Below are 72089 nucleotides of genomic sequence, written 5' to 3' on the forward strand. Positions count from 1 at the left end.
TAGTTTTCTAACCAGACGCTGGTCCTCTCTAAAGCGTACCTTTGATGTATTTGAGATATGAGATTACTCTAGGGACTTTCTATTGTCATGGGATGGCCATACAGTTACTTATTTCAACAGATGGTTATTATTATTCTCTGTAACAAAAATCTGATCTCCCTAATCAAAAAGTAAGTGTTCTGTGGAGAGGATTCAAAGAATCAAATCACAGTATTTGTGGGTGATTCATGATTTTTATCAGTATGTCTTAGCGTCAAAGAGAATTTCACGCTTGTCCTGAGTACCATGTTGCCTTCATAAGTGTTAGACTTATTTTCAGGGATGAAAAATTTAAATAGTCTTATTACTGAGTGATGTACTTAGCACATGTGCTGGAACGATTTCCGGTGGTGTTGGGAGTTCTGGTTTAGACACCGACTGCAGAAAAAGGCCGTTGGCTGCTGCTGCAGTAAAACACAGGAGGTGGACCCGTCACTTGGAATGTTGGCCCTACGTAGGCTGACGGGTAGGTAGGGAACCGTCAGGGAATGTATGAAAACATTCATGTAATCCTGCCATTCCTGCAAAAGAAAGATACCTATATCATGGCTTTTTATAAAGAAACTTCCAGTAAATAAAAACAGAAACTATAGCAGAGACAATTCCTGAAAGTTATTTTTTCAAATACTTGTTTTATCATTAACTAATACAATAAATCTGGACAATGTAGTAAGTTTGGGCAATTTACTTAAGAGTGAGGAAATATAAACTTGATAATGCATTGAAAATAAAGCTCAGAACTAAACTTCTAGAAAAGTGTATGGTGTCATTTGAAGATATGGCCCAAACACGTAGGTGTCCTTGCATATTTCTGACTTCAGCACTCTCAGTGTTACCAAGAAAAATCTGTTAAAAAGCTTGTCTTTATAAATAAATTAATTCAAGGAAAGGTAATGCTTAGGAGTTGAATTTTGCCCTTCCATAATTGGTATGTTGACGTTCTAACCCCTAATACCTCAAAATGTGACCTTATTTGGAAATAGGGTCTTTGCCAACATGATTAGTTAAGATGAAGTCTTCCTGGAGTACGGTGGGCCCCTAATCCAGTATGACCAGTGCCTTTAATAAAAGGGGAATTTGGACACAGACACACACACACAAGGAGAATACCACATTAAATAATAACTCACCTTTTCCATGCCCCTAGTCCACAGAAACTTCTACTTTCTGTATTATGAATTTGCCTATTCTAGGTACCTCAAAAGTTAGGAATCATAAAATATTTGTTCTTCTGTGTCTGGCTTATTTCATTAAGCATGATGTTTACATGATCCATTCATGTTATAGAATATAATATAGTACATAGTATAACATGTTATACCTAAGCTATATTCCATTATACATATGTACCATGTTTTATTTATCCATTTTTATTTACCCACTTATCCAATGATAGACACTTGGACTTTTCTCATCTTTTGACTGTTGTGAATAATGCATGAACAGTGGCATACAAGTATCTTTTCTAATCCCTGCTCTCAGTTCTTTTGGATATATACCTAAAAATGGAATTGGTGGTTCGTCTGGAAGTTCTATGTATAACCCTTCGGAAAACCACCAAATTGTTTTCCATGGGGGCTACACCATTTTACATTCCCACTAAAACTGTTTGAGGGCTTCAATTTCTCCACATCCTTGCTAATACGTGTTATATTCTTATTCTTTTTTAGTCATCTTCGTAAGTGTGAAGTGATATTTCATTGTGATTTTGATTTGCATTTCCCTAATGAGTAACAATGTTGAGTATCTTTTCATGTGATTATTGGCCATTTGTTTATTTCCTTTGCAAAAATGCCTATTTCAGTCCCTTGCCCATTTTTAAATTGGGCTGTTTGTTTTTTTATTGTCGTTGTTACTGAATTTGGGGAGTTCTTTATATATTCTGGATCTTAATCACTTATTAGGCATAGGATTTCAAATTCTTTTCCTGTAGGTTGTTTTTTCACTTCTTTGATAATATTCCTGATGCACACAGGTTCTTAATTTTTATGAAATACAATTTATTTATGTTTTCTTTTATGACGTGCTTTTGGGTGTCATGTCCATGATATCATTACCAAATCTAGTGTCATGAAGATTTTTCACAAAGTTTTCTTCTAAGATAATTTTATCTCCTAAATTTAGGTCTTTGGTGCATCTTGAGTTAGTTTTTACACCTCAGGGAAGGAAAGGTCCAGCTTCTTTCTTTTGCATGTGCCTCTGCAGTTTTCCAAGGATGATTTATAGAAAAGACTGTCTTTCCCCACTTAGACGGCCACTTCAGCCTTGTAAAATTCTGTTGATTTGGTGTGAGAGTTTATTCCTGGTCTCTCTACTCTGTTACATCTGTTTGTACATCTCCCTTATTCCAGTGCATACTGTTTTAATTAGCTTAGCTTTGGAGTAAGTTTTTTTTTTTAATATTTTATTTATTTATTTGACAGAGAGAGATCACAAGTAGATAGAGAGGCAGGCAGAGAGAGAGAGGGAAGCAGGCTCCCTGCTGAGCAAAGAGCCCGATGTGGGACTCAATCCCAGGACCCTGAGATCATGACCCGAGCCGAAGGCAGCGGCTCAACCCACTGAGCCACCCAGGCGCCCCTGGAGTAAGTTTTGAAGCCAGGAAGTACAATCCTCCAACTTTGTTTTTCTTATTCAAGATTATTTTGCCTTTTCAGGGTCCCTTGTAATTCCATAAGAACTTGAGTATTGGTCTTTCCAATTCCATGAAAAGGCTGTTGGAATTTTGATGGAGATTGTAGCAAATTTGAGAAGTACCCTTTTGCCACCTTTCAGCCAATTTTGCCTTCTCTTACCAACATGAATAACCACTATTCTGACTTCTAATGTGAAATCTTGGTTTGCACGTATTAGCCATAATTTTGTCACAAAAAAATGAAGGCTTGATTTAAAAAAAAAAAAGAAAAAAAATTTTTTTTTTGTAAGCAAGTGGAACTGTATTTATCAAATATATTCATACAATAAAATTCCATTCTCCAATTGTTTCATAAATACTATACAAAGAAAAATCTGCCTGAGATTTACTTGCATGCTTGCTTAAAGTCATATTGCAAGGAATATTTGAAGTTACTAGAAACAAACTTTCTTTGTGGAATATTTTGGCAGCAGTTTAGCCACAGATTTTCCAGATTTTTATTTACCTATTAGAACTCAAGAATTTATGAGTTCAAATATAGTTTATATTTATCTTAAAATGATATCAAACTTACAGAAAAGTTACATGGATGGTATAAAATATATTTTCCTGATCTGTTTGAGAGTAATATGCCAACGCGATGATTTATTACCCAAGAATATTTGGTATGTAATTCCTATGAAAAAGATACATTTTCCTACATAACCACAATCCAACCATCAAAATCAGGAAACAAGTAAGAGTACACTGATACATTATTACCATCAAATACCCAGACTCAATTAAACTTTCACCAGATGACCTAAAAATGTCCCTTACTGTGAATCCATCTGTTAAAGGGTTTCATGTTTCCATAGTGGGTGTGTCTCTCCAGTCACCTTAAATCTAGCACAGTTCTTTAGTGTTTCCTTGAATTCATGACCATGTAGCTTTTGAAAATTCAAGCCATTTATTTTGTGGAATGTTCTGCACTTCGGTTTAGCTGATAGTTTTTCCTTATATACTCAGGGCATGTATTTTTGTCAGGAGTATCACACATGCGAGGGTTCATTCTTCTGCTCGGGCGGTACACAGTTCGGATTTGGTTTGTTAACTGATTTCATCACTTGATTAAACTGGTATTTGTCAGGTTTCCAATGTATTTTTTTTCCTTGTTTTCCCTTTGTAATTTATAGCTACTTTATATGGGAGGGGCTTTGAGAACATATAAGTACTGCATTTCTCATAAAGTTTTCACAAACTTGTTTTAGTATCCACTGACGCCTCCTAGCTGAGTTAATTATGCTTGTCCATGATGATTTTTAAATCTGCCATTCCTTCTGCATTTATTGATTGGCATTGTTTGTAAATTTTTTTTTTATCTTTTCACCTTAATTAAATTAATTAAAGTAGGGAGTCATGGATTTATATTTTATTTAATGAAGTGTATGACCTTTGAGTGCCATTGTTTATTTTGGCATTCAAGTGTTCTTAGATCTGACCTGTAAGAGCCCCCTCATATGGTTTCTACATCCCTTTGGCATGACCCTGTCTTCTTTTGAGAACTTACTTTCACCTGAAGTAAAGGCTCATTTGGGCTATCTTAGTCCCAAACTTGGAATTCACCATTTGAAAAACATTCACTTGTTTTGGGTTTTTTGTTTTTTTGTTTTTTTTTTTTTTTAGAAAAAAATATTTAAAAATCAAGATTAGATGTCAAGTGAGCTTGTGACTGTTGGGATATTGCGGCTACTCAGCCCTCTAAAAGGACACCTCAAGGAACTAATTTATATATTTTTATAAGTTCCATATGTGCGTTTGTAAATATGCGTACAAATGCGTATATTCAAATATGGGTTATGGACAAGAGACTATAGTACACACTCATACACGTTTAGTTGTGTCTCCCGATCTATCATCCACCCAACACTAATTCTGCGCCAATACTAATACCAATGTAACATCCCAGCATTTGTGCTAGTTTGTTGTTTTGTTTTGTTTTTCCTTTTCATCTATTCTGACAGTGGGAACCCTGGCTTCTGTTATCTCCAATATACTAACTTCCTGGGCCAGTGACCCCTGCAGCTGTGACCAACTTCTTATTCCTGTTTCCGCTACCATCCATGAACACCCTTTTTCCTGAGATCACGTTCCAACACCAATTCTAGGCACGTCTTCGCACAAGCACTTCTTCATACTCCCCAGATGCTGTCGCTTCCTGGAGGCTGAAAATGCCCTATACTTCTAGCCCTAAATGCCATGGACCCTTCCGCAATAATATAGGATATTAGATAATATTTGCCAGTCTTTTCATAATGCTTATAGGAAAGTTTTCTGAGAATAACTGTAATTCCATCTCAACAGGCCCTTCACTGCATTACAGTATCTAAAGCGCTTTCTTATTCCTAAGTGAAAGCTACATTCGAGGAAGTGGGGCTCTTAGAGGTAAATGACAAAGTTTTTGTTTGTTTGACAGGTTATTTTTATTTTTGGTTTTAGAAGGATTAACTGCACTGTGATCTTGTTGAGACTACCTAGGAAGTCCATTATAATTTATAAAGCAAAGTTCTCCAGGGCAAACCAGAACCAAACCAACATTTGCACCAATCTCACTGTTGGTTAAATCAAACAAACAAAAAGGAATATTATGAGTAAACTTATTTAGTCCAGTAAACTGATTTGCTCATAAAATCTACTTTAATAAACTAAAGTTTATAAAGGTTTACATTTTAAATAAATTTCAACATTTTCTAGGTGGATAAAAATGAAACACTTTTATGTTGATGTAAAATATTTATGCGATTTTAAACACATACTCTGATGGATGAGTGTGTCAAATGCATGTCAGTCCACTTCTGAAATTATCTAAGGCACAAGATTAATAGTAATTTAGTCTCAAAACATAGATCCTATTTCGATAAAGATTTCATTTAGAAAAACACCCCATATTCATTTAAGTCATTTGGGAAAAAATAGGTTATTGAATTGGAAAATCCAGGTTTTGTTAAAAATGGAGGCATTATAAAATAATAAATATGTGTATTTCATGTTGAGTTGTATATTTCTATCAAATTAGACTTCTGGAAAGCTACATTTTTAGAGGAGTTTCTTAAAATGCATCATTTGCATAAAATTTATTTAAAATATTGGTTAATTTTGAAAATGATCAGTTACTCTTGTGAAAGAACTCACTCTTTTTGTAAAATACTCTTTTTGTAAATGTGGTGCTGGTGAACTTTTTCTTTCATTTTAGCAGATGCTGTCTCATCTTTTTTGAGTTGATAAGGATTGCACAATCCCCTCGTGTTTCCTTTTGCAAGGACTTCTCTTGCTAAATCACATCAACGATATCAACCTCAATGGTGAATGTATTTGCAACTGTTTCTTCCCACACGGTTTTGGTTTTTGTGAAAGACCTATATATATATTTAATATAGTCTTTTATTTTAAGTTTTCAGATATTAAGTATTTGAAATTATGTATGTATTGATCAGTAATTTACATATAAGGCGGATTCTCAAGTGTGAAACGTGCGTCGCTCTGACAGACTACGTAGGCACTCAGAGGATGGCCGCATTTTTGAGATGTATTTAGAGGCATTGTTGTCCTTTTGGTTATGTATATGTTCAGCATCTTTGACAAATACACCAGTAGCAGTAGCTTTAACAATTTAGAATTTATTTCTCACTCATGTGACAGTGTAGGCGTACGGAGCCCAGATGGTCCCATAATTGCATAAGGGCTCTGATCCGTTCTGTCTCATTGCTCTCCCTGTCCCTTGCGTTTTGTGAGAGGTGTGCAGTAAACTGGTAACCTGGGGAAGAAGAACTCCCTGATTTGTGGTACTTGCTGGTTATTGTGGTATTCACTTGTTATATTTGCTGATTTTAAGCTATCAGTGGCTTAACCACTTGCAAAATTCCTGAAAATTTAACAGTCAGCTCCAACACATGGGCCCAGCAGCACTAGGCATCACCTTCACCGCTATGGTCATGACGCCTTACCAGCAGGACCATATTCCAGTCAGAGGAAAAGGGCCCTTCTCTTAGAGTGTAACTTGATGGTGCCCACATCATTTCCTTTTCCGTCCTGCTAGCCAGAAGTTAATCACATGGCCAATCCTCCAGACAGGCTACGGAATGTCTTCATTCTGTGTAGCTGATTATGTGTTGGTTCTTATAGAACAAAGGAAGAAAGGCATTGGTGACTAATAGTAGGTTGTGCCACAGATGTGCATGAAAAAAAGCCAGTGACATGAGTCATGACTATGAGAATGACAATAACTACTATACGGAAGAAAGGTTACATGAGTAAGTTAATATATGGCAGCTGTTAATTTGAAGATTTTCCACCTCAGTTAACAATTGAATGACTAATAACCAAAAGTGTCTCATTAATATCAGGCAAAGAACAACACAGTGCTACATTAAATCGGTGACAAGAATCGTTACGATCTTTTCAGAAGTTAAATATTATTTTGCATAATTATCATTACACATTTTTCACAAGGTGTCCTCATGGAGTTTTTAAAAAGTTATTCAAAATTATATATTAGCAGACTGGATTAAGAAAAAAGTTCAACTCTGAGAAGTCTTTCCCACTCTCCAGCTGTTTATTGCTGAAAATACAACAATGGCATTTGAAAATTTTATATTCCTAAGAGTTCAGATTAAAGAATGAGTAATCTGAGTGGTGGTCTGTTAATCACAGTAGAACCACTGGGCTGGGTTTGTTTATGAAGAAAAATAAATAATGGTGTCCATGACGACCAGTGTATTTCACACAATATTCTAGAGTTCATATTAAAAGCATATTTAAATTATGCTCTTTGAACCTACAAATCAAAATACCACACTATGGGGGCGTCTGGTGGCTCAGTGGGTTAAAGCCTCTGCCTTCGGCTCAGGTCATGATCCCAGGGTTCTGGGATCGAGCCCCGCATCGGGCTCTCTGCTTAGCAGGGAGCCTGCTTCCTCCTCTCTCTCTGCCTGCCTCTCTGCCTAGTTGTGATTTAAAAAAAAAAAAATACCACACTATGTTAATCAGTGATACTCTGTGCAGCAAATTACACCACCTACTTTCTGTATAACACCACCAATATCATCTTCGTGCTTTTTTCAGGTAGTAAAATGTAATGAGAGGTAGTTGCATCTTCTTCCCTTCGGAAATCGTCACATGACCCTCAATCTTATCGGGTATTAATTTATACCTTCCAATTTTCCCCAGGTTTATTGAGGGATAATTGACAAAAATTGCGTATATTTAAGATGTACAATGTGATGGCTTGACCTATGCAGATACATTGTGAAATGATTACCACAATCAACTTAATTAACATATCCACCACCTCCCAGGGTTCTTACTATTTTATTTTGGCATGGTGAGAGCACGTAAGGTCTGTTCTCTTAGAAAAAGTCAATATAATGCAATAAAATTAACTGTGGCCACCACGCTATAAGTTAGATTTTCCAGAACATATTCATCTTGTAAGTCTATTTTAATTCTTTATTATTTTTTAAAATTCAATAAAAGGATTCTTTTTAATATCATATTTTTCTTTCTTATTGTTGAAGAAAGCAAAAATCAGAAGTAATTTTTTTCAGAAGCAATTTTTAACATAAAGTATTAATTCTAGAATAATTTTATATAGATAAACCTGTTTTCTATGTGTGAATTTTCTTCATTCTTAGTTGTTCTATAATCCTTAATCTATTATTTTTCCACCTGAGTCATCGAAGTCTTGGGTACAATCTTCCCTTCTAAAAATCATTATCATTTATCTTGCTGGAGGACCTATTCTTTGCTTCCAAGGTCCTAAATATGTTCATATTCATTCATTCAACATATGTTCATTAAATATCTCTATTGTGGGTATACAAAGTCTCATAGTGAAGCAATGTTTACATTCTGAAAGCCACCAAGGATACAATGTCCTGTCCTCAAAGAACTAGAATCCAGTAGATGAATACACACATGCTTAGGAGAGAACACAAGTAAATGTAGAAACTAAAGCATGCAGGTGTGTAGAGAAGGAGCAGTCCTTTGAAGCCTGTTCATGGTGTGTATTATGGGCACCATGGAGAGAAAATTGCAGTAGAAGTTGCTTAATACTCAACATCTATTTCACTCTTTCACTAATGTGCTTCCTGTAACAAAGAAGCTGGAAATGTAAAAACTCCATTTCTCATAAGCCTTTGTAAGTAGGGTCCTATACAATTTACCTTTGACCAATAATATCCTTGCAGGCAAGATGTGGAAGACAACTAAAATGAAGGCCTGATTATGCTGTTTCTACTGCCAAGTTCAGTCATGAGACAATTTTCCTTCTTCCTTGGTAAGGTTGTCCGAGATCTTGGATCCTGCCACTAGCCCCAGGGGTGGGTTTGTTAGAGAAAAGAGCATATGGAATCAAATTTGTTATTCTAGCTGTCTCACTGTGGTACCGAGCCCGCCAAAGTGGTGGTGACATCTTGGTCATAGCTATCCCCCAATTTTGGCAGGTCCCTATGGCAGTGTCTGGAACCAGTGGCCTTCACATCAAAATGACATTTGATGGTCTGTTTCAATTGTGCTGGTTTGAGTATCAACCTAGAGCCTGTTCCTTCAGCAGTAAGCCAGTTAGTACACTATAATAAACCCCCTTTCCCCCTTTTATTTAAATTGACATATAACGTATTATTTGATTCAGGGGTATGGGTCTATGAATCATCAGTCTTACACAATTCACAGCACTTACCCTACGTATATAGCACATAGCACATACCCTCCCCAACGTTTCTATACAGACATGTCTCTGTAACTGACCACTGATCCAAATGTTAATACTGTAAAATCTTCTCTTTTTTAGTGGGAAAATATGCTTGAGTAGAACACTCCAGACAGAATGAGTAACTCAAGCAGAAGCAAAAAGTGCAATATTTGTGTAGCATCCCTTTTAGAACCAAGCAGCTAGAGCTAAAATGTTAGGGCACTTGGAGTTCTGGATAGAAGTGCAGTTTGGAGAGGACGTATCAGCAGGCTTACGAGACCCTCTTCTATAGGCCAGACAGTGGGGAGTCGGGTAATTTGGGAATATCAGTCTGGAAATGGGATACGGAATAGATGTGAGAAAATGAAAACTGAAAAGGGCCTGATTTATTAGACGCGTAAGGCCAATCGGGGCACCCAGGTGGCTCAGCTGGTTGGGGTCTACCTTCGGCTCAGGTCATGACTCCGGGTCCTGAAATTGAGTCCTCCATCTGCTCCCTGCTTAGCACGGAGCCTTCTCCCTTTCCCTCTGACCCTCCCTCCTGCTTATGCTCTCGTTCACTCTTTAAAAAAAAAAAGAGCTTTGATGAGCCTCCAACTTTGTTATTCAGATAATTAATAATTAATTAATTATTAATTAATTAATTATGCAGGCTTAAGAAATGCTAGATGCACAAGGTGGGATAAGGACTATGGTGAGGTAAAATGCCATTAAGTGAAATGAACCTGTGAATGTCAGAAATGTTTTCCATAAGCAGGAGCTCTAATTGGACAACATTGTTGGTTTCAAGTTGAATTTATATAGAAAATTAACTAGTTGTGGATGCATTCTTCTTATATCAAGAAAATTTTTTATAGTCAGTTACCCCCAAGTTAAGGACTTGTCTATTTACTTATGACTATTCTTTTTTTAAAAAAAGCTTTTATTTATTTGACAGAGATCACAAGTAGTCAGAGAGGCAGGCAGAGAGAGAGAGAGGAAGGGAAGCAGGCTCCCCGCTGAGCAGAGAGCCCGATGCAGGGCTGGATCCCAGGACCCTGAGATCATGCCCTGAGCCGAAGGCAGAGGCCTTAACCCACTGAGCCACCCAGGCGCCCCTACTTATGACTATTCTTAAAGACCACTGGACTTAGAAAATATCAGTCCAGGTCTTGCTTTACTTTTTTGTGTGTGTAATTTTAGACTAACTCCCTGAATTCTCTGTCTGAATTTCTTCGTCTGCAAGATGGGAGTTCTAATACCTATCTTAATGGTTTGAAGTGCTTATTTCAAGAATTATTTCATTTTGAAGAAACATCTAAGTCAGTATTCTCTTCCAGACTGAATTGAATTAAACTCTTATCACATTTTATAATACATGGAAAATAACTTATATTGCAGTAAGATAGTCTTACCATAATTTTTAAAAAATCCTTAATTGCAGTAGAGTAAGACAATGGGAATGAAATATTTATTCTAGAAAATACTATTGCAGTAAATACTATTGCAGGGGGCAGTACTCTAACAATAATAATATCAGGTATTAATTCATTTGATCCCCAAGAAACTTATGAGGAAGATATTAAGTGATAAAATAATACTTGTTGAATGTTTAAAACAAATGCTGTCAATAGTCTTTCAAATTCAGCCTATATTTAGTGCCTGAATGCTAACTATCCTATGTGTGTTTACTACTTTTCTTTTTACCTTTAATTCTTACTGAAAATTCTATTAAAGTCACGCCACTGGCTTAATTTCTGTGTGACTAAAAAAAGAACCACATTTTGGTGTGGTAGCTGAAAACTCTTATTTGTATAACTCAAAAAATTTCCAGTTTAAACTTTCTCTTTTTAAACTTTCTCTGGTTGTGCTGTTCCAGTTTCATTCTTATTATTATTTTCCTGATAGAACTTCCACCTTCTTGCTCTCTATGTAACATTTCTTTTAACTATGTGTTTGATAGAGTAAGATGATTTTTTTTCTAATTCGATCAGACAAAATTTTGTCTTAATGGAAGATATAATCAAACTATATTTGTTAGAATTACTAATTTTTATTTTCCAACTTGTCTGTGTCTTCTGGTAACCAGGCACTTTTTTGTCTTTTATTTTTTCCCTTTTCTACATCCTGTTTGCTCCCATTTATTTTTGTATTTGATTTTCACACATTTTAACCATTATGTTCCAAGAACTGGTTTTATTTGAATGCAACTTACTGTGGTTTGTAGTGCCTTTGGATGATTCATCGTTTTTAAATTTTTGTGACCACATTGTATTCAAATATTGCCTCTATCTCGTTATTCTTCTCCTCTCTTTTATGGACTCCAAATACCCATTACTGACCCTTTCATTGTGACTCCTATATCTTGACACATTCCTCTTATTTTCCATTCTTTTATCTCATTGTACTTCTGATTGGATATTTTTTTCTGAATCATCTTCTAATTCACTACTTCTCCCTTTAGGACTGTGTCATCTTTTAGAAAACCTAAGTATTTTGATTATTTTCACTTTTCAATTCTAAAATTATTTGATTAGTTTACATAGTTTTAGTTCTTGGCTAAAATCCACCGTATTGTCATTTAATATCTGTGCATATTAATCTCTGTTGTTTGAAAATTATTTTCTCCAAATTCTAATATCTGGCTCTCTGGCTGGTCTGTTTCTTTTAGCTGAATTTTCTCTTCATTTCGTTTTCAGTTAATTCTTGTTCTTTTTTCCCATGCTTCCTCCTTTCTATTGAGTGTCATACTCTATATATGAAAAATGTTAGATGTAACATTATGTTTCTGGATTACATTATCTTTCTCTAGAGAGGATTTTTCTTTTCCTTCTGGTAGGTAAATTGTAGCTGATGCAGCTAATCCAATTAGACTTTTAGCTGATTCAGAGTTGGTCTTGAATCTCTGTAAGACCAGTTCATTCCTCACATTTACTCCTAGAGTATATCCCTTTGGGAATACAAACTAAATGCTCTGTGTCTGCAATAGGATCTCTCTGTCTTGATTGACCCTGGGATCTAATTTTTGTCTTTAGTATGAAATTGCCAAAAAAAGAAAAGTTCTCTGCTTCATAGTCTCTGAGCTGTACTTTCTGTTTTTCCTCTTCCTTCTCAGACTCTGTAACAAACTAACAAATGACTCCATGGGCTATTTTGTCTTCCTCATCCTGACATCAGGTCTTCTGTTGCCCATGAATCCTCTCAAACACTACGTGCTTCTTGGGTGGAGGGAGATGCAGGATATTACAGGTTTCCTTGCTACCCTCAAAGATAAAGCCCTTTTACTTTTATACTTATCTAAGCTTTTTAATTCTACTACTAAGGAATTTTGGTGTAAGTGGTGGTTTGCTATGAAATGCAATCTCTTGAGCAATCTGGGATGCTAGGTCACAATTCTTTCTGCTCTGGGTTCTTTTTTTTTAAAGATTTTATTTAAATATTTGACAGACAGAGATCACAAGTAGGTAGAGCAGCACGCTGAGACAGAGGGGAGGCAGGCTCCCCGCTGAGCAGGGAGCCTGACACGGGGCTCGGTCTCAGGACCCTGAGATCATGACCCAAGCCGAAGGCAGAGGCCCAATCCATTGTCTGCTCTGGATTCTTATGACCATATGTGGAAGACATCTACCTATAAGCATTTCTATTTTTCCGATGAACTGTCAGAGCCTATAGTTCAGGCCATTAGGCTCATCCTCAGAGACTCATCAGTGTTTAAGGTCCAGTTGTGTCCTTTCTGATTTCTCTCTCTTTGCTCACTTGTCCAAATCTTACCATTTCAGGACAAGGAAACACCTCTTATCTCCTCACTCTTCCTATTATATACATTGTGGCTGACATCTATGTTCTGTGTTTATACATTTGTTCTTGTTATTTAAAGTCAGGTTTTTAAAACTATTAACAATATGCAAACAGCACCTTTCTCTCTCAAACATCTGTTCTTTCTTTTTTAAAAAAGATTTTATTTATTTATTTGTCAGAAAGAGAGAGAGTGCTCACAAGCAGGCAGAGAGGCAGGCAGAGGCAGAGAGAAGCAGGCTTCCCGCTGAGCAAGGAGCTCAATGCGGGACTCGATCCCAGGACCCTGGGATCATGACCTGAGCTGAAGGCAGAGGCTTAACCAGCTGAGCCACCCAGACACCCCAAACATCTGTTCCAGAACTTACAAAATTATAGTGTGCTATAATTTCATAAAAGTTAACTTTGGGGGAACAGTGGTCCATGCTTGTGAGACACTGTGCTTCCCAATCCCTGTATTATTTTCCCTTGAAAGAACAAAAACTTGTTACTAAATTGTTTTTGTTTGTCTTTTGGCAGTCTTGGCGATGAGATGGGACCTGAGGTCAGCTGCTGAAGACTCTGAAGATGGTTCCTAGGAGCAGGTGAAGAGACCCACAGAGCCTCTTTGTTTACGGCCTCTTCAGCACTCGCCAGGATCTCTGGTAAGCTGTTCGCAGATGAAACTCTGCTTATTTTGCATTTTGAGCTCTTCAAATTTGTTTTTTCTACTATGTCTGGATGGAAAATTGTAGTGTGAGACTCCAGAATTTTCACAGGATGAAACTGGGGTGTGAGAAAACCAGATTTTCATGATGAGATTTAGTGGGCCACAAGATTTGGCTTTGTAGCCAGCTTCATCTATAAGGTAAATGCCTTTGGGAGGTCCTGCCAGTTCTGAGGAACTGCACACAGACAGCCAGAAACAGCAAGTCTGGTTGAATCTAGCAGGATTATTTTAAGGGAAAATAACGCCTATGCTTCAGTCAGAAGAAAGCAAGATGGCAGCTGTTAGGGGACTCACAAAGCCTTGAGGTAAGTCCACAGCATAAATGAGACTAGGGGACTTAGGGAAATAAATTAAGAAATTCAGACTTTTTTGACCAATGTCTCATCAAAATCTAAGTAGGCACAAGTCAGACCATGAAAAGCCATTAGGGTATCTGTCACTATAGAGAAATCTCTTGAAAGGAATAACAGACCTACTGCTAATGGGACTCTTAGAAGCTGAAGCTGAAAAACTTGTGGGCACTTGTTTAGCACTGACATACTGACAGAGGGCTGGCCACCTAACTCTGTGACTGCCGTGGTAGGATACACTGATGATGGGTATAGGCTAGATAGATGCTAAGTCCCCACCCCAAACTCAAAAAACTTTCAGAGCAACAAGATATGCCGTAAAGTACCAGAAATGTCTAGCTCAGAAGCACATCTCCCTTAGGTGTTCATTTGGCTCGAGACATAAGGCTTACCTGAAGAAAGAGGGTCCTCAAATTTCAAAGAATTGAATGGAACATTCAATGTTCCACCTTCCAGCACACCTGCTTATTTTATGCCTAAGAACTATAATCCTGGAAGCTATAAATATCTACAAAAGTGGAAAAATTTTGCTAAGACAACCTAGAATTATAATGGTAATTATAGGGAATATTCCAATTAGACAAGATCATTCATTTAGGAAGAGCTCTTTAAGGTAAGGGTTCCCAAATCAAACAAACAGAATGGGATACTTATTTTGATTGGCAGACAGGGACTGCAAAAAGCTTCAAGACTCCAGAATAGATTCATTGTAAGTCTCATTGTGAAGGGTTAATGAGAAGACACAACAGGTACGTAAAGGAAAAAATTGTGAGACTGACGTGTCTCCTATTACACCCCTCTATCCTTCTTTGCCTCAGTCCTTACCGTCTATTAATCTGAATTGTCCTTCCACTTGCAAGAGGCTACAGACTATAAACAAAAGTCTGCCAAGTCAGTGGCTTTACAGTTACGTCCCTATCTGTCCTCAAAGGAGGTCCCCCTGTGAGTCCCTTGCAGGGCTGATGCCACTCTGAGGGAAACTGCCAGTTATTTCTTTAAATACCTGAGGATAAATTGAAATTAATAGAAAAACTTGCCAAATTTGGGTAGGTATACTTTGTATGTTAAATTCCACTTGCTCCAGAGTCTGAAGATGGGATCCTGGGAAAGCTGGATCTGGCAAGAGAGAGAATTCTCACCGGAGTCAGCCCTCCCAGATCTGTCTGCAGTGCCCGATTCAGAGGTGAAGGTAAAACTTCACATTGTCGCTTCCTTTCCAAATCTACACCCATTGGTTGCTTTTCTCTCCCAGAGACAGCTGTTGCCTTCTGGATTGCCTCATTTTGTGTCCTGAGAACTTGGCTCGGCAGCCATCAGGTTGGGGGCCCCAGAAGATCATCAAGCAGGACTGTCCGTTGCATCCCCTTGGCTGCTGGATGTGGCTGGGCAGAGTGTGTCTGGCGCTGCAGTAGCAGTGGGGCTCCTCCCACTGTTGCTAGGTCTTAGAGGAATCATCTCAGTCTCTCTCTTTTTTCTTTTTTTTTTCTTTCCTCCACCCCCTCCCCTCCCCTGTCTTTCTTATACCTATCTTTAGGAACAATTTTGGATGTTGGAAAGGTAATATCTTTTGCACCCCTTTGATGCCTCTCCCAAGGCCACCTTGAGGTTGTTCAGTACTGCCAGAAATATTTGGCGTTTGTCCCCGCTAAAACATGACAAGATATTGAAATATTTTTCTAAAGTAGCTCTATGGCCAAAAGTTGACCAAATTGGAAGTTGGTATTCAGAGCCTGATAGGAACTCTTAAAATACCTTCTCCCTTAGGTTAAATAGATTCAGGGGTGGGAGGGGGCGGTGAACATTCCAAAGACAAAGGTCTAAATCGAAGAAAATGTAGTTGGATGGACTGATTTGCCCCTTAGTGTCATTCAGGTCATGATCCAGGTCTTTGAGGACTTAAAAACAACTGTCCTTGTCTTATAAATTGAGTCTTTACAAGAACAGAAATGCAGCTCTGGAAGCAACTCAAAACCCACTATCTTTTTTTACCAATCCTAAAACCTCCTCTATTTATCTGGAAAGACTTGTAGATATTGTAAAATTTTGGCCTTGCAAAAAGAGAAAGTTCTTCTTGGAGGAACTTACATTCCTGTGCCTTTGAGATGTAAATGTTCTACCTGGTCTTCTCTAGGAACATTTATCTGGGCCATCTCTTTGAAATGCAGACTTCAGGGATGTAATTCTTACTGGAAGGGGAAAAAGGGTGAAAGAATATTCGGAAACTAGGTGTAAATTTTAAGTCTTACCCACAAGTATTACCTCAAGACATCTGAAGAGGTAACTGTAACTTAATCCATCTGCTAGAAACACAACTTAACCCAGTAGTCATTCTTTTATAACCTAGTGAGTTTTGCATCATCATGCCTGTCTCATGACTAAAATTTTAACAGAAGGTAAAGATCTCTGCTTACCTCTCTCTCTGTGTTGATGAATATTTATGTGCGCATGTTGTAAATGTGTGATTTCTTTTCTACCAACAGATGGTATTGCCCAAATCAATTTGGCTTAAAGAAATTGAAGCATTTATATAAATCAGTTATATGTTCAGAAATATAGAAATTGACCTAAATGCTTTTCAAGTTCACATGTTGTAGGATAATATTCAATAACTTGCTTAAGGTTGTTGGTTTTACTAAAATAGACATTTATTCAGTTATCAGCAATACATATAATACTTTTATTCTATGTTTACTAAAAGTCAAATAAGCTCATGTTATCTCTCATACAATTTGTCAGCAAGAAAGAGAACTCATAATAACTCGAAACTTTTATGAATAATCTAGACATAATTGTTAAGAATAAGAAAATTAAATAGACATTGATAAAAACCTTACAAATGAATTTTTCCAACAATAAAAAAGTCAATTTAAGTGTAAAAGCTTTAAATCTTTGGTTTTCCTACTCCCACATGAAGGCAGTACACACAAAATCCCTTACTGAAGTTTGGATGATTGGATGGACCAGATTTGAAGAAATCTTCAGTTAAGTAGAGTGCTAAGTATGTAGTATTCCAAAATAAATAGCAGAGCTAGAGTCACAATGATCGTGTCAGGGATTCATTCGGTCCTTGCAGTGTTTCTTAAGTGCCTGAAGTGTTTTGTGAATCTTTAAGATTTCCTTAACAGCCCTGTGAAGTTAAGATAATTACAGGTGAAAATAAGTCCTTGGGAAGGACAAGTAACTTGCTTAATTCACCAGTTAGTGGTAGTTCTGAGATCTGAGTTCAGGTTTGTCTGACTCCAAAGTTCAATGTTATGCATGCCTTTTTGGTTAATTAGATTCTGTTTTATTCCTATCAAAATAAGAGTGGAGTATGGAGCATTACCTGGGAACGATAATTCAATTTATAACATTATGACGTAAAAATGAAATTTTATCTTGCATTTGATAAAATGATTTGTGGGCTGTTGCAATGCTTTATTTCTCTCTCTCTCTCTCTCTCTCTCTCTCTCTGTGTGTGTGTGTGTGTGTGTGTGTGTGTGTATTTCATGTTCTGGATTAGAAATTTTTGAAGGCAGGATTTTCTTTTTTTCCTTAAGTATTTGTTACTATATTTATCATGGTAAAACCTAAGCAAATTCTTGGTTCCTATTCAGTTATTATTCAGACAGAAGAGAGAAGTTTACAAAATACTCTTTTTTATAATTTTACCTGGAACCAACTCTGGAAGTTACCATGGCCCCTAAGTTGAAATAAGGGTATTACATATTTTTTTCTTTTTGTATCTGTAGACCAGGGCAGTGAGATTTACCTTTGAACAGTGATCAAGGAGATTTCCACCTACCGTTTTTTCAGAAGGCAAATTTATTATACCAGGTAAACTGGTATAGTATAGGAACCCAGAATCAAAATATAACTTCAGGAACTACATAGGAATAGATGCCAGAGTGGTGGGGGACAGAATGCTGGAATCAGACCTTGGAACAGCAACAAAAATAGTAGTAACAACAACGATTAATGGAGCAATGACTGTTTATGAACTCTGCTACTATTGCCTCACACAATCCTTACAACTCATTATACCTTTTATGCAGAGGACGGAATGGCTTTGGAGAGGTAGGTCCATCGTCCAGCATTGCACAGGCAATGATGGACAGAATCAGGGTTATGTCGTAGGTCTGCCTTACTTCAAAATGATCTGTTTACTACTAGGTTTATATTGCCTCTCAAATGCCATCTGGTCTAATGCTATTTTTGTATTTTTTAAAAACAGTTTTCTTGTTTTAAAATGTAAATAATGTCCTCACAAAGGGCTGTATACAACCGAAGGGCTCAGAATGTCATAAACTGTATCACTCCTTTCTAGTCATAACCTGGACTTCCCATTGTCAGTTATTGCTAAAACTGTTGTCAGTTTTAACAGTCAAATGCACTTAATAATAATGTACGTTTTAGGTAATCCCAGCATAAAATCTCTACACCTTAATTTATCAGTGGACAGAAAAGGAATGAAGATTCAGTACTTGATGTTACCTAATTTCATCCAGGTCTCTCTTTGCTCTGACATCCTCTGGGTAATAATTTGAACTTCCCCTTGAACTTTGATTTTGTTTTGTCATTATTTTTAGGTTTCTGAGTTAACAGGAAAAAAATAGCACCATTTTCTTTTCTCTATAACCCTCATTTTGTTCATATTTCCTCTCCTTCAACCCATCTCCCTAGGTAACAAAGCAAACAAAGGAAAACCTTTTATTTTCAAAAAATTTAAAAATGTAGATAAATGTTGAAGAAAAAAATATTGTCTTTTCAGATGCTTATATAACTAGGAGCAAAGGAAAAACCGTTCTCACTTGCATTCTTACATTTAGACACCAGCTGTCGCCTCTCCAGGGGCGCCAAGTGTGCTATGTTTGCAAAGGGTTTATTTTTCACAGTTGCTAAAATTTTGCTTGAAAAATATCTAGTGTCGGGGCGCCTGGGTGGCTCAGTGGGTTAAAGCCTCTGCCTTCGGCTCAGGTCATGATCTCAGGGACCTGGGATCGAGCCCCACATCGGGCTCTCTGCTCAGTGGAGAGCCTGTCCTCCTCTCTCTGCCTGCCTCTCTGCCTGCTTGTGATCTCTGTCTGTCAAATAAATAAACAAATCTTTTAAAAAAAGAAGGAAAGAAAAATATCTAGTGTAACTCAAGAAATCCTTGTTATATTTAAAAAGAGAGAGAAAGAGAAAAGATACCAGTGAAATTTGTTAAATAAAGGACCAGCTCTGGACTAAACCAATAGTCAAAAGTTCTCATTAGATTTAGTTTGCAAAGCATGGTTGTTGGGGCTGGGTAAGTGGCCAGGGCATCTGGAGTCATCAGAAAAAGCTTCTGTAACCTCTGTTCAAGTTACAGCAATATTTTCTTCATGAAAGCTGTGTCTTTGACCCTTGTACACTGTTAGAAAACTTTAGCTATTTCAAACCAAACTTGGCAAAAAGAAGTCAGGAAAACACCGAGGTAATTGTTGCTTTTTTATAGTAGGATAGTGGCCCACATAAAAATTTCCTTCAGTGTAAAAATGATAAAAACCGAAGCTACATATCTATCAGACTTGTGTCAGGAACTTGAAAAAATCAGCTGTGATTAATCTACGATTTCATCACACAACGTATTTTCAGCCCCAGAAAGCATACATGTACCTCACTTGTAACTCCAGCTAGTGAAGGAAAGCTCCCCTCAAGAACCCCCAAAATTAAGTTATGAAACAAATATCCTGCCTGTAGTCAGATACCATCTTACTCACATCCGAGACTGGCAAGTAACCTCTGATTATACTTGTATAACCCACTTGCAACATAAGCTTCTGGGTTGCCCTGACGACCACAGGCCACGTTGGTGTACCGGAGTGGACTAACGGTTGAGACGACCACTGTTTAAAGTGAGCACCTACAATGTTGTCCAACATTTCTAGTTTGTCTTCAACATTCAATATTGTTTTTCTAGTATCTAGGCAAGAAAATTAAAATTTGAGAAGGTTCAGTAGTTTGCCAAAAATACGTAGCTAAGGAATGGAAATCCTTGGATCGAAATACAAATCTCATCTCCTAATCTAGGGTATTTCTACTACAGTTTGTTACGTACAGAAGTGATTGACAGAATTAAGGAATCCCTAGGGGGTGGGACAGGTGGAAATGACCTTATTTCATGCTCCAGATACAGCATTCGTTTTTGGTGAATTAGTACAGGACAGTCATTTCTTTTTCTTTCTTTCTTTTATTTCCTTCCTTCCTTCCTTCTTTCAGAGAAAGAGATGGGGGGAGGGGCTAAGAGAGAGGGAGAGAAAGAATCTGAAGCAGGTTTCATGCTCAACATAGAGCCCAGGGCAGGGCTTGATCTCACTACCAAAGCCAAAATCAAGAGTCAGAAACTTAACCAACTGAGCCACCCAGGTGCCCCAGGACAGTGATTTCTTTATAATTATAAACTCAAAATATTACTACCCACTTTCTGGTTTGTGTGTCTGAAAGGTCAACATGTTTGAGGAAAAAGTATTTTATTCAATTTAAAAATGTTCCAATATATTGAATTATAGTACTTGTGAGGATATCCATATTCCCTTTATTCATCCAGTGGGAAGGAAACTCTGCAAGGAAGCCATGGCTGGTGCATGGGGTACAGTACCTTCTGACTGTGCTTTCTGTGTAAACACAGAAATCCTATGGTGGCCTTTTTAAAAAGTGTCCTTTGCGTATCAGAGTGAGTCACTGTAAAAAGACAAACTTGATCACTTTTCAAAGCTGCCAGCTGGAATCTTAACTGGAAATTCTGCAGAAATAGCTGTTAATGCTTCCAGTTGTTCATGACCTAAAAAAAAAATTGCTGGATCGTTCATTCTTAAAAAATTATTATTGTAACTGTATTGTTTTCATGACGTGAAGGTACATTTCCTATTTCTTGTGATTTATGATTCTACATCTTTATGAATGGTAGCCATTTTCCACAGGCAAACTGTATAATGAAAGGAAAGGAGTAAAAGATAGTTATCCCATATCCCACAGAGTTGCTTTTATCTGTGTTAAGAATTCCTTTTTTTCTTTGTAATTATCTTGCTCACCTGCTTCTATATGTTGTGTAATGGACGGACATTCCACTTAAGCCTGGCATTATACAAGGCAGATATCTAGATTATGGTGACTGATTTTAAAAAAGACAATGCAAAGTACACATATGTAAAGTTATGTGGATATAAATTATCAAAAATTTAAAGTCTAGAGATCTGGTTCTTAAAGTTGTAAATAAGAGATATTGGGATATTTTTCTTTGACTGCTTTTATACTTTGAAAAAATATATTTTAATTGGATTTATTCTGACGATAATAGAAATGTGAACTGGAGTTGTATTTTCCTGAATTACCAACAACTAGAGCACAGAATCTACACAGTTCTATGAATTATCTATAAACACTGGTTTAAACATAAATAGATAATTTTAACTTTCACTCTGTTAAAACGTGTATAGACTAGATGTTTTTAACCTTTATTTTAATATATTTTAATTAAGTTATTTAATATATTTAATTTATTTAATATACTTTAAAATATTATATTTTAATATAGCATATATAGCGTATGGTATATATAAATATCATTTTTTAAATGTCAGTCTTTTCAATCTTATAGAAGAACAATTTTACCCAATTTAAAATAAATTTTTGACCCATTATACTAAAAAATTGAGTTTTCCAATTTAAATACTTTTTCCTCTTCATTCACCACAGCAAATACATATCTAGTCATCAACTTTCACACTGACTCACAGCATGATTTTCTTAACCAGTTCACTTGGAGGTCATTGATGTTTTGCTTTCCAAGTATGTCAGTCTCATTGGGTATCATATATTATAACAGAAGTTTAATGTGAGGTGATGAAGACTTTGCATAAAACTACAGGCAGTTCTACATGGCAGAAAACATACATTATATTAAATAAAAGGGCTTAAAGATTCCATGTTTTATTCTGTACATTAAATGTGAAAAATCATTTCAAATATCATGTTCAAATATCATGAAAACATTCCCTTAAAAGTAGGAAATCTAGAAGGTGCATATGAATGAAATACACAGAATGAAACTCGTCTGTAAATGACTTGACTGAGAGACTGTCCCAGTCGCAGAGTGTCTGTGTGGTTTGTAGAACATAACGCTTCACTAACATCCTCCTGTGCAGTCCTTGAAATTTACCTTGAAGAGGTAATTTTACCTTGAAAAATATAAAGCATCTGGTTTTTGCATTTCCTGGGTCACAGGCTCCTGACAGTGCCTGATAGTGCCGTCCCCATACATAGGTACTGTCTTATGTACTATCAAAGACTTCTAGACCACCTAAAGCCTGTAGACCATAATGATGAATACATGTGTGCCTGAATAGGGGCACAGACATCATCTTGGGGCACTTACAACTTTTGCCATCTATGAGTCACATTTGGGGGCAGTATGAACACTATGTAACATGGTAGTTTTAGCTACAGAAGGCAAAAAAAAAGTCTCTTAAAAAATAGGTGCAACCTGGTGGGAGTCAAGATGGCGGAGAAGTAGCAGCCTGAGACTACATCAGGTAACAGGAGATCAGCTGGATAGCTTATCTAAACATTGCAAACACCTACAAATCCAACGGGAGAGCGAAGAGAAGAAGAACAGCAACTCTAGAAACAGAAAATCAACCACTTTCTGAAAGGTAGGACTGGCGGAGAAGTGAATCTAAAACGACGGGAAGATAGACCGCGGGGGGAGGGGCCGGCTCCCGGCAAGCGGCAGAGGAACGGAGCACAAAATCAGGACTTTTAAAAGTCTGTTCCACTGAGGGACATTGCTCCAGGGGCTAAACCGGGGTGAAGCCCACGTGGGGCCAGCGTGGCCCCAGGCCCCGCAAGGTCACAGAAGGATCGGGGGTGTCAGAGTGTCGGAGAGCTTGCAGGTATTAGAACGGAGAAACCGGCTGCAAAGACAGAGCCGAGGACTGAACTCTCAGCTCGGGGTTACCTTGAACTGGTCGCGGGCTGGGTGAGCTCAGAGCGCGGCTAGAGGCTGGGGATACGGGAGTGATTGGGTGCTGTCCTCTGGGGGCGCAATGAGGAGTGGGGCCCCAGGCTCTCGGCTCCTCCGGGCCGGAGACTGGGAGGCCGCCATTTTCATTCCCGTCCTCCGGAACTCTACGGAAAGCGTTCAGGGAACAGAAGCTCCCAAAAGCGAACCCGAGCCGATTACTTAGTCCGGCCGCCGGTAAGGGCGGTGCAATCCCGCCTCGGGCAAAGACACTTGAGAATCACTACAACAGGCCCCTCCCCCAGAAGATCAACAAAATATCCAGTCAGGACGAAGTTCATCTATCAAGGAGAAAGCAGATTCAATTCCTAAGACAGCAGAGCAATTCCAGAGGAGGAGAAAGCAAAGCACGGAACTCATGGCTTTCTCCCCATGATTCTTTAGTCTTGCGGCTACTTCAATTTTTTTTTCTTTTTTCAATTTTTTTTTTCTTTTTTCAATTTTTTTTTCTTTTTTCTTTTTTCTTCTTCTGCTAAATTTTTTTAAAACTTTTACCCTTTTCTTTTTTAACGTTTTTTGACTAGTTCATCTAAATATATATATTTTTTCTTTCTTTTTTATATATTTTTTATATGTTTTCTTTTTAAAATTTTTTTTCTTTTCTTTTTTTCTTTTTTTCCTTTTTTTTTTCAGAACCTGTTTTTTATCCCCTTTCTCCCCCCCACAATTTGGGGTCTCTTCTGATTTGGTTACAGCGCATTTTTCCGGGGACTTTGCCACCCTATTAGTAGTTTATTTGCTCCTTCATATCCTCTTATCTGGACAAAATGACAAGGCGGAAAAAATCACCACAAACAAAAGAACAAGAGACAGTACCGAAGGCTAGGGACCTAATCAACACAGACATTGGTACTATGTCAGATCAAGAGTTCAGAATGACGATTCTGAACATTCTAGCCGGGCTCGAAAAAGGCATGGAAGATATTAGAGAAACCCTCTCTGGAGATATTAAAGCCCTTTCTGGAGAAATTAAAGAACTAAAATCTAACCAAGTTGAAATCAAAAAAGCTATTAATGAGGTGCAATCAAAAATGGAGGCTCTCACTGCTAGGATCAATGAGGCAGAAGAAAGAATTAGTGATATAGAAGACCAAATGACAGAGAATAAGGAAGCCGAGCAAAAGAGGGACAAACAGCTACTGGACCATGAGGGGAGAATTCGAGAGATAAGTGACACCATAAGACGAAACAACATTAGAATAATTGGGATTCCAGAAGAAGAAGAAACAGAGAGGGGAGCAGAAGGTCTATTGGAGAGAATCATTGGAGAGAATTTCCCTAATATGGCAAAGGGAACAAGCATCAAAATCCAGGAGATGCAGAGAACCCCCCTCAAAGTCAACAAGAATAGGTCCACACCCCGTCACCTAATAGTAAAATTTACAAGTCTTAGTGACAAAGAGAAAATCCTGAAAGCAGCCCGAGAAAAGAAGTCTGTAACATACAATGGTAAAAATATTAGATTGGCAGCAGACTTATCCACAGAGACCTGGCAGGCCAGGAAGAGCTGGCATGATATATTCAGAGCACTCAACGAGAAAAACATGCAGCCAAGAATACTCTATCCAGCTAGGCTATCATTGAAAATAGAAGGAGAGATCAAAATCTTCCAGGACAAACAAAAACTGAAAGAATTAGCAAACACCAAACCAGGTCTCCAGGAAATATTGAAAGGGGTCCTCTAAGCAAAGAGAGAGCCTAAAAGTAGTAGATCAGAAAGGTACAGAGACAATATACAGTAACAGTCACCTTACAGGCTACTAATGGCACTAAATTCATATCTCTCGATAGTTACCCTGAATGTTAATGGGCTAAATGCCCCAATCAAAAGACACAGGGTATCAGAATGGATAAAAAAAAAAAACAAAACCCATCAGTATGTTGCCTACAAGAAACTCATTTTAGATGCGAAGACACCTCCAGATTGAAAGTGAGGGGGTGGAAAACAATTTACCATGCTAATGGGCATCAGAAGAAAGCTGGGGTGGCAATTCTTATATCAGATCAATTAGATTTTAAGCCAAAGACTATAATAAGAGATGAGGAAGGACACTATATCCTACTCAAAGGGTTTGTCCAACAAGAAGATCTAACCATTTTAAATATCTATGCCCCTAACGTGGGAGCAGCCAACTATATCAACCAATTAATAACCAAATCAAAGAAACACATCAATAATAATACAATAATAGTAGGGGACTTTAACACTCCCCTCACTGAAATGGACAGATCATCCAAGCAAAAGATCAACAAGGAAATAAAGGCCTTAAATGACACACTGGACCAGATGGACATCACAGATATATTCAGAACATTTCATCCCAAAGCAACAGAATACACATTCTTCTCTAGTGCACATGGAACCTTCTCCAGAATAGATCACATCCTGGGTCACAAATCAGGTCTCAACCGGTATCAAAAGATTAGGATTATTCCCTGCATATTTTCAGACCACAATGCTCTGAAGCTAGAACTCAATCACAAGACGAAAGCTGGAAAGAACCCAAATACATGGAGACTAAACAGCATCCTTCTAAAGAATGAATGGGTCAACCAGGAAATTAAAGAAGAATTGAAAAAATTCATGGAGACAAATGATAATGAAAACACAACAGTTCAAAATCTGTGGGACACAGCAAAGGCAGTCCTGAGAGGAAAATATATAGCGGTACAAGCCTTTCTCAAGAAACAAGAAAGGTCTCAAGTACACAACCTAACCCTACACATAAAGGAGCTGGAGAAAGAACAAGAAAGAAACCCTAAACCCAGAAGGAGAAGAGAAATCATAAAGATCAGAGCAGAAATCAATGAAATAGAAACCAAAAAAACAATAGAAAAAATCAATGAAACTAGGAGCTGGTTCTTTGAAAGAATCAATAGGATTGATAAACCCCTGGCCAGACTCATCAAAAAGAAAAGAGAAAGGACCCAAATCAATAAAATCATGAATGAAAGAGGAGAGATCACAACTAACACCAAAGAAATACAGACAATTATAAGAACATACTATGAGCAACTCTACGCCAACAAATTGGACAATCTGGAAGAAATGGATGCATTCCTAGAGACATATAAACTACCACAACTGAACCAGGAAGAAATAGAAAACCTGAACAGGCCCATAACCAGTAAGGAGATTGAAACAGTCATCAAAAATCTCCAAACAAACAAAAGCCCAGGGCCAGATGGCTTCCCAGGGGAATTCTACCAAACATTTAAAGAAGAACTCATTCCTATTCTCTTGAAACTGTTCCAAAAAATAGAAATGGAAGGAAAACTTCCAAACTCATTCTATGAGGCCAGCATCACCTTGATCCCAAAACCAGACAAGGATCCCACCAAAAAAGAGAACTACAGACCAATATCCTTGATGAACACAGACGCAAAAATTCTCGCCAAAATACTAGCCAATAGGATTCAACAGTACATTAAAAGGATTATTCACCACGATCAAGTGGGATTTATTCCAGGGCTGCAGGGTTGGTTCAACATCCGCAAATCAATCAATGTGATAGAACACATTAATAAAAGAAAGAACAAGAACCATATGATACTCTCAATAGATGCTGAAAAAGCATTTGACAAAGTACAGCATCCCTTCCTGATCAAAACTCTTCAAAGTGTAGGGATAGAGGGCACATACCTCAATATTATCAAAGCCATCTATGAAAAGCCCACCGCAAATATCATTCTCAATGGAGAAAAACTGAAAGCTTTTCCGTTAAGGTCAGGAACACGGCAGGGATGTCCATTATCACCACTGCTATTCAACATAGTATTAGAAGTCCTAGCCTCAGCAATCAGACAACAAAAAGAAATTAAAGGCATCCAAATTGGTAAAGAAGAAGTCAAACTATCACTCTTCGCAGATGATATGATACTATATGTGGAAAACCCAAAAGACTCCACTCCAAAACTGCTAGAACTTGTACAGGAATTCAGTAAAGTGTCAGGATATAAAATCAATGCACAGAAATCAGTTGCATTTCTGTACACCAACAACAAGACTGAAGAAAGAGAAATTAAGGAGTCAATCCCATTCACAATTGTACCCAAAACTATAAGATACCTAGGAATAAACCTAACCAAAGAGACTAAGAATCTATACACAGAAAATTATAAAGTACTCATGAAAGAAATTGTGGAAGACACAAAAAAATGGAAAAATGTTCCATGCTCCTGGATTGGAAGAATAAATATTGTGAAAATGTCTATGCTACCTAAAGCAATCTACACATTTAATGCAATCCCTATCAAAATTCCATCCATTTTTTTCAAAGAAATGGAACAAATAATCCTAAAATTTATATGGAACCAGAAAAGACCTCGAATAGCCAAAGGAATATTGAAGAACAAAGCCAAAGTTGGTGGCATCACAATTCCGGACTTCAAGCTCTATTACAAAGCTGTCATCATCAAGACAGCATGGTACTGGCACAAAAACAGACACATAGATCAGTGGAACAGAATAGAGAGCCCAGAAATCGACCCTCAACTCTATGGCCAACTCATCTTCGACAAAGCAGGAAAGAATGTCCAATGGAAAAAAGACTGCCTCTTCAATAAATGGTGCTGGGAAAATTGGACAGCCACATGCAGAAAAATGAAATTGGACCACTTCCTTACACCACACACGAAAATAGACTCCAAATGGATGAAGGACCTCAATGTGAGAAAGGAATCCATCAAAATCCTTGAGGAGAATGCAGGCAGCAACCTCTTCGACCTCAGCCGCAGCAACATCTTCCTAGGAACAACGGCAAAGGCAAGGGAAGCAAGGGCAAAAATGAACTATTGGGATTTCATCAAGATCAAAAGCTTTTGCACAGCAAAGGAAACAGTTAACAAAACCAAAAGACAGCTGGCAGAATGGGAGAAGATATTTGCAAACGACATATCAGATAAAGGGCTAGTATCCAAAATCTATAAGGAACTTAGCAAACTCAACACCCAAAGAACAAACAATCCAATCAAGAAATGGGCAGAGGACATGAACAGACATTTCTGCAAAGAAGACATCCAGATGGCCAACAGACACATGAAAAAGTGCTCCACGTCACTCGGCATCAGGGAAATACAAATCAAAACCACAATGAGATATCACCTCACACCAGTCAGAATGGCTAAAATTAACAAGTCAGGAAATGACAGATGCTGGAGAGGATGTGGAGAAAGGGGAACCCTCCTCCACTGTTGGTGGGAATGCAAGCTGGTGCAACCACTCTGGAAAACAGCATGGAGGTTCCTCAAAATGTTGAAAATAGAACTACCCTATGACCCAGCAATTGCACTACTGGGTATTTACCCTAAAGATACAAACATAGTGATCCGAAGGGGCACGTGTACCCGAATGTTTATAGCAGCAATGTCTACAATAGCCAGACTATGGAAAGAACCTAGATGTCCATCAACAGATGAATGGATAAAGAAGGTGTGGTATATATACACAATGGAATACTATGCAGCCATCAAAAGAAATGAAATCTTGCCATTTGCGACGACGTGGATGGAACTAGAGCGTATCATGCTTAGTGAAATAAGTCAATCGGAGAAAGACAACTATCATATGATCTCCCTGATATGAGGACATGGAGAAGCAACATGGGGGGGTAGGGGGATAGGAGAAGAATAAATGAAACAAGATGGGATTGGGAGGGAGACAAACCATAAATGACTCTTAATCTCACAAAATAAACTGGGGGTTGCTGGGGGGAGGTGGGATTGGGAGAGGGGGAGCGGGCTATGGACATTGGGGAGGGGAGGCGAACCATAAGAGACTATGGACTCTGAAAAACAACCTGAGGGTTTTGAAGGGTCAGGGGTGGGAGGTTGGGGGAACAGGTGGTGGGTAATGGGGAGGGCACGTTTTGCATGGAGCACTGGGTGTTGTGCAAAAAGAATGAATACTGTTACGCTGAAAAAATAAATAAAATGGAAAAACAAAACAAAACAAAACAAAACAAAAAAAAAATAGGTGCAACCTGAAGGCGCTTTCTGCTTCATAAGATTGATCATTTTGTTTCCTACTTCTTTGTAGTCTTTTATTTCCCCATGCCAATATTCTAGAAACATAGAAAAAAATTGCCTGTTTGCAGAATGTGTAATAGATTTTCTAGGTTATTTGATGAAAGTGCACTTTTAGTTCTATCACTTTACTAGACCGAGTGAGCTTTGTTCCTACCTTTGAAAGACATCAAAGAACAAAATAATTTGTATTTAAATACATTAAATGAGAAAAAAAACATTTTTGTATTCTTTTAAAATTCTATTTTATTGTGGTAAAATCTACTCTCAACAAATTTTTAACTGTACAATACATATTGTGGATTAGAGTTACAATGGACTTCTAGACCTCATTCATCTTGCTTTGGTGAAAATATGCTGTTGATTAGTAACTTCCTATTTCCTTTTCCCCAGCCCCTTGCAACCACCATTCCATTTATTGATACTATGAATTTGACTACTTTTGAGCTCATTTTAAAAATTTTGCCCAAAATTGAAATTAAAATATTTAAGGCAATATAAATGCATTTTAAAATGATATGAAATTATATTAATAAGACTAGTTCTTCGTGCTCTTTTCTAGCATTATTGTCTCTAGCATTATTGTAAAGAAGCCATATGACTCAATTTAAACATCCATATCATTCTGTAAGTTATGGAGAGCAAAACTTTGGCTGATAACTACTTCCCTAAATTAAATTAAAGTGATTTTTGCCAATGCTAATTAAGGGCATGGAATGTGTCAGTGAATAAGCTGTTAGTCCATCTTTCAGAAAAGTTATTCTTCCTATATTTAGGTAAAATATGCCTATATTAATCATTATTAAATTACAAAACAGTATATCTATTCTCTCATCTTTCTTATGAGATATATCTATAAAGTGAGGTGGGTTAAGTTGAGAAAATACAAAATAACAAAAGAAATGTATACATGTGAGCTATATGTGTGTGTGTTAATATGTGAGCTACTTTATATTTGGGATCATTTATTGGTTAAAAAATCAGGTGAAAGTAGACTTTCAACATATTGTAAAACAACAAATGTAAGTCACTTTTTAACATTAAGTGCATTCCTATTTACATTAACCTAGTACTTTATAGGTTCTTAGTTGAGGCCCATGGCTGATCTTGAGGGGACTATAAATCCCTTGAAATTTTAATAAAAGTTGTTGTGTGTTTGTGTATACATGCATTTGTCAGGGAAAAAAGTCTTTAGTTTTCATCAGCTTATAAAAAGTATCCATGACCCAGGAAAGGTTAAGGGTTAGTTACTACATTATCTTTCCTGATTATTCAATGTAAATTTGAAAAAATAAATAAATCTAAAACATTGATGTGATTGTTTATTTCCAGAGAGTATGAAATAAGACTAATTAGTCTTTTTTTGATGAAATGGAATTTACTGAAATGTTCAATGTGGAAAACAAATACTAGTCCAGAGTAATGTGATGAGAGAAAGTTTTCCATAAACCTAATAACCCAAAAGTAGACAAATATGACTGTAAGTCAAAGACGATGAAATTCATTTAAAGTGGTGCTCTTTATCAGGTAGATCCTTATTAAGAATTAACATATTTTCACAATATTTCATACACTCTCTAGTTCATTTGGAATTAGTGTTTTCTTCCCAGTTTAGCTAATATTGTGCTAATCTGCTAAACAACTGGTATGATCAGGAGCGTATTTAAGTTTGAAATCGTTGGTGATGATTAATTAGGTAGAGATTGTCCTTTATTTGTTAAATTATCGAGAGGTACAAATAAATTATGCTTTTTTTTTTTAATGTTGAGAGATATTTATGTTGTCAGGCATGTTACAGGATCCCCAGGTGATGTGAATTACAGATAAATATAAATGTGAATATTCAGATGATGAATAATTTTTAGTATAACTGTGTTCCAAGTATTACATAGGACCTACTTATACTAAAGAATGATTTGCTGATGTTTATCTGAAACTGAAATTTAACTATGCATGCTATATTTTTATTTGCTAAATCTAATAACCCTACATATATATAACTGCTGAAAATTATTTCAGAAGCAACAGGATATAATTTTATTGAATTGTAACTTAAAATGAACACTATAAGGAAGAATTTCACTTGAGAATGAATATTTCATCATGAAAAACATAGAAGTAAATGCTTTCTCTATGTCAATAACAGCTGATAAATAAATATACACAGTAAAGAAGTCACAACAAATTTACATTTTAAATAGATGTATTATTATGTTTGGTAAAGGAAGGATTCATATATTACATATCATGGGACTCTATATCTTTTATATTTTAAGAAGGTTCCTGCTAAGAATGAAATGGATTCCAGCCGTGGAATTTGCATGTCCAGAAATGTTTGTAGTAGGTAGAATGTAAGAACCAATGGACAGTGTTGAGGTATTGCAAGGTTATTAAATATGGACATACCTTGATTATGTTAAAATTAGTAGCCATACAAGTCTCAATGTAGAAGGGCACTGGAAAATTGAAGTAGAGAGAAAGAAGGGAGCATAACAAAATCTTGGCAAGAAAGCATAAGGGAAAACGAAACTTAAGAGACTCAAAGATAGGCAAGAAGTTAGATTAGCAAGTTGGATTGAAAGTGTTCTATTTGGCAAGATACAGCACCTGTTCCTGATTACAACAATTCAAAGTATAGGGATAGAGGGAACATTCCTCAGCTTCCTAAAATCTAACTATGAAAAACCCACAGCAAATATCATCCCTATTGGGGAAAAGCTGACAGCCTTTCCTTTGAGATCAGGAATATGACAAGGATGTACACTTCCACCACTGTTGTTCAACACAGTACTAGAAGTCCTAGCAACAGCAATCAGACAACAAAAAGAAGGAAAATGTATTCAAATTGACAAAGACGAAGTCAAACTCTCTCTTTGCAGATGACCTGATACTTTGTATGGAAAACCCAAAAGACTCCACCCCCAAACTAGTAGAACTCATACAGCAATTCAGTCATGGGCCAGGATACAAAATCAATGTACAAATCAGTTGATTTCTTATACACTAACAACGAAAAAATAGAAAGGGAAATCAGAGAATCGATTCCATTTACTACAACACCAAGAACCATAAGATACCTAGGAATAAACCTAACCAAAGAGGTAAAGGATCTGTACGCGAGAAACTAAGGAACACTCATGAAAGAAATCGAAGAAGACACAAAAAGATGGAAGACCATTCCATGCTCATGGATTGAAAGAATAAACATTGTTAAAATGTCTATACTGCCTAGAGCAATCTATATTTTCAATGTCATCCCAATCAAAATTCCACCAACAGTTTTCAAAGAGCTGGAGCAAAGAATCCTAAAATTTGTGTGGAACCAGAAGAGACCCAAATTGCTAAGGAAATGTTGAAAAAGAAAAACAAAACTGGGGGCATCACGTTGCCTGATTCCAAGCTTTACTACAAAGCTGTGATCACCAAGACAGCATGGTACGGGCACAAAAACAGACACATAGATCAGTGGAACAGAGTAGAGAGCCCAGATACGGACCCTCAACTCAATGGTTAAATAATCTTTGGCAAAGCAGGAAAAAATACCTAGTGGAAAAATGACCGTCTCTTCAATAAATGGTGCTGAGAAAATTGGACAGCTATATGTAGAACAATGAAACTCAACCATTCTCTTACACCATACACAAAGATAAACTCAAAATGGATAAAAGACCTCAATATGAAACAGGAATCTATCAAAATCCTAGAGTAGAATATAGGCAGTAACCTCTTCGACATCAGCCATAGCAACTTCTTTCAAGACATGTCTCCAAAGGCAAAGGAAACAAAAGTGAAAATGAACTTCTGGGACTTCATTAAGATCAAAAGCTTCTACACAGCAAAGGAAACAGTCAACAAAACAAAGAGGCAACCCACGGAATGGGAGAAGATATTTGCAAATGAAATTACAGACAAAGGGTTGATATCCAAGATCTATAAAGAACTCCTCAAACTCAACACCCACAGAACAGATTATCACGTCAAAAAATAGGCAGAAGACATGAACAGACACTTCTCCAAAGAAGACATACAAATGGTTATCAGACACATGAAAAAATGTTCATCATCATCAGCCATCAGGGAGATTCAAATCAAAACTACATAGAGATATCACCTTACACTAGTTAGGCCAAAATGAGCAAGAGAGTAAACAACGTGTTGGAGAGGATGTGGAGAAAGGGGAACCCTCTTACTCTGTTGGTGGAAATGCAAGTTGGTGCAGCCACTTTGGAAAACAGTGTGGAGATTCCTTAAGAAATTAAAAATAGAGCTACCCTATAACCCTGCAATTACACTACTGGGTATTTACCCCAAAGATACAGATGTAGTGAAAAGAAGGACCATCCTTACCCCAGTGTTCATAGCAGCAATGGCCACAGTCGCCAAACTGTGGAAAGAACCAAGATGACTTTCAATGGACGAATGGATAAGGAAGATGTGGTCCATATATACAATGGAGTATTATGCCTCCATCTGAAAGGATGAATACCCAACTTTTGTATCAACATGGACGGGACTGGAAGACATTACGCTGAGTAAAATAAGTCAAGCAGAGAGAGAAGATTATCATATGGTTTCACATATTTGTGGAGCATAACAAATAACATGGAGGACATGGGGAGATGGAGAAGAGAAGTGAATTGGGGGAAATTGGAGGGGGAGACAAACCATGAGAGACTGTGGACTCTGAGAAACAAACTGAGGGTTTGGGAGGGGGAGAGCATAGGGGGTGGGTGAGCCTGGTGGTGGATATTGTGGAGGGTGCATATGGCATAGAGCACTGGGTGTGGTGCATAAACAGTGAACTTTGGAACACTGATTAATTAAATTTAATTTAAAAAAAAGAAAGAAAATATTCTATTTGGAAGGTAAAGGGAATATAATTAGTAGGGTATCTCCTGGGTAAACAGCCAGTTGGGAAAGGCAGGCTAAAGGGTGGGGGAGGGTAGGAGGCAATATTCATGCAAATACCAGATGAGTTGTGTAAGATAGCAACACAATGTGTGTTTGCAAATCATACGTTTGAGGATATAGTTGTTAGGAGGTGGATTTGAGTGAGTAATGCGATGAACTGAATGTATCATACACAGTTTTAGTTGTTAGAAATAGCTTCGGAAGAGTATGTGATCATTATGGTCAATTAGTGGTTGCTATGTGTGTATACCAAATAAGACTGTTTATTGGTTCACAGAATATGAGACTTGTCTACATTGCATAGTCTTACTCTCTTGAACCTTGTTTGGGTCAAAGAAGGTATGAATAAGTTTCATTCTTTTATACATTTACTGTTTGTAGAAGAGGCACCTGTCTTGTGATCCAAAGTCACAAAGCACATGAAATGAAAAAAAGCTCAAAACATATTAGTTGAATGAATGAATGAAAAGGAATCGAGAGGTATTCACAAACACTGCACTAAAGCAACTCCATTTCCCAAATAGTTACAGAGTTTCCTCCTCTATGTAAGAATAGAGGCTAATGAGGAAAATTAGTTTTTTAAAAAGAAAAGAAAAAACCTCTGCCTCTTTAATACCAGTTTCAAGATCAGTGTCGATAATCACTAATAGAGATTAGCAAATCTAATACCAAATACATTTTCAAAGTACCCAGAGTATTATCCCCAATGAAATAGGCATATGGGAACCCATGCTGAGGTAATTATAAAGAAAATGTTAGTAATTTAGATAATATGCTCTTGAAGAGTTCATAATAGTTTGACGACTTTAAGAACAAATGCCTTTCCACTTAGGTTCTCAGAGCTATTCAGCTGATTGTAGATCAGCTAGTTACAACACTCACTCACTTAAATTAGTTTTTTAAAAATATATTATCATTTTTAAAAGCTATCTTTATTAGGAGTGCCACAGCTCTAAGTTAATTCATTTATACCTAAAACTGATTTACAAAAAAAAAAAGTAAACTAAGATACAAGGAGATATCATTTAATGACATCTAGATCGGGAAAATTCATGAAGTTGGACAAAATCAAATGTTGGAGAGTGTATGGATCAAAATTGCTGTTGAGAGTCAAAATTTGTCCAACTAATTTCAAAATAGTTGAGCACTTTGTGAAATTATCTTTTAAACTCATTCCTGGAAACATCTTTTCATAAGTAGACCATAAGACATGTACAAGACTACTTTAGCAGCATGGTTTACAAATGAAAAATACTGGAAGCAAACCAAATGAGCACTGACAAAATTAATTTTAAAACTGTGATGTTTTCGTAAGATGGGGCCTCCACGAAGGGAATGTTATGGGCCCTGTAATGGTATGGGTACTGTGGTGCATCACCAGATTCTCTGCTTCAGCACTGAGGCACTCGTTTTTGTTTTTTTTTCCAGCTGTGAAAAGTATTGTTTGATAATAGAAATAGCTGAATTGCTCCTGGGACATCACTCTTGGTCAAAGACACAAAAACTATCTTCACAGAGGTAGTCTACATCTAATAGGCTATGAAGTCCTGGCCACACTTTTTCAATTTGGGACTTCTCCAAAGAGCCACTGTAGCTTCAGGGCTTTCTTGGGTTTAGCCAAGTTCTCTGTTGTAAGTGGATTGCAATTAATTCAGTGTCTCCCTTACCCAATTCCCCTTTCCTCGTTTCTTAGAGTGGTTCCTGAGAATACGTCCCAATAAATCACTTCCAAACATATTTTTCTCAAGAGTTTATTTTTTAAGAAGCTGAACTATGGCAGATGGTACCAAGAATAGTGTTGAAACAGAAAATAAATGGGAATTTTGTAGCTGGATTATCAGTTGGTCAGCTGTCAATGAGAACCTCATTGCAGATCGCAGGTGGAACATGTATAACGTAAGGCATAATGTAGTGGTGAAATTGCTTAGTTTTATTGGTTGTGAACAGAAAACAAGAGTATCAGTGTAAGTAATGACCTGAAAATTCAGTATCTCAGTATTGGAAAGATTCAAGGGAAACAGAAATTATAAGAACTGGGGAATCAGAGGGCTACTGATGAGGAAGAGGTTGGGGGAAAACAATGCATGAAAGAGAAAATGCATTTATGACTGAAAACTATAATTGACAAAGATACAGATGAAAGATACATTGTATTCTTAGATCAGAAGAATTATAATTGTGAAAATTTCCATACTGCCCAAAGTAGTTTACAGAATTAATGCAATCTTTTTCAAAATTATGATAGCATTTTTCATAGAAATAGAGCAATCCTGAAATTTATATAAAACTACAAAAGACCTCAATAGCCGAAACAATCTTAAGGAAGAAAACCAAAGTGGGAGGCATGACATGTCTTGATTTCACACTATGTTACAAAGCTATAGTAATCAAAGTGCTATGATACTGGCATAAAAACAGACACAGAGCCCAATGGAACAGAAAAGAGAGCCCAGAAATAAACATGAACATACAGTCAACTAGTCTATGACAAGGGTACCAAGAATATACAACAGGGGAACAAAAGTCTGTTCAATAAATGGTGTTGGAAAAACAAATGGAGAAAAAATAACAGAAATATCATCATTAGGCCAACATTATAGTAATCTATTCACGCAAAATTCCTAAATGTATTCCAGAACCTCTGGGTGAATACTGAGAATATAGTCTATATTTAAAATATCTGAAAAGAGAAGAAAATTCATTAACATTATCTTGGAGTATTTGTCCACAAAATTCTTATTAAATATAAAGACAAATGTAATGTTATAGTGGAGAAACCTAGCAGTTACCACCTTAAGTGATCAAAGCTAATGTCACTAGTAATGTTACATTGTAATATATTCTTATGAAGAACATAGCACCGCTTCTGGGGGTATTCTGGTTAAAGTGAATCTAGTTATGAGTAAACATCCAACAAACCCAAAGTTCTACAAAATAATTGACCTATACACTTTAAAAAACATCAAGGTTACAAAACATAAGGAATACAGAGAAATTGTACCAGATTGAAGGAGTGTAAGGAGACATGACAGTTAAATGCAACATGTTATCCTGCACTGGGTCTCTGAATATAGATATTATTTACTTATTGGTTGGTTGGTTGGTTGGTTTTTGCTATAGAGGACATTTGCTATAGAGGACTATTGCCAAAATTTGCCTGAAGCTTGCGGATTGATGATGGTACTGTATCAGTTTTAGTTTCCTGATTTTGTTGTACTCTGATTATGTAAGAAAGTATCTTTGTCTTTTAAGAAATATATATTGAAATCTTTGGCAGTAATAAAGTACCTGCAGCTTATACCCAAGTAGTTTAGGAAAATATATATGCTATATATAAATTACATAGAAAGAGAGAGAAAGAAACATAAATATTTAAAATGATTTTAAATGTTAGTGACTTGGATATTTTGTGACAGTAATGGGAATTCTTCGGACTATAGAAATGTTTCTATAAATTTAAAAGTGTTTTAAAATAAAAAAAGTTGAGGGGGCGCCTGGGTGGCTCAGTGGTTTAGGCCACTGCCTTCGGCTCAGGTCATGATCTCAGGGACCTGGGATCGAGTCCCGCATCGGGCTCTCTGCTCGGCAGGGAGCCTGCTTCCCTCTCACTCTCTCTGCTTGCCTCTCTGCCTACTTGTGATCTCTCTCTGTCAAATAAATAAATAAAATCTTAAAAAAATAAAAAATAAAATATAAAAAAAATAAAATAAAAAAAGTTGAAAAGCTAACCTCTAAAGTGAGACATAAGAGAGATGTATAATAATTTGAAAACTGAGATTCAAACAACAAACTGAAAAGTTAGATTTGATTTGCCTAGACAAGTGCATAAGCTGACTCCTTATTTATTTATTCAGTGAACTTCAAAACAGGATCATACACTTTGTTTCTTTATTAGTAAGCGGGACTGTGGGTTTCGTGATTTGGATTTTATTTACAGTATTATTTTGAGATTCTGGTTCCTAATTCATATGCAGCTTTGTAAACTTGCCATGATTCATAGCTTCTTTTTTTTTTCATTTTATTTATTTTTTTCAGCGTAACAGTATTCATTGTTTTTGCACAACACCCAGTGCTCCATGCAAAACGTGCCCTCCCTATTACCCATCACCTGTTCCCCCAACCTCCCACCCCTGACCCTTCAAAACCCTCAGGTTGTTTTTCAGAGTCCATAGTCTCTTATGGTTCGCCTCCCCTCCCCAATGTCCATAGCCCCCTCCCCCTCTCCCAATCCCACCTCCCCCCAGCAAACCCCAGTTTGTTTTGTGAGATTAAGAGTCATTTATGGTTTGTCTCCCTCCCAATCCCATCTTGTTTCATTTATTCTTGTTCATGTTTCCTGATTTGTGAGGCTGAATTATGAAATCTCAGAAGTCAGAACATATGTAACGGAGTCACATTTATTTTACTGGTTCCGTATTGAGTATTTAGAACTGCTGAATTGCTATAAGTAGAAATTAAATATAAAGAAAGTTTAGAGGTTAAAAATGCTTTAGATAGAAATTTCCTAAAGAATGTTTTTGTGAGTAAAACTAGTAACTTCTTTAAGCAATACATTAAAAAATATATATATATGGAGCACCATAGTGACCACCTATGGACTCTGAAGTGATTCTGTTTATGTCAAGTCAGCTAAATAGTAATATGTTTAAAAAAAAAGAAAACCTAAAATGACTCAAGTGACTCCCCCTGCCATTTTAGTCAGATCCACTGGACAAGTTATTCAAGTAATACGGCAGCACTCAAACATGGTGAACATCCCATATGTATCTGTCCAAGTTTTTGATTTTTTGGAAACCTAATGCTCTATCAGTGTCTGTGGGAACTTCTTCTACAAGGTGCTGCTTATTGTGGGAAAGACTCTTCTGATCCCAATCTTTGGTGACCTCTAGGAGAAATAGTGAGTGTTTTCTACAAGATTTGCCTTTGTCTTTTCCAAAACCTTGTGAGTGCAGAATACAGCATTTATCGGATGCACTTGATCAACATGGGGAGTCAAACTTTTCCACAAACTAATTCATCCTGACTAAAATTATATGAAAATATATATATGTTATCCCTAAATTTTCCACATTACAACATGACACCAAACTGAGTAGAAAATCCCAGCTGGAGCCCTCGAACACAGACCACGTGCGAGGTACATTGGAGTGGAGTGGAGCCGGCGCCATACTAAGAAAGGTCAATGACTAAGACTGTCAGAGGAGCAACATCCAGGATGTTTGGGAGGAAAATGACATTCTTAAAGATGAAAAAAGATTTCATAGTAAGGTTCAGGAAAAGTAACAGTAAATGCTATTAGTTTGGGAACAGAAGAGGCTACGGTTTTTAATTCATTTTAAAATATGATAGATTAACGAGGTCGTAAGTCAAACAGGAGTCAAGGGAAGAGTTAAGAGGAAGTAGAGACAACAGATTCAAAAACCCATTCCTCTAAAAATCATTTGCACACATTGATTAATATTCTTTATAGGATTTTATCAGTTAGATAATGCTTATAATTCATCCATTAGTCTTAATTACTGAACCAAATTGTTGTCCCTCCATGACCCAGTGCTATAAAAAAATCAAACATAAATATACTGTGCACATCTCCCTAACAAACATAATTTAAAATATATATTAAAGGTCTTTCTTTTTCAATTTTTCAGGTAAATCTTTATTAGGGAGAAAAATCATTGAGAGTGTAGTTTATTTGAAAAATGTGCCTGAGAAAACAGTAACTTAGTAACTATGTTCAAAAAGATGTGTGTCTCATCACAACATTTGACCAGCCTTGATCTGTTGAGGAGCCGGCTATCAATCATGACAATGGTAGGAAGTGCCCTGGGATCAGAGACTCCTCCAGTTTACTGTAATTTCTACAAAGTATTTCCTCCTTGTTATTACTTGTTTATGATACATAATTTAAGACCATTTCTCCTCCAGGCACAGCAAATAGAATTCTTTGCTTTTCCAATTACTTAGAAGAAAATTTCTCAGTAATAATCTTTCATTGTGTAATAAATGCTATTTCATGTGAGAAAGTCTGATTTATTTATAAATACTTTCACTTCTGTTTATGTGTTAGTTTAACCTTTATTTGGGTTGCATGTTGTAATGATCTGCTTATTTCTGCTTTCACTCTTGACCAGATTCTAACTTCAGATTACCCTTACTTACTCTTTTTTTATAATCTACCAGTAAATAAAAACATGGCATTGTTTAATCCTCTTATAAATGGCTAAGTTCAGTAGGGGTTACACGGTGGTAACAGGCCCATTTGGGGAAATTAAACTGATTGTGAAAACATGCTACAAATTAATTTTAGGCTAGTGCTTTTTAAATTATTGAAAGTGAGAATTTTATAACTAAATCATGTAGATCCATTTTGAACATTATTTATGGGAGGGTGAAATAATCTGGTTCTGTGAGCCAGAGACTATGTAAGCTTCGTCCATTAGCCACTCTAGTCCTTCCTTGTCTCATTTACAGAGTGTGAAAATTGGACTACATGACCTCCGTGTGCCCTACAACTCTGTGATCCCGGATTTGCTTCTTTTCTGCTTCATGAGTGTGATTCCAATACAAGTAAGACAAAATCCTTTCAGAAGTAGAGCTCCATGTCTAGGACATAACTAAAGGGTACTTTGAAAGGGAATCGATATAACTTAAGCCTCTGCATCTTTATTTTTATTTATTTATTTATTTTTAAAGATTTTATTTATTTGACAGACAGAGATCACAAGTATGCAGACAGGCAGGCAGAGAGAGAGGAGGAAGCAGGCTCCCTGCTGAGCACAGAGCCCGATGTGGGGCTCGATCCCAGGACCCTGAGATCATGACCTGAGCTGAAGGCAGAAGCCTCTGCATCTTTAAATTTGTCCTTCCTTCTGACTGGAATTCCTTTCCCTGGTTCTTCGCATGGCAGGTAATCATCACTCTTGCTGCAGATCGAATGTCATTTCCTATGTGCTGTCCTTTCTGACCACCCATCCGGGAATACTGGAAAATCCCTTAGAAATATGTTTTTAAACTTGAGAAATATGTTTTTAAAACTTCTCTAGGAAGGGTGCCTGCGTGGCTCAGTGGGTTAAGCCTCTGCCTTCGGCTCAGGTCATGATCTCAGGGTCCTGGGTTCGAGCCCCACATTGGGCTCTCTGCTCAGCGGGGAGCCTGCTTCCTCCTCTCTCTGTCTGCCTCTCTGCCTACTTGTGATCTTTCTCTCTGTCAAATAAATAAATAAAATATTTTTTAAAAGTATAAAAAATAAATTAAAAAATAAAACTTCTCAGGAGATTTATTTTCAGAAAGTTATTTAATTGCCCCGCTAATCATAAACACATTATATTTTCATAATGTTAGTGTATTAGAAGGAAATGAACATTCAAATGTAATGAGTTTAATTGATTAAAGGAGTGTTCTTTGGGGATTAAGCAATAGTTGCAGATGTGTTTACTGCTTGAAATGTGCTGATTCGGGGAACTTCAATGTTAAAAGTATTTGATTGATTATTAAACACTGCCTTTAAAATATGTAAAAATAATTGTTTCAGTTCTTTTATTTTTTGGGAGGGTCCAGAATTACAGTATCTATGAAAAAGGATTAATGTATCAGCTAAAGTCCTATTTAAGTAGTATATTTATTTTTATAAAACTGGGGCTGTCACCTGGTAGAGTTAAGATCCTCTAGACTGTGAATTCCTTTGTTTTTGATGATCTTGATGGTTTTGAAGAATGCTGGTCAAGAATTTTGTAGAATGTGTCTCAATTTGGGTTTGTCTGATGTTTTTCTTATAGTTAGATTATGGTTATGAGTCTTTAGGGGAATGACCATAAAACTGAGATGCCATTTTCATGCGATAGAACTTTGTATTCTGTTTATCATGATAATGCATCACTCTATATAATTATCTGATATTATATTTACAGATTATATATTATTATATATTATTTATTTGTGAAATGTCTGCCCCCCCCCAAATAGATCAGATCCGTGAAAGCCAATATTTGGCCGTCTTGTCCATCACTATCCCTGGAGTCTTGAAGAGTGTAGAGCATCTGATAGGAGTTTGACGAACTCTTGAGTGACGAACTCTTAGTTTTATTACAGTCGTAGATTTATTTCTGGGTTTGTATTCTGTTCCATTGATCTATGTGTCTGTTTTTGTGCCAATACCATTCTGTTTGATTACTACAGATCTGTAATATAATTTGAAATCCGGAGTCATGATGCCCCCAGTTTTGCTTTTCTTTTTCAAGATGGCTTTGGTTATCCTGGGTCTTTTGTGGTTCCATACAACTTTTAGAATAGTTTGTTCTAGTTCTGTGAAAAATGCTGATAGTATTTTGATAGGGATTGCATTAAATGTGTAGATTGCTTTGTGTTGTATAGACATTTTAACAAAAATTGTTCTTCCATTCTACAAGCTTTCCATTTCTATGTGTCGTTTTCAGTTTCTTTCATCAGTTTTATGTAGTTTTCAGAATACGATTCTTTCACCCCTTTGGTTAGGTTTATTCCCAGGTATCTTATTATTTTTGGTGCAATTATAAATGGGATTATTTTCTTAATTTCTCTTTCTGCTGCTTCATTATTGGTTGTATAGAAATGCAACAGATTTCTATACATTCATTTTGTGTCCTGCAACTTTACTGAAATCAGTTCTAACAGTTTTTGGGTGGTGTCTTTAGTGCATTCTATATATAGTATCATGTCATCTGAAAATAGTGAAAATTCTACTTCTTCTTTTATTGATTTGGATGCATTTTATTTATTTTTGTTACCTGATTGCTGTGGCTAGGACTTCCAGTACTGTGTTAAATAAAAGTGGGGAGAGTAGACATCCTTGTCTTGTTTTTCCCCATTAAGGATGATGTTAGCTATGGGTGTTTCATATATGACCTTTTTTTTTTTATATTGAGATGTTCCCTCTAAAACTACTTTGTTGAAGGTTTTTATCATGAATTGATATTGCACTTCATTAAATGTTTTCTCTGTGTCTTTTGAAACAATCATATGGTTCTTATCTTTTCTCTTAATAATGTGATATATCACATTATGAATATTGAACCATCCTTGTAACCCAGGAATAAATCCCACTGAGCATGGTGAATGATTTTTTTAATGTATTGTTTGGTTCAGTTTGCTAGTATTTTGTTGCATCCACGTCTACAGGGATATTGTCCTGTGGTTCTCTTTTTTAAGTGGTGTCTTTATCTGGTTTTGGCACCAGGATAATGCTGGTCTTATAGAATGAATTTGGAAATTTTCTTTTTTCCTTTTTTTTTAGAATACTTTAAGAAAAATAGGTATTAACTCTTCTTTAAATGCTGGGTGGAATTTGCCCATGAAGCCCTCTGGTCCTGGACTTGTGTTTGTTGGGAGTTTTTTTTGGGGGGGGTAGTTTTTTTTTTTAATTTATTTTTTAATTTTTATTTATTTGACAGAGAGAAATCACAACTAGGCAGAGAGGCAGGCAGAGAGAGAGGAGGGAGCAGGCTCCCCACGGAGCAGAGAGCTCAATGTGGGGCTCAATCCCAGAACCCCGGGATCATGACCTGAGTCGAAGGCAGAGGCTTTAACCCACTGAGCCACCCAGGCGCCCCGGGGGGGGGGGATAGTTTTTTGATTAGTGATTCAGTTTCTTTGCTGGTTATTGCTCTGTTTAAATTTACAATTTTTTCTTGTTTCAATTTAGTATTTTGTGTGTTTCTAGAAATTTCTCCATTTCTTCTAGGTTGTCCAGTTTGTTGGTATGTAGGTTTTCATAATCTTTTATAATTATTTGTATATCTGTGATGTTGGTTGTTATTTTTTCCTCTCTTATTTGTGATTTTATTTATTTCTGTCATTTTCTTTGTTTTTGAAAAGTTTGGCTAGAGGTTTATCAATTTTATTGATTTTTTTCAAAGAACGAGGTCCTGGTTTTATTGATCTGTCCTATGGATTTTAGTTTCTATATAATTTATTTCTGATCTAATTTTTATTATTTCCTTCCTTCTGATGTTGGGTTTTGTTTGCTGTTCTTTTTCTAGTTCCTTTAGGTGTAAGTTAGGTTGTTGAGATTTTTCTTGCTTCTTGAAGTAGGCCTGTGTATTGCTATAAACCTCCCTCTTAGAACAGTTTTTGCTATAACCTAGTGATTTTGGACTATTGTGTTTTCAGGTTCATTTATTTCCATGCACTGTTTTATTTCTTCTTTTTTGCTGGTTGACTCATTCATTTATCAGTAACATGTTATTTAACTTCCATGTATTTGTGGTCTTCCCAGATTTTTTCTTGGGATTGATTTCTAGTTTCATAGCATTGTGATCAGAAAAGGTGCATGATATGCCTTCAATCTTCTTGAACTTGTTGAGGCTTGTTTTATAGGCTAATATGTGATCTACACTGGATAATGTTCATGTGCCCTTGAAAAGAATGTGTATTCTGCTGTTTTAGGATGGAATGTTCGAATATATCTGATAAATCCATCTGGTCTAGTGTGTCCTTCAGAGCCATTGTTTCCTGGTTGATTTTTTGTTTAGATGTTGTATCCATTGATGTAAGTGGAGTGTTAAAGTCCCCTACTATTATTGTATTATTTTCAGTTAATTCCTATATGTCTGTTACTGTTTTATGTATTTGGGTGCTCCCATTCTGCGTGCATAAATATTTACAAATGTTGTATCTTCATGTCAAATTGTCCCCTTTATAAGTATATAGTGTCCTTCTTTGTTTCTTATTACAGTCTTTGTTTTAAAATCTATTTTGTCTGAAATAAGAATTACTAGTCTGGCTTTCTCTTGACTTCCATTTACATGATAGATTATTTCTCCATCCCCTCATTTTCAATCTGCAGGTAGCTTTAGGTCTAAAATGAGTGTCTTGGGGGCGCCTGGGTGGCTCAGTGGGTTAAAACCTCTGCCTTCAGCTCAGGTCATGATCCCAGGGTCCTGGGATCGAGCCCCACATCTGGTTCTCTGCTCTGCAGGGAGCCTGCTTCCCCCCCCCCCTTCTCTGCCTGCCTCTCTGCCTACTTATGATCTCTCTCTGTCAAATAAATAAAATCTTAAAAAAAAAATAAAATGAGTGTCTTGAAGGCAGCATATAGTTAGGTCCTGTTTTTTTTTTTAAGATTTTATTTATTTATTTGACAGAGAGAGAAATCACAAGTAGGCAGAGTAGTAGGTGGTGGGAGGGGGTGGGGAGCAGGCTCCCCACTGAGCAGAGAACCTGATGCAGGGATCGATCCCAGAACCCTAAGATCATGACCTGAGCCAAAGGCAGAGGCTTAACCCACTGAGCCACACAGGTGTCCTGGGTCCTGCTTTTTTTATCCATTCTGTCACCTTATGTCTTTTGATTGGGGCATTTAGTCCATTTACATTCGAAGTAATTATTAATATGTGTTTACCATCATTTTATTGTTTTGTTATTTCTGAAGATTTTCTTTAATCCATTCTAGTTTTTCTCTCATGTTTTGCTGATTTTCTTTAATGGTAATTAAATTTTCTTTAATTTTGGGTCTCTTTGTCTTTGTTCTTTGCATATTTATTAGTCTTTTAAACATGGTTGCCATTAGGTTTGTATATAACCTCTTCTGTATGTAGCAGTCTATATTAAGTTGGTAGTCATTTAAGTTTGAACCCATTCTTTATTCCTCTCCTCCCCATGTTTTAAGTATTTGTTATATTTTATATCTTTTTATTTTGTAAGTTCCATCACTGACTTTTTTTTTCAGAAATGTTCATTTTTGCTGGCTTTTTGTTTCCTACCTTTATATTGTTACTTTTGGTCGCTCCTTTCCACTCAAAGATTCCTCCTTAATATTTCTTGCAGGACTGGTTTAGTAGTCATGAACTCCTTTAGTTTTTGTTTGTCTGAGAAACTCTTTATCTCTCCTTCTATTCTGAATGATAGCCTTGCTGGCTTGCAAAGTTTCTGGTGAAACATCTGCTAACCATATGGCTTTTCCCTTGTAAGTTACTGTCTTCTTTTTTCTTACTGCTTTTAAAATCTTTTCTTTATCACTAAATTTTGCTAATTTAATTATAATATGTCTTAGTGTGGATCTACTTTTGTTCATTTTGATGGGAGTTCTTTATGCCTTCTGGATCCGGATATCTATTTCCTTCCTCAGGTTAGGGAAGTTTTGAGCTATTATTTCTTTAAAATTTTTTCTGCCCCGTTTTTTCTCTCTTCCTTTGGGACTTCTGTAACACAGACATTATTACATTTGATGGAGTCATGGAATTGCCTAAGTATATTCTTGTTTTACATAATAATTTTTTCTCTCTGTTGTTCAACTTGATTACTTTCCATTTCTCTGTCTTTTATCTCACTAGTTCATTCCTCTGCTTCTTCCATCCTGTTGTTCATTCTGTGAAACATGTTTCTCATTTCATTTATTGAGAACTTTATCTCTGCTATATTATTTCTTTTCTCTCTGTTGAGGGTCTCACTCTTGTCTTCTACTCCTTCTCAAGTCCAGTGAGTATCCTTATGATCACTACTTTAAATTCTGTATCAGGGGCGCCTGGGTGGCTCAGTGGGTTAAGCCGCTGCTTTCAGCTCAGGTCATGATCTCGGGGTCCTGGGATCGAGTCCCACATCGGGCTCTCTGCTCAGCGGAGAGCCTGCTTCCCTTCCTCTCTCTCTGCCTGTCTCTCTTGTGATTTCTCTCTGTCAAATAAATAAATCTTTAAAAAAATAAATAAATTCTGTATCAGGCATAGTACCTTATATATGTTTCACTTAGGTAACTGGATTCAGACTTGTTCTGTTCTTTCATTTGATAAAGTTTCTGTGTCTTCTCATTTGTCTAAGTCTCTGTGCCTATTTCTCTGTGTTAGGAATGTCAGCTATGTCTCTTCTTCTTGAAGGTAATGTCCTTATGAAGAAGAGGCCTTTAAGTGCCCCACTGTGTAGTGTTTCTCTGTTCCTCAGAGCCCAGAAATTCTGGAAGTATTTCCAGTGTGTGTTGTGTGTGCTCTGCTGTTTTGTCTTGGTAACTTTATCCTTCAGGCTGGTCATCTACAGAGACTTTCTTTGCCTGTTGTGGGCAATGTTTTGTCCCTGGCCTGAATGTAGCATGTTTTATCTAGGTATGCTCTGGTCTATGTGTGAAGTGAGACCTGGTACCACCACTGCAGGAAACAAGTCTCTGCACAAGTGTTGTGTATGGAGACAAAGTGTCATGAGGATAGGGCGTGTCTCCTGGAGGAAGGGTCCCACCATGCCAGGACTAGGCAGGCCTGACTGGGGGGGGGGAGGGGCAAGTCTTAGAGTAAGCAAGTTGGGTAGTTAATATTGTCCTGCACTGGTTCCCATGGGTGGTCCTGTGCTTGTGCTGAGGGGTGGGGGTAGGAAATGGCATCAGCTAGTTCTTTCATTCCCATAAGGTGTCTCTGGGAATATCTGGGACATACTCCAGGATGAGTGAATAACCTCTCCACTGTGCTCCCCAGGCTCTCTTCAGATCTCTGTTTTCACAATGTATGTGCACGTGTTGCCTGTCTACCTTCTCCCCAAGAGCAGCTCTGATGTCCTCTAAACCCTCCCAGAGCCAAACCCACTGACCTTTAAAACTCTATGCTTTAATCCTTCCCAAGTTGCAAGAACTCATGAAATTTGGCCCCTCTTACTTTCTGAGCCAATTGTTATGGGGATTTGTTTTCCCTGTGTACTCCTCTGTGTGCTTGTCTGTCTCTCACTCTTTTCCACAGCTACCTCTCTGCTCAAGCAGCCATGATCTGTTCCTTTTCCAAGCTACAACTCCACACTTTTCTTTTTCGATGTGGCTCTTCTCTACCTTTAGTTGGGAGTTTGTTCGGACCTTCTTCACATCGATGCCTGGGGTATCTCGGATGATTTGAGAGTTGTCTAGTTGTATTCACGGGCACGGTGAGTCTCAGGTCCTCCTAGTCTGTAGCCATCTCCCAGCTTCCATCTTCGGCGAACTTGCATTTTAACTGAGAAGTCAGTCATAGAAATCAGAAGTATTATTAGAAATGTAAATGGAGAAATAAATCCATTCTATTAAGGCAACTTAATTTCTCAAAAAAATAATTTTGAGTATTGTGTATTTTAATGGTGGTCACTAATTTAAATTAATATGTTAAACTCCACCTCTACTTTCTGTGGTAAGTACTGTCTTATAACCAAATGGGAAAGCTACTCAAATCCACAAACAACCTAGATGCCTAGAATCTAATATGTTTATACTGGCTATGGAAGGCTTTGTAGTATCAGAAACAAAACTAATTGTCTACACAATAACTTTCAGTTATGCCCTGCATTCTTACTATGTGTATCTGCTTGCCCTCAGAGCCAGAGGCTAAATAATTTATTGGTATCAAATCGCATCGAGCATTTCTTTATTAACTTCTCACCTTCTCCAGCTGTATTTCATCTTCTCCCACTTGAAACTTAATTCAGAGTGAACATACATTTCTTAATGCTTTCTCCTTCTAATATGGTAGTATAAATGACGGCACCCCTTAGAACTCTAGAGCCTGTAGCCTCATGAATTGCAATGAATGGAGGTAGACTTTCAGATATTCTTGAGCTAATTTGAACATTCTGTAATGTCCTCCAGTTTGTATGATACCTTGGCTACATGGCAAAATTTTCCACCTCTAGATTGAGAATTGCCAGTAAATCTAGATCATACTTTGATGTCTCTTCTCAGCTTTGCCTCACAAATAAACACTGATTTTGCTTGGCATGAGAACCAATAGCAATTTGATTTCTGGTCCAACACTGAGAAATGTACCTTCAGAGCACAGAGATGACGTCCTTCTCCATCTTGTCTAGTAAACATAACTATTTCTTATTAGACAAAAGCTCTCTCAGATACAAACCCTCTGGTCTACTAAATATTTAGTGGTTTCAGTATATGTTTGTCCATGGACTCTTCATTTGCCTCCTCATATACCTACTTTTCCATACTCAACAGACTAACAGGCTTTCACAATAAATTTATGAAGTAATTACACCTTGGTCATGTAAGGATTCAAAACATGTCCTACCTCAAATCCCATGCCATCATAAATAACATTTATACAGAATAGTAGAAGGAACTTAGTTTATCAGAAGAGACCTGGTATCAACCTCTAGTCTTAGGCAAAGCACAATGATTCATTTCATAAAGGAAAACTCCTAGATATCATGAGCACCTTTCAAAACATGGAAACATTATTTGGAAGATGTGGTCCTATGATAATGAACCTGGGAAATAAAATTTAGGGTATGTCAGACTGAAAGGTTTAGAAAAAAGTTTCAAAACTACTATAGGATTTGAGTAGGAAGTAGCATTATCTGGTATGTTTGAATTGGGTTAACAGTAAAAAGCAAAATTTAATTTATGAAGACTAATATAAAACTATTAAAATGATCCAGGTCAGAGATGTGGTGAAAAGTGTTTGGATTCTAGATCTGTTTTGACGGTAAAACACAGGATGTGCTGATGGAGTAAATGTAAGTATAAGGGAAAGGGAGAAGTCAAGAATTACCCTCAATACATTTGCCTTAAGCCACTGGAAGCTGGGAGTGCCATATTTTAAATAGAAAAGATAGTAGAAAGAGAAATTTGTAAGGGCAGCTCAGGATTTTAATTTTGGACTAGTTGAGTTTGTTGTGATTACTAAATAGCCAAGTGAAAATGTGAAGTAGGCGTTTGAATGCAGAAGTCAAGTTCAGAGGCATGATCTGGATCACACAGACACGTAGGAGAACCACCAGAGCATAGATGGTATTTCAATCCAAACGAATGGAAAAGATTACCCAGGAAGTTAGTGGAAATAGGAAAGGTTAGAGGATAAGTACCTTCCTTCCTTACTAAAGCTCTTCATTGCTTATAGGTTAGAAGGAAGAAGAAAAATCAGTGAAAGAGATTGAGAAGGAGCAACCAGCAGAGCAGGAGGAAACTAAGAAAATACCGTGTGGAGATCCAAGTAAAGGACAGCTAAACGGGAAGGTTGACCAGTTGTAGCCAATGCTGCTGCTAGGGAGGAAGAGTGAGGAGAGAGAATCGAAAGTGAAGTCGTGAGTTATCATTATATCATAACCATTATATGATATTATATCATTATATGATATTATTATCTACTTTAAAACATTATTGTAGCTTTTAAACTACACATATTTGTCGGCAAATGTTTTCCCATTGGCTGGACTACGATCGCAGCAAATCCTGTTGTTTTTACATATTCTGAGTAAATGAACCTCTTCAGGTGTTTCATAAACAATATGTTGACTGTGTTGACTTGAGCTATTACAGTTGAGATTTTCAAAGAACAACCTGTGAGTTTTGCAGAAAGCCACATTAACATTGTGTTTATCTGCTAGGTTATAGATTGCAGTGAGACAAAGAGGAAACATATTTTTTGATTTACAGATAAAAGAAAAACAGACATATCTTTGCTTGAAGGCTAGACAATTCCCTTTTTCCAATTTCTCTTTGTTTTGTAAGATTTATTTATTTGAGAGAGAGAGAGAGAGAAAGCATGGAGGGGAGGGCAGAGGAAGAGGGAGAAGGAATTCTCAAGCAGACTCGCCACTGAGCCCCCAGCCTGATCCCAGGACCCTGAGATCCTGACCTGAGCCAAAATCAAGAGTCAGACCTTTAACTGACTGAACTACCCAGGTGCCCCAGAAATTTCTCTTTTTAGCTAAATGCCCTGTGAACTTCACGTTCCTGATAGTCCAGATTTATGCTCAGTATTCCATAGGCAACTGTCATAAAGTGAATCAAATTGATAAGGTGTTTTGTTCACACAAATTATGCTCAGAGACTGAGATTGTCTTTGCCAATAATTTATTTAACACAAGTTCACTGTGGAATTATAATTTAAATTGTATAATTTAAATTATAATTTATAATCACAAGCCAAAACCATACAGAAAAATATCTCTTAATGATCCAACAAAGAAATAACATACCCTAAACCAATGATAGGTCAATTACACTTTTTGGGGGGGAGCAAAAAAGAGGTAAAATAAAGTCCAAATTTAGTTGAGGTGTACCTTTGTACAAGCTGGTTCTCAGAGGAGTTGCTGAGCCAACCAAGGGCTGACGTCTGGCTGCCCATGCAGATTGAAACTCCCTTGGTGAGAGAAGGATGCTGCTGGAACAAAGGTGCTGAGGCTGGCAGGATAATCTCCTTCACGGGGTTGCTGCCTGGTTTTCACTGCTACCAGCAAGGATCAGCCTTTCCAGGGCGGGAGCTGATGTCCCGAGGCCTTTGGAGAGCTACTTAGATCAGTAACCTGGTCCAGACAGAGCACCCTCGGTTAAGTCCTCACAGATCCTTGGTGTATAAAGTACCCATTACTGCACTTCTCTATATGTTCGTATGGATAAGCACTCAGTAACATAATAACTTTGATGACATTATTCTGAAGTGACCTCTGCAATGTAAGCGAACTCACTCTTAGATCAAAGCAACCTCACTTAAGCTGTGAGAAAGTAGATTTGAAATCATAACAAAGCAATAGACAACCAAAGGGCCCATTTCATTTCCGATCTCTAGTTCGTCAAAACTATGTTGATTCAATGACATTAATATAGAATAAATAAATAATTACTTCTTTGGAAGATTTGGCTCTAAGTAAAGCAATGAGTCACTTAAATAGTTTACACAAGAATAATACATGTAACTTCACTGCTAAGATACGCTTTATTTTTAATGTAAGTATTATCTGTTGCTGCTACTTTGTATGAGTAGTGCATGGGCACATAAGGCTGGCATAAAAGTAGTGATAAATGTAAGACCTAAGTGTGTTTCTGTGGGCAGCATTTTATAATATCCCAGCTGACCTTTGATCTTAAGTTCCTCAACTGAGAAATCGATACAGAAAGGTAAGGCCTTTTTCAGGGCTCCACCCAAGACTGCTGACGATTATGTTTCAAAAGATTTCCTCTGCAGATTTTCCACTGCCTTCAGAGGAGCTCTGAAGCACTTGGGATGAGACAACATTTCCTTTATTTACGGGAAGTGTTGCTAAGTTGGGGCCTCGATACTTACCATGACATTTTGGTTCAGAAAGATAGGAGAAAGAAAAATAACCAAGACTTTGGCAGAAGGTTTCTGCTTGATTATGAAACAGGGTTACCTGAAAAGTGCTGTATCCTAGGGGGAGTAGTGGAAAGAGAAAAGCTAACAAGTAATTATGATTAACAAATTTTTAAACAGAGAAAAATTCTGATTTTATTTTAAATGGTATTATTAATAATATGTTAAATAAAATATATAATATATTAAATATGAAATTATGGCTTTATGAACAAGGCACTGGCTCATTTCACTCGACTTCAACTGTCTGAGAAATGCCAGAAGAGGTCACTGAAAAGCAGATTGACAAAGCAGCAAAATTAAATTTCTCCTCACTTGAATTCTTCTTTAATTATTCTAAAAATACATAGAATCATTTCATTACTAAAGAAGAACGTTAGCAACAAAAAATAAATTGGGGAAATAACACTCTTTTTCTCATAAAGGATTAATGAAATTAGAGTAACATTTTAAATAAAAATTTAACTCATATTTTTATTTTTATAGTAGCAAGAAATAACACTGTTTTATTTTCACTGTAGTTATCAAAATGCAAACAGAAATGCTAAAAGGAGATAATTGTGTATTAACATAGATGCTCCCACCCATTATTTATTCAAACTCTAGAGCAAAAGTTCATCCTAAGCTTTGAAAAAATGTAATTAGATCTACATAGGAATAAAACCAGATTTTCTTGAACACAACTGAGAATAATTATAGCAGAATATGACTACTTTAAAAAAAAACAAAATGTATGACTACAGAATAAAATGATTTTTTGGAGAGACTACCAAATGTGATAAAAACCTGTTTTTTCACTTTCCTACATTATGTCATCAGACAGAAAGCATAAAACAAAATTTAAATCACAAAAGCATTAAAATAGAGAAATGATTCTAACATGATTCAAGAGCTAGTGGAAATGTTGCAGCTATTGGTGTGGTGAATGGCACATTTAACTGCAGATGAGTTACCTGGTAAATATTTAAAAGATTATTAAAATATCAAAATTTACACTTTGCAAAGATACCATGTACAAAGGGGAACTCAAAAAATTATTAAATAACCCAGAGCCCATTTAAAATTATTTTAGTTTTTTTTTCCCTAGGGGAAAAAATGTGTGAACAATTTCACTCAAGTTTTCTAGAAATACAACAACAACAACAACAACAACAAAAAACCTAAAAGCATTGGATGCAGTAAGAAGAAGGAAAAGCAAATTAAAGGACAAGAAAGAATTGTTGCGGTGGAGGAGACAGTTACACATAACAGGAGAGAGAAACAGAAGAAGAGAGAAAATGTGAAAAACTCGCCTGTGTTCCAGTTGCATCTTAAGCCTAAAGATTCAGGAGAGGACCAGAATTTAGGAGGAAAAGACAAGAAGAAATCTAAGTAGTTTTAAGATGAGTTAGTATTATTTATTGGGTTTTGTACTTCCGAGAGTTATCTCTAGTTGCTTCGTTGATTAATACTATTATAATAAAGATGGTGACCATGAGAGCTAATATTTCAAAGAATTTACTGTTTCAGAAATTGTGCTGAGCACTTCAAATGCAGTTTCTTAACGTTGTAACAGTTACAGATGTGTAAACTAATACTCAAAAGAGATGAAACAGCTTGTTCTTGGCCACCTGGCTAGTAACGGTTTGTAAAGACAGACTTTGCACAACTAATTTCCAACTCCAAAGCGTGGGTCATCACTGGTTTTGCTCTGCTCCTTACCCAAAGGCTCTTCAATGAAGAGGGTTTATTCCAAAAAGAATAATTTTAATTCACAAGTTTTTTTTTTTTTTCTTTTTTCTTTTGGGATGCCACAGCCCTCATGCTTCTTGCTCGGTTTACATAGAATCGCAAATCAGAGCCAAATGTTTCTATACCTCTTACAAAGTATCTCAGGTTTACACCATGATGGATGTTTGTGGGCAAAAGGGAATAAGGGACAAAGAAGCACTCAGCTTCGCAAAATGAAGAGACTAAGAGAGGGAGAAAGGAGGAAGAAAAGGACAAAGAGAGAGAGAGAGAAAAAACAAACAAGACAGAGAAGCAAAGTCCACAAAAAGAGAGACACTGAAAATTATTGGAATGTTAATTATTTAGAGATATTTTCTTACCAGAAGAGGCGTGCATAACTGAAGTTTGATACCAAAGGAGGGCAGTTATGTGAGATGAAGAAAGTCTGTGAAATAATAGCTAATACCTAACACGCACATGAATTAGACACTCTTCCACATATTAACCGATTCTGTCATTAAGGTCCTATTATTATTCCCGCTTAACAGATGAGGAAACAGTCTCAGAAAGGTAACGGACAACCACCAAAGTCCTACGGCTAAAAGTGGCAAGGCCAGGATACAAAATGGAGTTGTTAGAGTACATGGTCTAAAAGTTCTTCATAAAATATAAAAATACAAATATTGGTTAAGGTAAATAAATCTTTTTACTCCCTGCATTCAAGCATAGTAGCTTTCTTTGAGTAGAGCTAGAACAATTCTTTTCAAATATTCATGTCTATGCAAATATTTACAGACTTGGTTATAATCCAGATTCTGTTCAATAGATCTGGAATGGGGCCCAAGATTCTGCATTTCTAATCAGTTCTGTTAAAAAATGATTAAATAAGACAACTTAATTGATACAAACATTATTTAATATTGCAAAATGCAGGGAAAGACAGAAAGATTGTATAGGATAAAAAAATAAAAACAAGGAAGAGAAAAATAGAAAATAGCTGATTGGTGGGGACCACATAGACAACCTTATAACCCAAATAAGGGGTAAGAAGGAAAAAGGAATTAAGTATAGAATCCAGAGTTGGCTTAGCACTGGGGGATTGGCTGACTGCGTATACTGGATTTCAGGTCAAGTGGTGCATTTACATTACACAAAAGTTTTTTAAGTTTCAGTTTGCGGACATGGACCCAGAACAGGAACTGTGTCATCTGAAGCCTAAAAGGTTGTTTTAACGGTTCCTATGTGATGCAGATGCTATATCCACAGACCAGCTCCAAGTACCCACGGTTTAGAACTCTGCTCTAGTCTCCTGAGAGGACAGTGTTTGTGTGGGGGCGGGGAGGGTGTTGAGAAGTGACCTGGAGATTGGTAAGGGAGGGCTCAAGTACGGAGGTTGAGTCTAAACACACGGTTGATAATTCAAAGACCTTTAGGGATGAGGTAGTCTTGGAGGTCATTACACTGAGTTAATTTACTTTAAAAATACAGTCACACTTGAAGGGACTTGTGTCTTAATTACAAAGCATGTGGGTGACGACAACCTGTGCTTCTTGTTCCTGGGTCTTTGCTCTGTTTATGCTGCCAAGGCGGTTCTAGAAGGTAAACCCACCCTCGTTGTCTAGCTCAGTCATCACAGAAGATTAAATCAGGGCTATGTTTTTATTTTTTTTTTTAAGATTTTTTTTTATTTATTTATTTGACAGAGAGAGATCACAAGTAGGCAGAGAGGCAGACAGAGAGAGGAGGAAGCAGGCTCCCTTCTGAGCAGAGAGCCCGATGTGGGACTCGATCCCAGGACCCTGAGATCATGACCTGAGCCGAAGGCAGCGGCTTAACCCACTGAGCCACCCAGGCGCCCAGGGCTATGTTTTTAAAAAGATATTCCAGAACCTTGCTTTTTAACCTTAGTTAAAATATATTCCTGTTTTGGAGAAATGTGGAGTTATAAATGGAAGTTGCTTTGTATTAGGTAGGGATCTGCAAGGAAACAGAACCCATGATACACACATGCCCGCACACACGTGCACACACACACACACACACACACACACACCATACACATACACACATACATAAAGAGATTCATTATAAAGAAGTGGCTCAGGGGCGCCTGGGTGGCTCAGTGGGTTAAGCCGCTGCCTTCGGCTCAGGTCATGATCTCAGGGTCCTGGGATGGAGTCGCGCATCCGGCTCTCTGCTCAGCAGGGGCCTGCTTCCCCTCCTCTCTCTCTGCCTGCCTCTCTGTCTGCTTGTGATCTCTCTATGTCAAATAAATAAATAAAAAATCTTTAAAAAAAAAAAAAGAAGTGGCTCAGGTGTGTAACTGGCGAACTGGAGACCCAGGACTGTGGAGTGTAGTTAAAATTTAAGTCAGTAGGCTTGAGGCTCCAAGAAGAAGTGATCTTTCAGTATAAGTTGAAGACCAGGGAAACCCATGTCCCAGTTCCAAGCAGTCAGGTAGGAGGAATTTCCTCTTGTCAAAAGGAGGGTCAGGCCTTCAGCTGGTTGGACAGGACCACCCACGTCAGGGAGGGCAATTTGCTAGTGGGTCAGTGTACTGACTCAAATGTTCATTTCATTTGAAAACACACAGACACACCCAGAATTATGTCTGACCGAATATCTGAGTACAACTTGGCCCTTGGCTAAGTTGACAAATAAAATTAATCAGTACAGGCCTTGAAAACGTGACTCAATATATTAGAAACAATTTATACAGAGCTATGTCTGTTTTGTACTCATACTTAAGTCTTGAATGGATCAGTGCTGTAAAAATCCCGACAAACCATACCTGGTCTAGTTTCATAATTTTTAATAGGTCAGCATTGGGAAACCTGTTTGTTTTCTTCAGGTGCCCAACAGGTGGGGCGATGCATTAATTTACTATGTGAATACTAGGATGATTACTGTTATTTAGTTGCTTCCTTTTGTGAAGAACAAGAAATAAAGCAATCTTAGTTCCACAGTAAGTTGAAAACTGGAAACCATTGTTCACAAGCCACTCAAACCGCACTTCTCCAACTGCAAATGTGCCTGCAAACCTGCTGTCCCCTCTTCCTCAACCTCGCGGTCACCGCACCGGGCTCATCAGATGCCTGCTTCACATCTCTCATGAACACCCTGATGACGTCGCTGCCCTCACTGGTGCAGCAGCAGGGAGACTGCTTCTGGCTGCCCATGTGGCCACCCTGGGCCTTCTCATGGCCCGGCTCCTCAGCACCTCTCCAGCTCTCCAGGGAACACCGGCCTCCGGAGGTTTCTTCGCAGCCGCCATCCTCTTCCTGTCACAGTCCCATGTGGCGCGGGTCACGCCAGGCTCGGACCAGGCTGGTCCTGTCCCCTGACTACGAGGGCATCTGGGCCGACCTGCAGGAGCTCTGGTTCCTGGGCATGCAGGCCTTCACGGGCTGCGTGCCCCTGCTGCCCTGGCTGGCCCCCGCCACCCTGCGCTCCCGCTGGCCACAGGAGCTGCTCCGGCTGCTCGCCAGCATCAGCCCCAACTCTGTCAAGCCCGAGATGGTCGCCGCCTATCAGGGTGTCCTGGTGGAGCTGGCACGGGCCAAACGGATGTGCTGGGAGGCCATGCAGCTGAAGGCGGGTGAGGAGACAGCCAGCCACTACCGCATGGTCGCCCTGGAGCAGTGCCTGTCGGAGCCCTGAGCAGGTGTCCGCTGGGGACAGACCCAGGGGTGGGCAGCGAGGGAAGGAGGGAGGAGGCATCTTCCCGGAAGCTCCCAGACTGGACCCCCTTCCCCAAACTCTGCCCCCAAAATCCCAGCATTCTGGCTTTCCTGAGGGCAAGGGCACGGTACCCACCCCTCAAGTATAGGGAACTGCATCCTGCCCCCTTCCCCCGGGTCCCCATGGGGGCAGGGATTGGCATGGAAATCAATGTGGCTGTCCCTGCCAGGCCAGGGAATGTTGGAGCAGCCCCCAGGGAAGGGGGGGCACTGGTTGTCATTGTGCCCTCTGTCAGGCTCCTCCACAGGAGGGAGGCCCCAGTGTGGTATAGGGCTGGCAGGAGCTGGCTGCCCCAGCCCATGTACCCTGCCGGCCAGGGCATGGGCTCCCCTAGGCTGTGGTGTCCCCTCTAGCCTTCCAGGTCCACGTCCTTCAAATTGGCCATTTGGCTCTTGCCCTCAGCCCCGTGGGCAGAGAGCAGACTCAGGCCACTGACCTCGCAGTTCTTCCTATCAAATTCAATGACCCAGGGTCTGAACTGCCCCATCTTTCCACGGAATCCTGGGGCAGACAGGCCTGGCGTGGGTGTATGGAAACCTCCTTCCACCTGAGCTTCCTTGAGGGGACCCAGGAGTCCTTAGGCCTTGGCCTCTAAGCTTTTGTGGCATGTTGCAGCAGAGTGACAATGGGGGTTGAGGGTTTATTTATTTTGCCTGTCCTTATCCCTGCTCGGACACCTAAGCATCTAATCCCTGTCCCCCTCGTGCCATCTGGCTTGGCTGGAGCCAGGAACAGGAGGGACACTTACCCAGAATCTGCATGTTTCCTTTGTGGTTGCCCCTCATCGCCATCGTGGTGCCTGGCTTTAATTCCCACCCCTGCTTATGATTCCTCTCCGCAGAGAGACGGGACTTGCGGCTCCGGCAGGGACTACCTTTTTTATGAACCCCGGGGGACCCTCCCCCAAACCCCATCCCTTGCTTCCCTCTCCCCTTCCCTCCCCAGTGCATTCTGTGATCTCCAAGTTCAAAGCTGAGCACATGCGGACACTCAGTAAGTGTTCATTAGTGAAAAATGATCCTTCTCAAACCGCACTTCTCCAACTTCCAGATTCCTTGACTTTGGGAAAGTTACCTAAACCCTGAAATTGTAGTTTCTACATCTAAAAATATGGAAAACAAATGACCTTCCCCTTGTCATGATGATTAATTGAAATAATACCTAAGAAAGCCCTATTGCAATGCCTGACACCTGGCAGACTTTCAGTAAATGTTAGCTGCTATGGCTCTCATTATTTCCAAAAACCTTTTTTCTAGAATAAATCACTATTCTCATTATATTTAGCATGTATGACGTATTGCATGGAGCACTGGGTGTTATACACAAACAATGAATCACAAAACACCACATCAAAAGCTCATGAGGTACTGTATGCTGACTGACAAACACAATAAAAAAGGAAGATATACGATGCGTGTAACATGCCTTCCACAGTACAATAAAGTTTATGGACTAAGTCCCTAAAGAACACGCACTAGGAGAAAACATACTGAATTGTTGGATTCAGCACTAAGAAAGGTATTTTTGAATAAATAGATATTTTATAACACGTCTTTAATGAAATCTCATTAAAGTAAGTACTTGGTAACAAAATTACATTTCTTATGTGTAGGTTCTTTTGTGGTTTACTCTTGCCATTAATGATTTAATTCTGTTTATTCCACTTCTGAAGGGAAAATCACAATGATGAAGTTAAAATGAATAAGAATGTGTAATTTAGGGTAATTTTGTGTTTGGCATTATTTAACAATGGCTATTCTTGCTAAGGAATTCTGCAGATGAAGACTGTCAATTTGTTGAAAAGAATGGTTATCATGTTAAGCACCTTGTAAAACATCTTGCCGACTATAACTAAAATGTCCAGCTGATAACAGAATGAGTTTCTGCTCTTCCATTAAACTTAACAAGTGGATATTGTTAGATATTTACTGACAAAATGATTCACCTTGGAATCTTAGTGATTTTATGATGCAGCCCTGAAGTTTTGTCACAATATCCTAGGACTCTAGAAACATTTGATGCTAACTTTTTCTTTCAATAACTTTTTATTATAAAGGAAGTTCTAATAAAGCACAAACTTGGTATTTCTGTATTTATTCATTTGACATTTAACCAAAGACTTGGCTATTAATCCTTCAGGGAAAGAATGGAGTGAAAAATCTATCCAAAGGGCGCCTGGGTGGCTCAGTGGGTTAAAGCCTCTGCCTTCGGCTCAGGTCATGATCCCAGGGTCCTGGGATCGAGCTCTGCATCGGGCTCTCTGCTCAGCAAGGAGCCTGCTTCCTCCTCTCTCTCTCTGCCTACTTGTAATTTCTGTCTTTCAAATAAATGAATAAAATCTTAAAAAAAAAAAAAGAAAAATCTATCCAAAAGCCATCATATATTAAGGGACAGAAGGTGGACTAGGGCCAGAGGGCTCATATTCTATTCCGTCTAGGCAACTGTTTTACTATGTGACCTTGAGTAAAAAACTTTATTATGTGAATCAATTTTCCCCATTTCAAAGAGATGGCTAATAACAGCACAAAACTAAATGAGATTGTGAACCTTTCTGCCTACCACAAATCCCGTGATTTAAAAAGAAAAATACAGGTATTTCCTGGAGAACAAATCTCTGATGACAGTGGAAGTTCTCTGCACCATGAATGTTGAAGCCACTTGAAGACAGATATGGATTGATTAAGGAAATCGTAGCCTTAAATTAACAAACTTGATGTCTACTTAGGAAGATTTCTGTGACCTTAGGAGCAATCCAGACACGTCTCAAGAACAATAATGATAGAAGGAAGAGGATGGTCCTAGGACAAGGACATTGAACCGCATGCATTTATATGGAGAGCCCAAGTTGGAGCCCCCTTCCCCATACCGTAACCCTTATGTTGAGCTGATTACTCACAGGCTAAGGCTGGGAGTTGGAGATTTGGGAGTTGTTCCAGATAATTAGTGTCCAGAGGGAAAAGAGATTTCCCAAACCAGAAGGTATACTATTGTCTCAGTTTTCTAACAGAATATCTAACTTGTCATCAACATTTCTCTAGGAGCATGTTCTTGTAAACAAAACCAGTATTCACAAGGAGGGGAACAGAGTCTTAAAATAAGATTGAACAAGCCATTAGCACCAAATGTTTGAAGAATGTAGTGGAAGAGAGACACCCAGGGACTAATTCCCAAGAGAATTCATTTAATAGCAGGAACATAAAAAGATATTAAACTAAATAACACATCTATAAAATAAGAGTACAGAATAATTTAGAAGTCTTAGAAAGAAAAAAAAATCATTAATATGAGGGTTCAAGTAGGGACTAAAAATAATTGCTACAGCCGTTGAGAGAATTGTTCACTGAAAAACTGAACTGTAGGCATCTCCTAGAAAAAGTTAAAAAAAATATAAAGTTGTCAGTGTGGCATAAAAGTCAAGTGGAAGAAATCTTTTTTTTTTTTTTTTTTTTTTTTTTTTTAAAGAGTTTATTTATTTGACAGACAGAGATCACAAGTAGGCAGAGAGGCAGGCAGAGAGAGAGGAGGAAGCAGGCTCCCTGCGGAGTAGAGAGCCCGACGCGGGGCTCGATCCCAGGACCCCGAGATCATGACCCGAGCCGAAGGCAGCGGCTTAATCCACTGAGCCACCCAGGCGCCCCAAGTGGAAGAAATCTTTAAGGGACAGAAATTTCAACATGCTCCATTAGGACTTTCAGAGGGAAGAACAGGAAAAAAATAGTAGAGGAAACAAATATAAAAAAAACAAAACACACGAACAAACAAAAAATTTCCCAGAACTAAGGACAAATTAAACAATACCCTTTCCTGGGAAAGGGTATTGAGCAGTGTCCTGAGCCAGTGGGTGAATTAAAAGGCCACACTGAGCAAAAAAAGAAATTCCTATAGTTCTCAGAAAGGAAAATCAGGTTACCTGAAAAAAATGAAAAATCAGGCTGGCAAACGCTGTCTTGTCACTAGGCTTGATTGTTAGAAGACCATGAAGCAGTGTCATCAAGTACTAAGGGATATACTGTGTTGGACCTACTTTCATTACTGAGGAAAACATTAGCATTCAGGTGAAAATGAAAATAGATATATTTCCAAAGTTTACCCATTCTTAGGTATTATTTGATATAATTATATCAGTGTATACCCCAATAAAATGAAAAATGAATTAAAGACTGAGTATTCTTGGAATACTGATAAACAACAGCAACAACACAATAAACTATAAAATCTGTCCTTAAGTCTCAGTTACTATTGATGCAGAATATGAAAGCACAGCAGATAAAAATAACTAAAATCCTATAAGTTTCCACATAAGAGTGATATACATGATTGAGCGTGTGTGGGTGTGAGTGGAAGGGGGACTTGAAGACCCAAGAAGACACTTGTCTTATTTAATGAGAAGTTGGAGACTAATTAATGGTAGATCTTGATAGAAAACATAAGATTAAGAGGGTGTGATTAAGAGTAAGTGAACATAAGCACCACTAAAGACTGAAGTGGAATTTTCCTGGACTATTAAAGTAGAAAAGTGAAAACACTTCCAATTGACTGGAGGGGAAGAAACCACACAAAAAACCTTCTATACACTATATATCAAATAGGATGATAGAATTACTGTAAATAAATTGGTGTTCACAATAAATGTGAATGTGTTTAATTCCCAAAAACCCTAGTACATCCTACGTGGGATAAAATTGTAAACTTCACTGTAATTTTTTCATAGGCAGGGTTGGCCCAGAACAATCTCATTTTATACCTGTTGTCGTATTTCCTTCATACAAGTTCTGTGCCTCAGGGAGATTTTAAATGTCTTGTAGAATGAGACAAGCTTCCATATTTGCTTATTAAGAAGATTGTTCTGGCAGTATATGAAGAGACATTGAACAATAGAGGCCACTGAAACACCACAGAGACTGGGAAGTTTCACACACAGATCAACGAAAACGCATGCTTTGCACAGCAGTAATACTGAAGAATGCTTACAGATGGTGCCTTTTTAATTTTTTTCATTTTTTATTAACACACAATGTGTTATTATCCCCAGGGGTCCAGGTCTGTGAATGGCCAGGTTTACACACTTCACAGCACTCACCATAGCACACACCCTCCCCAATGTCCATCACCCCAACCCCTCTCCCTGCCCCCTTCCCCAAACCTCAGCTTGTTTTGTGAGATTAAGAGTCTCTTACAGTTTGTCTCCCTCCCGATCCCATCTTGTTTCCTTTTTTTCCTTCCCTCCCCCTCAAACCCCGACGTTGCCCCTCGACTTCCTCCTCTCAGGGAGATGGTCTGATCATTGTCTTTCTCCGACCGACTGACTTCGCTCAGCCTAATACTCGCTAGTTCCATTACAGATGGTACCTTTAAAAAAATGTCGTGTAAATGAGTCTTTTAATGCTATGGGGGAGGGGCACTTGGGTGGCTCAGTGGGTTAAGCCGCTGCCTTCGGCTCAGGTCATGATCTCAGGGTCCTGGGATCGATCCCCGCATCGGGCTCTCTGTTCAGTGGGGAGCCTGCTTCCTCCTCTCTCTCTGCCTGCCTCTCTGCCTACTTGTGATCTCTCTCTCTGTCAAATAAATAAATGAAATCTTAAAAATAAATGCTATGAGGGATGAGTAAACCCTGTGTGCATTATATAAAAAAGGGACTAGAATGACCTGAGGGATAAAGAGAGTTTTCTGGTGGACCTAATTTTAGAGTGTCCCATGCAATTAATAGGCTCAGAGAAATGGGGGTCAACAGAGAGAGCAGAGTGCTCCATGAAGGGGACAGGAGGAAAGGAACATGGTTCTAGGACTGAAAAATTACTGGCATTTAGGAACAACCAAAAAAAAGTGTCCTGAAATTAGAGTGGATAGGTGGGCAGAGTATGGATTAATGATGTATTTTTTTAAAGATTATTTATTTGACAAAGAGACAGTAAGAGAGAGAACACAAGCAGGGAGAGTGGGAGAGGGAGAAGCAGGCTTCCTGTGGAGAAGGGAGCCTGATGCGGGGCTCGGTCCCAGGACCCTGGTATCATGACCTGAGCCAAAGGCAGATACTCAATGACTGAGCCATCCAGGTGCCCCAGGACTGATGATGTATGAAAGTTAGTAAAGCTTTTAAGTCCACCATATTAGCAATATCCCAAATTTCCCAGGATGTTCATTGGGACATCTTACCTAAGGTACAATTTTAAAAGATTTTATTCTTAGAGAATAAGAAGTGATTGTAGGATTTGAAACAAGGAAGGGGTGACAATAATAGAATAAATGTCTTTCAAAGCATATTCTAGTTTCTGTGTAGAGCGTGGGGAGGTCAGAGGATATACCTGCAGGGCAGTTGGGAGCATAGGTGAGAGACACTGGTGGCTTGGACCAGAATGGTGAAGGGGAGATACACAGACGGACAAATTAGTGGACAGGAAGCAGCAGCAGGAACTGGGGATTTGGGCTGTGAATACTCTAGTTTTCTTCTGCTGCCTGGCAAATTGCCACAAATTCAGCAACTTAAAACAATACCCATTTGTTTGCTCACATTTCTGGAGGTCAGAAGTCCAACAAAATGTAGCTGGTCTCTTGTCTCTGGGGAACAGCCTACTTCCAATTTCATCCGTGCTGTTGGCAGAACAACGTTTGTAGGGCTGTAAAATTGAGGCTCCATGTTCTGCTGGCAGCCAGGGATTGTTCCCAACTAGATGGCGTTTTCATTCCTTGCTACATGACTTTCTTTATCTGTGGAGCCAATAGTACAGAATCTGCCTCCTGTTGAATCCTACACTAATTTACTCCTTCAAATCCCCCCTTTTTTAGATTTCATTTATTTATTTGACAGAGAGAGAGAGAGATCACAAGTAGGCAGAGAGACAGGCAGAGAGAGGGGGAAGCAGGCTCCCTGCCGAGCAGAGAGCCCGATGCAGGGCCCAGTCCCAGGACCCCAAGACCACGACCCAAGCCGAAGGCAGAGGCCCAACCCACTGAGCCACCCAGGCACCCCTCAAATCCCTTTTAACAGGAAAAGCCTATCCTGTTCCAATACTCACCTGATGAGGTCTGGCCCAGGGAGGATGATATTTCTGAAAATCTACCATGTCAAATAACAGAACGTAATTATAGAACTGATATCCCATCATATACACTGGTCCCTTCCACAGTCGGAAGGAGGAGATAGTGAAAGGGCCTGAGTCATCTGGGTCCTTACGGAATTCTATCTACCACAGTGAAATTTAGGGAGGTGTCAAGGATAATGACATTTTTTAATTTGAGAAATCTTGTCTAAAAAGCATTTAAGTGGTAATATTCTGAATATGAATCAAATGTTTAGAATTCTTAGAATACTAATGTGCACTGTAAATTTTCAACTGTGTACCACACAAAGAAATTTGACTCCACAAAGCATTTAAGGACTAGCGTCAAATGGGAAAAATTCCATTAAGGTATAATTCAGAAGAGAAACTATGAAGGCATCAGTCATTGGGAGTCTGAAGATTATTTTTATCACCTATAAAGGAAATGAAGCAGAGATTCTTTGCTCTACCACAAGAAGTTTGCAAAAATACTGCATTATTTGGTTAAAAAAAATCTTAGAAAGGAAGCCTGCACTCAGGGAGTTTCCTGCCTTTTGCATTGTCTTGCTTCATTAAGATGAACAAAATTCCAGAGTTTTATTCTCTTCTCTGAACAAGTGTAAATACTGTGAAAATTTTCTGAAATTATGGGGGGGAAAGATTTCTATTTGTTTCTTTTTCCCTTTTAGGTGGCTAATATTTTGTTGTTATGGCCTTTAGTATAATAGCTTGCAGTTTATGGAAAAACGCTGAAGTGGTAAGAGAAAAAAATACTAAAGGATAAGTTTTTTAATTATGAGAAATGAGTGGAGTGTAATACGGAAGAAAACAAACCAATTAGGAAGAAACAAGAGCTCAGGAACCTGTTTCACTCTCTGTAAGCTGTAAATTCCATGCGGGAAAGCAGAAGGATATGTAGAGAGGAGGGAGAGAGGGTTCCGGAGCACCTGCAGCCGGACTGCCTTTTGTGAGGAAAGTCATGGAGAGATGACGTGCGTGACTTGTCTCCTTCACTAACCACAAATGACAGAGTAGCCTCCGTCAGGAGAGTGGAGTGTGCCTTTGATGGGAATGTAAATCAGCAAGGAAAGAAGAACCTGTTCTCAGTTCTCAGAATGAACAGATACTTGCCTCAGTTAGAATTCAATAGTCAGATCACCTCAGTAACTGTAAATCAATGAAAGTGTCCTATGCAACTTTCTTGCACCTTATGAGAAAAAAAATGAAATCAGCACTGTACAGGTATGGTCCTGGTTTATTTTCTGTGGTTGTGTCATGAACACTAAGCAAGCAACTAATGAAAAATACATCTAAGTTGTAACTATAGGAGTGCCTGGGTGGCTCAGTGGGTTAAGCGTCTGCCTTGGGCTCAGGTCATGATCCCAGGGGCCTGGGACTGAGCCCCACATTGGGTTCTCTGCTCAGCAGGGAGCCTGCTTCTCCCTCTCCCTCTGGTTGCTGCTCCCCTTGCTTGTGCTCTCTCTCTGTGTCAAGTAAATAAGTTAAATCTTTAAAAATTTTAAAAAAAAGGTGGTAACTCTGTTGTCTCTTAAAAGCTGAAGAATTGAGAAATGGTGAAAATTTGAAAATTTTATTTAGATGACAACACTTTTGTTAGAAAATTAGAAAAAGGGGGTCGCCTGGGTGGCTCAGTGGGTTAAGCTGCTGCCTTCGGCTCAGGTCATGATCTCAGGGTCCTGGGATCGAGTCCCGCATCGGGCTCTCTGCTCGGCGGCGAGCCAGCTTCCTCCTCTCTCTCTGCCTGCCTCTCTGTCTACTTGTGATCTCTCTCTGTCAAATAAATAAATAAATAAAATCTTAAAAAAAAAAAAAGAAAATTAGAAAAAGGTAAATGAGTTCACAGAGTTCTCACAAGTTCTGAGATTCTGCACCTGTAGATATCTGCCCTCCTGTTTTATGATGGATCACTCGTAAGTGGAATTGGCAATGACATTGTTGAATAACTAGTCATGTCTGCCCAAGGAGCCTTGGCAGCTTCTACTATGTACAGAAATGTGATGTCACTGACTCACTTTCATTTTATTGAAGGAAATGTTGAATCAGGTAATTAAAAATTCTGCAAGCAGTTTGACTGCTGTGTTAATATGTGCCCAACTTTCTACTCACAGTTTGAGTTCCTGATTCTGTGTCTTAATGACGTGTGACAAGTAAGTGGAGCTGAGAAGGTTTCCCTCCTCTAGTAATTTAAGAACTGAAGTCTCAGTCTTCCTGTGAATATTGACCTGGCCAAGAACAGAAGAAAAAATGGGAACTACATCAAAGATTTGGAGACCAACAAAATATATTGAATTACTGATGGGAATGATTGTGTGGCCAGAAAAGATGTTTTAAGCAGGAAGATCAGTGTCTTGGTGCGTGTTTTCGGTGGTTTGAAAACAAAGTGTTGAGTCAATAGTTTTGTCAAGTGATAAAGGTATTTGGACAGGTGGTGTTTAGAGTGGGTAGAATAGAAGGTTAGAACTTCAGGTAGCTTGTATTTGAATTCTGGAAGTTGGATTTACAAATTGTCTAAACTTATGCAATATTTTTAATTTTTTGCACCTAATCAGTGCACCTTTTGGATTGAATATGGACAGATACTAGAGGAAATGAACAAATAAGGCAGGAGGAGAACCAGGAATATAGCGAGGTTTGATTATTATAAACCAGTATTTTGTCTTCAACACCATGCTTCTCATTCTACACACTTTTCTTGGATGATTAAGTACAAGTCTAATTATCATATATATTTTGTTAACATTCAGATTTATAGCTCCAATCCAGATCTCTAAGATTCAGACTTTTATTTTCAATTTTCATTTATTAACACATTTTTTGCCAAGAAAAAAATTAATAGTAACAATAACATTTTTTGTTGGTTTAGAAGAAAGGATCACAGTCCATCTTATCAACTGTATTCAAAATTTCGTAGGATGTTCTTTGAGGGATCTTACTTAAGGATAATGGAACTGAACGCTTCAATCCCATACAACTGCTTTTAAAGTATCCTTTATAAATCCTTCTTTTGTGCTAGAAAATTTGGGTCCTGCTTCACTCTCCTTCCTCCATTGTACATAAACAGCTGCTATGATTTGTTTGGGTTGCAGGTGTGATTTTGCTGATATAACCAAAGAAAATCTCAAGATCTTGTGAAATTTAGATGTTCAATAGAAGGTCTTGTTTCATCCAGGCTTGAAATTGTGAGGCTATGAAACTGGCATGGTCCTTGCTGCTTTGTCACTGTGTGAGGGAAAAAACACCTGAAAACTGGGCTAAGTTGGGGGAGGCGTGGCTGGGATGTGGAACCAGGACAATGCATAATGGTGATGTCATTAGTGCCCCTTATCAATTTGTTCTTACACTGGACTTCTCATTCCACTTTGTCTTGTGACCTTTTGGGTTGGGTTCTCTTTCGCGTGGAACGAAGGGATTCCTGACTCACACACACGATTCTCCATCTCTACCATTTCTAATTGAGTTTGGGATTATATTATCTCTTTCAGGGATTGCTCTGAAGCCTCCCTGCTGATCTCTCCTGCTGTAAAATTTCCCGTAAGTTCTTAGAATGACCTACCTAATGCACAAATCTGAGCATGTCATGACCCTGTTTAAAACATTACCTGGTTACAGAATAAAGATCAGTATCTTTAACCTTGTGCATGAAGTTCTACAAGACAGAGCCCCCACCTAACCCTATGACCCACTTTATCTCCATTTTCTCCCTCTTAATAGTGTCTACTAATGGCGCTGAACAGCTTACAGTTCCCTCTCAAACACACTGCGGCGTTTCTCAGTGCCTTCACCTTACTCAAGTTCTTTCTTTGCCTAGAATACCCCTTTTAACTTTGCTTATCCATTCCTTTCTTAAGAATCAAACTGCACTTAGGAAAACTCTCCTGATTCACCTCCCACACTCCACAGAACTAGTTCGGTGCTCTTCACCCGTGCTCTCAGAGACCAGTCACTCCTTCTATTGTTGTGCTTACTGGCTAGATCAAAAGCTCGTGTTCACCTCTAATCAACCCGCTTCCCCCCAGCCATCCAACCCAGCTGTACTTGTGACCATACGTTATTTTTCTTTGCATCTCTAGAACCCCAATACATTCTTAATAAAAAATACCCAATAAACGTGCATTGAACAAGGTATAACAGAAAAGTACCACCTTGCGGGGCGCCTGGGTGGCTCAGTGGGTGAAGCCTCTGCCTTCGGCTCAGGTCATGATCCCAGGGTCCTGGGATCGGGCCCCGCATCGGGCTCTCTGTTCAGCGGGGAGCCTGCTTCCCTTCCTCTCTGTCTGCCTGTCTCTCTACCTACCTGTGATCTCTGCCTGTCAAATAAATAAATAAAATCTTTAAAAAAAAAAAAAAAAAGAAAAAAAAAGAAAAGTACCACCTTGCTATTTGGCTCTTACATTAAAGGACTTTGTAGTTGAACAAAGACCATGGAAATACATTTTCAAAGAAAAGGATATTAAAGAGAATACATATTTCAGTTAATAAAATGCAGGATCGAAATAACTCTCTCAGGTCCAGAAGTGAAAAACATCACTGTTCACTTTCTTTCAACCACTTCAGAAACCGTGACATTAAATTCTTCAGAAAAGAGTTAGGTACCATGGCCCAGTTTGATGGAGGTTGAATTTGTGCATCAACTTAAAAACTAAGTTTACACTAATCTTCCACCACAGATGAATATATCTTAATATTCATCAATTAAAATCAAAATGACACTTCTGTTTTCAATTGAGCGCATGTATTACATTAAATTTTCCTAACACCATTATAGCTTACTGACAGCCTAATGACTGTAGTATATTTCAATTTTACAAGAACAGAAAGTATAAGAGCCTATTCTAAATTATATTTGAGATTTATCCCTTTCCATATGGCCATAGGAAATATTTTTTTTTTCCCTTTGGGGTTTTCCTTTCCCATTTGGGATTTTCTTCTCTCTTCTATTTCCTCATTTCATTCACGGCAAAAGCCAGTGGTATTCCAGTTCTCCAAATCCCAGTTCTCCAAATCCCAAGCCATAATACATTCAATGGTTATTCTTCATCTCAGTGTTATTTCACTGCATTGTAGATCAGTGTCCAATGTCAAAATTTGCAGGATTTCTGGGTAAAGTGAAAGAAGAAGAAGCTCTCTGGAGGTAATTCCCATGTACCCATCTTTTGTCTAGTGTTAAAACAACCCAACTCCAGTACTGGATTGACTGGGAGCATCCTCAGCTGAAGTTGTGTAGAATTAAGGGAATTAAAAACCTATGTATTTTACGCAAACTTCTCCCACTATTTCAGTTTTCATTAAGGTCATTTTTCTAACCCTGGATATACTATGCACCAAGTTGGCCTAAAGGAAAAGCCTTATCAGCTCTCCGCTCATAATTTTATATCTTTTTTGACAAAATTGTTATGTGTGTGTTTTTTCACAGAAGCAGAATTGCCTTACTAACTCTTCAAATGTAAGTTAAATGAGATGGGAGAGAAATGTGTGATTATGTGACTTCCCAATAGAAATTTAACTACAGGAAACAAAATTATATAGGCATATATGTAAAGGAAAAAAGTTGAAAATGTTGCAAATACCATATGTCTACTATTCAAAAAGAAACTGTCATTGAGAATGCCTACTGAGGAGATTCATGATTCATTTTTTATAGTGAACCATGTATTATTACAAAGTATATCTCCCATCACCAGCCACCCTATCTCTCCCTCAACAGCAGCCCTCAGTTTGTTTCCTAAGGTTAAGTGTCTCTTATAGTTTGTCTCTCTCCCCTGTCGCATCTTGTTTCATTTTTCCCTCCCTTCCCCACAATGAACCCTACCTTGCTTCTCAAATTCTTCAGATCAGAGAGATCATATGATAATTGTCTCTCTCTGATTGACTTATTTCACTTGATATAATACCCTCTAGTTCCATCCACGTCATCACAAATGGCAAGATTTCATTTCTTTCGATGGCTGCATAGTATTCCATATTGTGTGTGTGTGTGTGTGTGTGTGTGTGTGTGTATCTAGATATAGATATAGATATAGATATCATGTCTTCTTTATCCATTCATCTGTTGATGGACATCTAGGTTCTTTCCATAGTTTGACTCTTGTGGACATTGCTGCTATAAACATTCAGGTGCATGTGCCCCTTCAGCAGACTGATTTAATCTTATTAAAAATGATGGTTACCTGGGCATAAGAGATGAGGATTTGAGGAACAAGGATGGATTATTAACAAACAAAAGATATTATTTCTCTAACCTCTTCTTAGCTAATAAATATTCAGGAGGATTAAAAAAATACAAATTCCATCTTCATGAAACTAGTGACCACATTACTCGTTTCCAGGATTTAAGCATTATAGTAAACCATAGTTGTTGTTTCTTTTTTTAAGTACTCAAATATATGTATTTTTGTTGGTACAGTACTATTGTTTTGTGGATTTAAAACCTTGTTTCTGAATCATTTATACCTGAAACTCAAAATAAATTACTTTATTATGTCTACAAAATGTGAACTAATGGACAATCTCAATTCTGGGCAGGTTTGTGCTTTCTAGAGTCACAGTAAGCAACTAGTAACTAGAAGCAGTAAGCAACTAGAATCATAGTAAGCAAAGTTTAAATTGCAGTAATTCTTATTCTCATTCAAATATTTTCTGAACATATGGAATATGATCATATAGTATTACAGTTTATACATTTAACATCAGAAACTTCATCTGTATATGAAGAATTTTAAGATGAACAAAAAAAATTCCTTTACTGAAATACTATCTGGAGGTTTTGTCAATAAATATATTGTAGTCTGTAGTCATTATGATTTGATCAGAAAAATGAAAACCTCTCCAAGTGTTTCAAACAGGAAGGGAATTAGAAGCTAATAAAACTATTAGAAGGAAATTAGAAATAGGAAATTAGAAGCTAATAAAACTATTGGAGGACTATAAATGCAAAGCTCAGAAAAGCCACAATAGTTCCACGAAATCATGAAATAGAGGAAGAGCTGGAAACAACCAAAATGGTTCATACCAACCGTCCACACTGCTGAGTTGAGTTATTTGTAAAATTGTGTTAAGCTGCAAATGGATTCTCAGATATTACTGGCAATGTTTCATGTGAATTCTCCTTAAGTTTATGCATAAATTAAATATCATTTTAATAAATATAGCTGTCTTATTTGAGTAAGAAGGGATCAGAGAAATTGATAAATTTTATATGAGAAAAATAATCAGTTAAAAGCAGAAAATTTGGAAGTGTAGGAGGTAAATACCCGAAAACACATTACAACCTATTATAAAAACTCTTTTACTTAAAGCAGTAAATAAATGCACATGCATCCTGAAAATCAATAGTTCTCAAACCTAACTGCACGTG

General features: G+C 37.9%; 1 pseudogene; it reads left to right on the forward strand.

The window, feature by feature from the left end:
• Positions 1–366: 366 nt before the first annotated feature.
• On the forward strand, positions 367–57596 carry LOC123950879 (annotated as a pseudogene).
• The last annotated feature ends 14493 nt before the right edge of the window (positions 57597–72089 follow it).

The sequence above is a fragment of the Meles meles genome, chromosome 9, assembly GCF_922984935.1.
Source record: "Meles meles chromosome 9, mMelMel3.1 paternal haplotype, whole genome shotgun sequence".
NCBI classification, from domain to species: Eukaryota; Metazoa; Chordata; class Mammalia; order Carnivora; family Mustelidae; genus Meles; species Meles meles.